This window comes from Propithecus coquereli, unplaced genomic scaffold, assembly GCF_000956105.1.
Source record: "Propithecus coquereli isolate 6110/MARCELLA unplaced genomic scaffold, Pcoq_1.0 Scaffold557, whole genome shotgun sequence".
Classification (NCBI taxonomy): domain Eukaryota; kingdom Metazoa; phylum Chordata; class Mammalia; order Primates; family Indriidae; genus Propithecus; species Propithecus coquereli.
This window is the reverse complement of record NW_012151474.1, coordinates 891,560-961,817: the sequence shown is the minus strand read 5'-3', so window position 1 is coordinate 961,817 and position 70,258 is coordinate 891,560. Positions and strand designations below refer to the sequence as shown.

Below are 70,258 nucleotides of genomic sequence, written 5' to 3'. Positions count from 1 at the left end.
CGTTTGCAGATTCCCGTAGATGCAGCGCAACCACTCGCTCCTCCGGGGGGCTGGCGTGGCAACTTCCTTCCAGAGAGGAAGTCTGGGAAGGGGAAGGAGGGACTTCACTGTGGAAAAGCCTGACGAATGTGCCCCAGCCAGGTGTCCCGCATCAGCATCCACAGCGCGCAGCCCTGAAACGACGCGATGGGGTCCTCCTCCCCCCCAAAACCAACTCCCCAGGCTGATCGGGAGGAAGCCATGGGCAAGTCCAACAGAGCGGCGCCCTGCAAAATATCCAACCCAGGGCTCCTCAGAACGTCATCAAAGACGAGGAGAGTTTGAGAAAGTGTCGCGGGTCTGAGGAGACGCAGCAACGACTGCCATGTGGACCCACGACATTTGAAAGATACCAGGGAAACGCTACAGAGAGTGTTATGCTAATAGGTTCCGGCATTTAGAGGAAAGGAAAAATCCCTCGAGAGACACAAATTCAACAACACCAACTCAAGGAATTCTACGTTCATTAAAGTTCTATATTTACTAAAGTAATTGAACGCATGATTAAAAACCTAGGCCCAGATGGCCTCACTGGCAAGTTCTATCAAATATTTAAGGAAGAAACAAAGCCAATCCTACAGAAATACTTAGACAATCAAAGGCAACTTTCCAGCTCGTTTTTTGAGGCCAGTATTTTCCCAATAACAAAACGGGCAAGAACACACCAAAAGGAAAACTACAAAGTAATCTGGCCTTGAAGACAGATGCAAAAACTCCTAACTAAATAAATATTAGCAAATCACCCCGATAGTATATAAAAGGGTAACACACTATGATCACTTCAGGTCTAATTGTAACAGAAACGCAAGGTTGGTTCAGCATTCAAAGTCAGTGTAGTTCACTGTAACAGCAGGATCAAGAAGGAAAACCATACAATCATCCCAGGTAGATGCATAAAAATGTGAAAATTCGATGCCTGCTCGTGACAAAAACTCTCACGAAACAAGGAATAGAAGGGAACTTCTTCAACCTAATGAAAACCACCTATGAAAAACTGACAGCTAACATCATACTTAATGGTGAGAGTCTAGATGCAGCAAAGTAAGAAAAGGTATCAAACTTTGATAGGAAGAAGTAGAACTCTCTTATAAAGACAGCACAATTATGCACATTAAAAAAACTCCTATAAGAAAGCTACTAAAACAAGTGAATTTAAGAAATGATGCAGAATGAAGGTCAGTGTAGAAAGATCTGTACTCCTATACACTACCAATGACAACTGGAAACTGAAATTTAAAACACAATACCATTTATGATAGCATCTATAGGCATGGAGTACACGGAGATAAATTTAACAGAATACGCACAGGAGTGATGAAAACTGTGTAACAGGGCTAAGAGAAATTAAAGCCTGTATGAATGGAGAGACATACCATGTTCATGAATCAGAACACTCAATACTGTCAAAACAGCAATTCCTTCCAAGTTGACTTACAGATTCTACACAATCCCAATCAATGAGTTATTCAGTTGTCCTAAAACTAGAGAAGTATTCCAAATTATTAGAATGTATATGACCTATTAGAACATCTAAATATATGTTTATGATTAGCTTTGGTTAGTAGATTGTATCTCTGAAGCAGATTATATTAATATTCCCCAAGTTGCATGTGTTTCAACTGTTTTCTTTGGTTAGTACTCAGCCCTGACGTGTACAGGGTATCACAATTAGGTCACAAACAGTGTGCAGCTGTGCAAGACAGCGTCGATAAGTCAGGAAGAGAGATCACACATATACAAAATTAAATGGAAGCTACCAAAGTTCAAAGTGAGATAAGGAAAGTTAAAGTCCGTCTTGACTAAGACAAAACCATTTCTTCACAATTCAAATAGCACTACCTTGAGTTTGGCACACTTCGAAGCCTATGAGACGTTACAGTTCTGCCTGAGATGTCAACGACCCCAAACTGGAAGCACCGTGACCCCTGCTGCACCCCGGCCGAGACCCCTCGGGCTACATGCCAGGGCAGAGCTGCTCAGAACGAGCCCATCTCGACCAGGAGCCACAAGGGCTGCGCACGGAACACTGGAATAGCCTCTCGGCAAACATCCATCAGCATTTAAAACAAAAGACCCCCTAGGAAATAAAAATAGAGGGAACGTAAACCATTTCTTGATCAAATCTGTCAGTTCTCTGTGTGTTAACAGTTTTGAGAGAAAGAAGGAAAACATCTTCCACTCTATAAGTCTTACATGACACATCTTTCTGAAAGAGGAGTTTTAGAAGAAACCACTTTTATTTTTCACTTTGAGAATTAATATTACAAAGAAGCCTCTGATTTATTACGATTGTTATAAAATTGTAGAAACATGCTAAAGCTTTCAAAAACAGGAAACACCAGCATTTTTCCTGTTAGTACGTTCAGTCAAGGAAAGCACGGCAGAAACACCCGTGTTGAGTTGCCCTCTGTGCTCTCGGGCAGTCTGGCTCCACGGCACGCTGCCAGCCAAGCAGATGCGCCCGCCAGGTCCCGGCACTCATGCCACCGCCACCCTGGTCTGCACCCACGTCAGCCACCTCTGACTCGCACTGCTGCCCTGTGTCTAGCTTCGAGGAAGTGTAATGAAAGGATTTTCACGTTTACCTGTATAATGTACCTGCACATGCCTGGCCCCTTGGGCCACGCAGCAGAACACCTGCCCGTACTGAACTGCTCACGACCCAGCACTCGGAGGACGGGCCGCTCGACAGAGGCTGCACAGCGTGACATGGGTGCTTCGGCAGCTGCCGAACAGCTTCAAAGTCAAAACCTCTGTCACTACACCTAAAATTACGGTCGAGCAGCATCCAAAGGTATCGCACACCTGCAGGAAGAAAAAAAGCATCTACCTAAAAGAACTAAAAGTCCATTTTTCTTGTCCCCAAGTAGACGGCTGCTGTTGGAGGAAACCCATCCAAGTAATCTCACAAATATTTTAATCACAATGATTTAACTTCGGCTTCAAAGAAAAAGGGATTTCTTTTTTCTTTTCTTTTCTCTTGAATTTATTTAAAGAATCCCATTCAGGTGTAGAATCTGAAAATCTAGACCAAAATACCAAGGGAGGCTGGCGGTCCTCCACCGCATTCGTGTTCCAGGGAGTGAGGAGAACAGACGAGCAGCCCTCGGCATCGACAGCACGGACCCTCCCCGGTTTTAATGAGAAACAGCCGACAGGCGGGTAGATTTCCACGACAGCGAGGCCGTGGCTGTGTCCGTGCGGCCGGGCCGGCTCTCAGCAGGTGCACCCCCACGGGAAGGGCGAGGGGCCCCTCAGGGGACGCTTCCCCCGCTCTCCGGAGGCCTCGTCAAGGTGCCGGCGTTTGTTCCGCGGGATTGCACGCGGAGCGCAACGAGTCGCGCACACCCAGAGAAGGGCGGGCCTGGGGCATCTTCAGTTGTTTTTAAGAGCATGGGATTTGGACATAAGACTATCTGTAACTTGCATACTTCTGAACTTTATCTTGAAGATCTGAGGCCCAGAATAAATAATTCGTAGAAATACTAACTTACTACTCAGAACACTAACCTATTTTTAACTCTTTGGGGAGACTTTTCCTTTTCCATGTTCCACTGCTCACATTTTAGACACTTATTCACTCATACGTGTTTACAAATCAGTAAATTTCTAAGTTAGATATACATATTTTCCTTGATGTACTGGGATTAAGTTCTTACGCACTCTCTCTCCCTACAATTTCTTGTAACAGCTTTCAACTGTTGGCAATTTTTATTTCTCATTTTCAGAACTTATATGGAAAGAAATGCCAGATTTAGTACCTTCTTTAAGTCATTCAATACATCATATTTAAAACTTTGCTATGGGAATATATTAATATTTAAAACTCTGAGAAAATGGAGGAATGGTTCTTCCGATAATCTTACATTAATTTTTATAAATAATGGTTTTATTAGCAATACTAATAAACTCCATGCCGATATACAATAAACGTATATTCTATAACAGACTGATTTTTACCTTTCCAATATAATTCTTTAAAACCAGAAAAATTAATTTGGGTTAACAAGATTACACATCTGGGTCAATATTAGAAAACTTTCCTTTTATTCTACTACTTGTTAACACAGAGAAAACCATGGCGGGTCTCCAGGTGGTAAGATCTCCCCCGGCAGAGGGAAGCGTGGTGGAACTTCTGACCCCGAGAGCGGCTCGCGACGTCGCCAGCTGGCCCTGTGATCCCTGCACACAACGAAGGGCGGCGGCTCCCTGCAGCCTGGAGATGCCGACACCCAAGCGAGCAGCTCTGTCGGCATCACACAGGAACTGGCACAGCGGTCAGGGGGGACACACTCAGGCTCAGTGGTGCCACCCTCTGGCCCCAGCCTGCCTGCTTCCGTGATGATCGGCGGTGTGAGAAGCCCGGCACGAAGGCAGCCCTGGCGCAGACCCAGGCCCTCCTCTGCTCATCCCCTCTTCAAAGACGAGGAGGCTGGAAACTCAGACTGAAATGGCCGCATAGCCCGCCACGGTCACCCCACAGTGCCAGTCGGGGAACTGCGATGCCCCGAGGCCTGAGTGCCTCTCGTGCAGATGAAATTCCAAGCTGGGCCTTCTCCAGGCCCAAGCCACACTGACGCCCACTCTCCAGTTTCCAGAGCCCCCCTCACCCACAGCGAGTCCTTTCTCCTGGCCACAAAACTGTCACAAACTACCAGTGGTGGAACCTAAACAGAGAGACCACGTCAACGCTTTCTCTAACTCACAGAGATGGCCTGTCCACCACCAGCACAGAGGTGACAAGTGACAGGTGACCATCCTTAGGCACACAGGGCTTCTTTGGGCAGGAAGCGTCATCCGTCCTTTCATTTTATTCCTGAGAGCAGGGGTTCTCAGTGGAGGTGTCGGGGTGCCGCGAGCCCCCGGGGGACATAGGTGGCTGTCGTGGCTAAGAGACACCGGCAGAGTCTGGTCGTTACAGGCCGCGGAGGCTGACGCCTTCTTTGCAGGAGTCGGCCTTGCCCCGCACAGATCCTCCCGCACGAACTTCCCAGGTCCCAGACGTCCTGAGTGGAAAACACGCCTCCGGCTCTCCGAACCCGGGATCTCACTGCATGCAACGTTCACACACTAAACACTTGTGCATACTCCTCATATGACTCGAATTTTCCAGGAATTCAACCATTATGCAAGTCCAGAAAAATCATACTTTGCTTTATTTGAAACTTCCTTAGGGATTGCTCATCCTTTTGTAACAGTCTGTGACAACGGGCGTCTGAGTCCCAGGGGGATGCCCAGGTCGGTCTGCAGGGACCGCCCTCCAAGGTCTGGGGGTGGCACCTGGCTTGTCACTGGGAATGACTAGTTCATTACACGCCACTGTCATATTTCTCTACTACAGTACACTTGGGGCAGTCTACTAATTTTAAACTATATTTGCTAAACATTGCATTTTAGGATAAAGGGGCATTACAAAAAAAAAATTACCCCGGAAAAAAAAGGCATTGGGTGTGACAGGCTTGCACACCACTGCCGCAGAGCCTGGCAGAGCACCCGCATGGAGAAACGACCCACACACACTTGCGGGAGAAAGCACGCTAGTGACCGTATAGACGCAGCGTAAAGGCCCGTCCCAGGGGACGCCATGAGCAACCCACCTCCCCTCTATGGACTGCGAGTGCCGGTTCCAGCACCACCAGCTAGGGACTGGGGAGGGGACTGGGAGTGACCAGACACACCGGGCACTTCTGAGAGTTAAAGGAGGCGCCAGTGATCGCACCGGCACAGCTGGCACCACCTGGAGCTGTCCCAGACAAACCAGGGCAGGTGGCCACAGTGATGCTGGGGCGTGTTCGTGAGCACCCCAAAACTAACCGGCGAAGGAACGAACCCTCCTCTCCCTTCCCACAGTCCCAGGTAAAGTCCACAAAGCACCTAACACCGCTCCAGCCACCAGCACAGACAGGCAGGTGGCACCGGCAGCCTCCTCAGACGGTGGCGGCCAGGCCACAGCGGTCCTCCCAGGCTTGCTGGGGCCCCCACTCCTCTGCACCCCCAGCCTCCTGCTGCCCACCGTCCTCGCTCCCCACAGACACACGGGGCAGGGGCTGCGGTTGCGCCAGGGAACCCCAGGGAACAGCCCGCAGTAAAAGCGCCTCAGGCTCTCGGCAAACACAAAGACACGCTTGTCTGCTGCCACGAGTAGGACTTCTCCTGGGCCAGTTGTGCGAACGGCAAAAAGCCCAACAGGACTGATGGCAGCTGCCCCTAGAGCCTGGGCTTCAGCTGACCCTCGAGCTAGGGGCGCTGGCACGGTGCCCCGACGAGCGACACACGAGCAGGTCCGAGTTCCCATCCACCGACTATCCGCCAGGTTTCTGTTCAGACAGTGCACACACCACCGCGTATCTCTCTAGGTTGGACTCTAAGCCAGCGGTCCCCAGCCTTTCTGGCACCAGGGACCGGTTTCATAGAAGACAATTTTTCCACGGACGGGGCTGGGGGACTCAGGCGGTGACGCGTGCAACGGGGAGTGGCTGTAAATGCAGAGGAAGCTTCCCTCGCTGCCCACCGCTCACCTGCTGTGCCCCCCACCCTGCCCCGTTTCTAAGATTCACGGAAGACAATTTTTCCACAAAACGGCACCACGTCCTTGGCCTGAGGGTTGGGGACCACGGCTCTAAATTTTTTTAAAAGAATAAACGCAATGAAAACTGCAGACCTGAATGGAAAGTGTGATATGCCCGAGTGAAACTCATACACGCCACACGGGAAGAGAACGTATCTAAAGGTTAGCCGGACGGAGCAGGAGAAGAAAAGCAGCAAAAGCGCATCTTCGAAGACCGGGTGGGTTAGTGCCACAGAAAAGACGCCTCGGCCTGGCTCACGTCACAGAGAGAATGCGAGGATGGCTTCAAGTTATGCCGCAGGACGTCACGTGTTTAGTTTCGGTCTAAGTAAAACCAGCGCCACGCAACTGCCGAGGCAGAGCCCTCGCGTCCACGGCAAGCGGAGGGACCGCGCCGGCCAGCGGGCGAGACGGGGCTCTGCCGGGCACCCTGCCCCGGCCCGTTCTTACCATCGCACTTTGTTGCACGTCTGGGTCGCGCCGAGGGGGGAGCCGGCCACCATGGGGACCTGGATGGGGCTGTGCTGCTTGTTGGTGACCAGGTCCAGCTTCTCCTCCAGCGACTTGCAAGTCGCCTCCAGAGCCTGCAGCTTGGCTTCGATGCTGTCCAGCCGCAGGCAGATGGTCTGGTTAATGGAGTACAGGAATGACTGGAAGTGAAGGAAGGAGCACTTTAGAAAGGGCGCCTCCAACTTTAAGGGGATAATTCCAAGAAACCCCGGATAGCTACTTCCCAATCTTAATTGTATCTGTTCCAATAAAACAATCCCTACACTGCAACTAGCTCTTTAGTTATAAGCCAGAAACATTTGAGTAAACAAGTTCGCATTTCAAATACAAGTCACATTTTGTATTGTACAATGTGACCACTTAACCACGGTTTTACTTGTATGCACAGTTGTGATTTTTAGTTAAGCCCACGTAATAAAAAACTTACGTCGTCTTTCATATGTTATTATATTGATCGGTAAATTTACATAAAACTAGTCAAATCTTTCTAACGATGAGGATTACACCTAACAGCAAAGCAGACGAAAACCCGCACCGGCCATGCATGTTCGTGTCAGACCCAGCTTCCCTGCAGAGAAGAGCCGATCCCGTACGTGTGCCCTGACTCTGACACCTGGCGCCGTGCGCTCCTGAACAGCCAGCCTGCCCCCTAGCGGCCGCGCAGTGGCACGGCTGATGACCGGCGGCGTCTAGTCCCGGCTCCTGAGCCCAGGCAGTGGCTGTGAGTAGTGAGAGGCACGCAGGGCTCCTAACCCAAGCACCTGACCAAACACGCAAACCACACAGGCAAGTGCTTCTCTTCCCCAGCTGCCGTCCCTGCCAGGAGCACCCGTGGAAACAGCTCAGTCACGTAGGAGTCCTAGTGTGCAGCAGAGATACCCTCCCCAGGCCCCCCCAGCTGAGACGGTCTCAGTGCTGCTGAGGGGCAGATCGGGACAGCACCACCAGCCCTGCTGGGCGGCACGCCGAGCCCAGCACCTGACTGGAGAGGCAACATCTGAAAACCACGAAGAACGTCTTTTCCTTCTCCTTTTCTGCCCTGGACATAAGAGCACAGCGCCCAAGGTGGACACATCAGAAGGAAGGACACGGGCCCAGGCGTGGCACCCGGGAGCGACCCAGAGCTGGCCGTGGCGCTCAAGGCACAGGCGGGAGCGCGTCGGCCCACATCCGACCCCAGCTGACGCCCGCGCTGCTTACGGCCCATCTCCCCACCCTGACGGGCATCTGCAGGGCACGAAACCACAGCGATACCTCGCATCCTATCTCGTCGCTGGCATCTAAATGTGGGTGAAGAAGAAAATGAATGCTCTTCTGTGTGCATTTGCAGCAGGCTGAGCCCATCTCATGAAGCACCTAAACGCACGTGTGAGCCTTCCTGGCGTTCTGGGCAGCAGGGCCACGCGGGGGTAGGAAAACCCGCGCCCACCCGAACACTCACTCTGCCTCGGCAGCCCCTTCTCTCAGCGAGGCTCTTCACAGCAGCGCGAACACGCGGAGGAGACGGCTGAGGACACGAACTCAAATCCACCCTCCTCTGCTAACTGCCCTCAACTACGAAGCGGTAAGAGAGGAAGAGCCGACACGTGCTAGGTGGACCCACACGCACAGGCTGGTGCTCGGCCACCTCGGGGCCACGAGAGGCCGCGTCCACGGTGCGGCTGATGCACGCACTTGGGGAAGCCTGAATTTTTTTTATAACTTGAAAATATCCAACGTTTGGCTCTTGAATTCTTTAAACACAGTAAAACAACATCACTTTAACTCTGAATTAGAAATGATTCTGCCTGGCAGGGTTTGGGTGAAAATCTCTATTACATACTAATTAAACAACTCACCAAAGAAATTAATAATGAAGAAGAAAGAGTGGGGAATAGTATTTTTATTTTTACTTTTTTATTGGCCTCTTAAAATTCAACTTGGTTTTTTTTTTTTTTTGAGCGACAGTCTCTTGCTCTGTCGCCCAGTGCAGTGGCATCATCGCAGCTCACTGTGACCTTCAATTTCTGGGCTCAGCCTCCCGAGCAGCTGGGACTACAGGCCTGTGCTACCACACCCGGCTTTTTTTTTTTTTTTTTTTTTTTGGTAGAGACAGGGTCTCACTACATTGCTCAGTGAGCATAGTGAGCTGCTCACTATGTTGGCCTCCAAACTCCTGGCCTCAAGTGATCCTCCCACCTCAGCCTCCCAAAGTCCTGCGGTTACAGGCATGAGCCACCTCACCTAGTATTTTTATATAAGTCTTCTCTACAAGTGATATTACCCATAAACCACCCACGGCTACTTGTTAAGGAGGTCCTGGCCATTTGGTGAGTAACCATTGTTACACCGCACACATGAGCGTACGTGTGCGGCAGGGCTCGAACCAAAGCCCGACGTCCACCGACAGTGGAGTGGGAACCAGGGCGGGGCCACTTTCATTCTCACCTTCTACATTTCTGTGTTGTTTATAATGACTGTGTCTTTTGTGATAAAATTATAACTGCATTTTATTTTAAGATACAATCACGTGCTGTTACTAAGGCAGCCACCTTCTAGTGGCTATCTATCCTTCGGTCTGCAATAGAAATTTTAGTGAGAATATAGTTTAAATCGCCTGTGTATAACACGGCTTCTCGTTGTTAACAAAATGAATTGAGGATTTCTAAACAGACAGCCCGTATAAACAGAGGAAATATATGTAAAGTGACTTTGACTTTCATCTGTGTTGCTCTCACAAACTTTTCACGTGTGCTGATTTACCTCCGCGACTCTGCAAACATTGGAACCAAACAAGAAAATTCAAGGACCCAAAAATGACTGACTTGAGTGGTTTCCAAGCCCATCTAGTAAATTTCAGAACTCAGGCGACCTTAATGATGGGCACAGAAGTAATTCATCACTTGGGGAAAATATAGCCACAGTAATTGTTCACTTTCCTGCCGTCCAAAATAGGCCTCTAGGTCTATAGGAAGACGCCTCACATGTGGCAGCAAACTCAATCGAAACCATGTTTATTCTTCACAATCTTCAAGGGGAAACAATGGCTTATGCTCTTATATGGTCAGTTCCCTGGTGATTCACAAAATGTTATTATGTAACCACATCCTCACCGCTGGAACTTATAAATATGGCTTATTTGGAAAAAGGGTCTTTGCAGATTGTCAATAAGTCAGTGAGATCATCCCAGATTAGGGTGGGCCCTAAATCCAACAGCAAGTCCTTTTAAGAGAAGAGGGGCCAGGCGTGGTGGCTCACATCTGTAATCCCAGTGCTCTGGGAGGCTGAGGCAGGAGGATCGCTGGAGGCCAGTTCAAGACCAGCTGGAGCAAGAGTGAGACCCGTCTCTATAGAAAATAGAAAAAAGGTCAGCCGGGCATGGTGGCACGCACTTATAGTCCCAGCTACTCGGGAGGCTAAGGTGGAAGGATTGCTTGAGCCCAGGAGTTCAAGGCTGCAGTGAGCTGTGATGAGGCCACTGCCCTCCAGCCTGGGCAACAGAGCGAGATCCTATCTCAGGAAAAAAAAAAAAAAAAGAGCAAGAGAGAAGGGGAAAGAAAGACACAGACTGAAGGAGGAGGAGGCCGTATGAAGGTGAGACAGAGACAGGGCGCCGCAGTCACGAGCCAGGGGGCACCTGGAGCCACCAGAGCTGGAAGGGGCAGAAGGAGCCTCCCCTGGAACCGTTGCAGGGAGCGCGGCCCTGCCGCCACCTCCGTGTCGGACTTCCGGCCTCCAGCATCGTGAGAGGGTAAATGTCTGTTTTCAGCCACCGGTTCACGGTGACTGGTCACAGCAGCCTGGAGAGGAAGACAACTCCATCCCGCGAGACCCTCGGCCCCCCCTACCTTTATGGACGGGTCCTGGCAGTTGATTTCCAGCCGCTGGCGTTTCAGAGCCGGCTCGTCCTCATCTGTCACCACGTGATTCTCCAGAACAACTGAAATCAGCGACAGACAGAAACTTGAACTTTCACGTGGAAAGCTTTATAGAATTCTTTAACATTAAGACGGTAAACGGCACTGACACCTTAAGGTGAAATGAGAAATGGTACTATCTATTTCACATTTTGCCTTTTTACAATTTAAACTTAAAATTCAGGTAGAAAATAGGATGTTTCCTTAATCCCAGGAAAAACCGAGATACCAGATAAATTATTTCCCTAATGTGCCGCTGCGTCCGCCCGAACACGAAACCACAGCCGTCTCGCTCAAGGCCACCCTGTTGGTTTTAGTGCGATCAACCCCACCAATGATAATGCTTTCTCCCCAACTTCAAAATAAAGTCTTGTCTGTTGGCTTCCTCATTTCAAAATCAAAACTACCTTCTGAACATCCCGCTTTCATGGGTGTTGATAATCCCAATAGTCTCCAACCCAACACACTAACTTGCACAGAAGCCTCTCCCCCGCTCCCCCCGACAGCTGAAGTCCGGTGCCCCCACCCAGCAGCAACCTCAGGGGCCCCCAGGGCTTCCCTGAGGACAAGCTCCTAGGCCCAGATCCGAGCCCTGCCACCAACGGCCCCAACCTCCTCTCTTTTGTCTAAAATTGCTACAAAACCAGTATTGAAGGTAACCACAAAAATCACAGACAGAACTGTCCGCAATCGCCTCATGTCTGCAAACCGCATTTCTATTTGCCTGTGACACTTCCAGTCCTCTTCCCCAGGCCTAGCTCATCTTTAAAAATTTACATATTTGCAATTACAGATAGAATTTTACAGTGGACGATTTTTGCTGAACATGATGTCATGAGTATTTTCTCATTTCGCTATAGTATTTTTTCCTTCTCATCTCCTGGCCTGAAATAACCAGTGTGAACTGTCTGGTGTGTTTCCTACCTGCTTCCACGGGCGCACACGTGAGCACACGTCTGTGTGGGAGGGGCAGGAGCATCACCAACAGCTCTGTCTGCACCCTTCCTCCCCTTAGCAGGAAGTATAAACGGCCCTCCAAGTGAATAGCTCTGTCTACACCCTTCCTTCCCTTAGCAGTAAGTGTGGACGGCCCTCCAAGTGAATAGCTCTGTCTACACCCTTCCTCCCCTTAGCAGGAAGTGTGGACAGCCCTCCAAATGAATATCTCTGTCTATACCCTTCCTCCCCTTAGCAGGAAGTGTAAACGGCCCTCCAAGTAAATAGCTCTGTCTACACCCTTCCTTCCCTTAGCAGTAAGTGTAGATGCCCTCCAAGTCAATAGTAACAGCTTTGTTGCTGCTGCCATGTTTTCTAGAGATGGGGCTTCCCTATGTTGCCCAGGATGGTCTAGACCTCCTGGACTCGAGGGATCCTCCCACCTTGGCTTCCCGAGTAGCTGGGACCATCTGGGTTAACAGCTTTAGCTCGCTTTTTAACAGTAATACCAGTATGTGAATCTATGCTACAGAAATGAGCACTGCATATAAGAATACATATCATATATGTGTACATATATAACATACATATACACGAGCACGTTTACTACATCACTTTTGGTAGAAAAAATCAGAAATGCAAATATTCACACGCCTTGGCAAACCACCCACTGCACTTGCAAGCATGGCCCCATGCCATAGCCACGTGGGATGAAATCACTATGGCTAGGCGATTTTGCCTTGCTACAGGCGGTGGGACTGCAAGTGACTCTTATTTTCTTCTTTGTGCTTTGCTGCCTTTTGTACATGTTGCTTTTTATAATTTTGTACACATTACTTATAGAGTTAGACAAAAGAACTCCCGTGGCAGTCAACTGGAATGCCAGGCCAGGTCACAGTTACAAACCACGCACGTTCAAACAAGCACAACCACGTGGAAATATTAATAAGAAAAATCTGGAAATACATACATGCCAAGAATTTAAAAGCAGCTACACCACGAGGACTATGGAAAACTTTTATTTCTTCTACTTTCTTGACTATACCGTTAAATTTCATAAAATTCCTAAACCAACTCTGAACGCAACGTGTGTGATGCACCCTGGTATCTGCCAGGCGCTGGTGCCCTTTGGGCAGAGACCGCAGGCTGTGTGTCTGGGCGGGCCTCAGACTCTGCACACAGCAGGTTTTTAGTCAACAGTCAAGAAACTGTAATTCCCAGGCATTTCAGGAACAGAGATGGAATGAAATAAAGACTAGAAATGATTCCTTTTTTGGACTATAGTCTACAAACAGAGAATTTATTTGGGATAGGCTGTTAGAATTTTAATAGTTCTAAAATGCTTAGAATTTATGTAATTGGAACATTTTTCTTTTATATCAATGCAGTGTGTGTGTTTTCTAAAGAAATTGTCACTCGCCTTCTAAAATATGAACAGATATTTTGAAATTGTTACACGCAGTGATAGTGACCCTTATACACAAATCAGAAGCAAAATAAGGTTGAAAACTGACTAAAGAATAGCATTCCTGAAATACTCCCTGCATATTTCTTTGTGATTGTTCATTTAATTCTAAAATTATTTATCTTACTCGCCCCTTCTACACCATAACTAATCTCCAAATGCAGTTTTCTCAATTAACATACCAAATAAATCATACAAGTAAGACATCATACTTTCTTAAGGGAGTTCTGAAAATTCCGTTTTCTGAGGGGAAAAATGTCAGCATTTCAATTCTAACATTCCTCAAAGAACAACCAGGCCACCAAACGCTCAGTGACTTCACTGCCTGCACCTGTCACTTCAAACTTAACAGAACTATAAGACACATACAACTTTAAAGCCAAAAAAGGGAAATCTTTTTAGAATAATAAGTGTGACTATTAACCAGGTGTTTTCATAGATAAACTTCCTGAAATTTAGGTTTTCGGTTCTAAAGGGTGTCCTTAAAACAAATACTTAGTTGAGGTTTCAAAGTAGATTTGTGCCTTTAACATCGTTAAAGAAGATTACTAGCTTTAATAAAAGTGGGAAAAAAAAAAAAAACTTGTTCTCAACTATTGTCAGTGGAAGAATAAATTAATAAAACATTTCTGGAAAATGGTAGTGTCTTACCAAAATCTTAAGCATGTACAGCATTCTACTTCCGGGAACTTACCCTACAATAACACTTGCCAAGATACATGTGCGAGGCTCTTTCCTACAGGGTTGTATATAAAAGAAAAGCAATACAAGCTGTGCAAAGGGTCGTCTAAAAAGGGAAGGCTTCAACCAGCTGGGGTACGCCGAGAAACGGAATACCGGGCGATTGTTGAAAAAATAAAAGTAGATGCACACACCGGCACGGTAAGACTTCCATGACGCGTCACAGTGTTAAGTTACACAGGGGACGCGGCAGGGGAGAAAGCCGCAGGCCACCAGGAGCGCGGGGTCCCACGCGGCAGTGCGTGTGTGTGCGCGTCAGGGCGCGAAAGCAGGGACAGCCCTCGGGAGAGATGGTGCTGGAGGCTCCACATCTGGGACTCCTGGGACGGGGAGGGCCTGATGGCGTCACATCCCTTGGATTCGAGTTTTCACACAGAACACGCATCCCCTTTTCTTCCGCGTCATTTAACGGAAAGAAAACGCTTGGAGCGGCTTTGGGGTTTTAGGGAATGAGGAGAAGGCGGTTCCACCTACTGTCCCACAGCTCCGTACCTGGGTGGTCGGGGCTCAGGTCTTCCACCGCGATCTGGACCACGTCCGCCAGGTCGTGCTCCGACATCATCCAGAGCGGGAGGAGGGGCGGTCCACACGCACTGTCCGACTCACAGCGGGGCTGGGCTCCCGTCACCTACCGCACGGAAGCCAGGGAAAAGGAAAGGAAGATTAACAATCGTGACACGTGAAATGACATAAACCACTCACCACGTACGTACATGCAGGATGACATAAATGTCTGTGGGTTTGCTGATATGGGGTCTTCTCGTCCCAAACCACCGACAGGTGCGTGTGCTTTGAGGACTAAGAAACAGCTCACGAGCATCACTCGCTATGTCCCTCCTCGACCACTGACCGAGCCCCCACCCGACGGCCTCTCACTTCCGGCCCACCTGCACTGCCGCTCTCTTAAACTGGGCTTGGAAACGTCCTCCCCAAACCAAAGGTCCCCGGGGGGCCCTGACCACCTGCAGCAAAGTCCTGTGGTTTCCTGCTCCCCGCAGGGGTCTTAGATCCCTGCTACGTTCCCCACGGCCTAGAAAGCCAGCACCCCAGACGCGTCACACTGCTGCCTCCGCAGCGACTCACCGTCCTCCCAAGTTTCTCCCAAGTGGACCCGCCACGGGGGCCACGTCTCATACTCCCTTTCTGCTGTTCTGCAGCCCAGGTGGCCTGGCAGTGTCCCTGCTTTGCTTCCTTTCCACGCTCAGGCTCAGCCCTGGACCGCAGCGCCACCCCAGCACCAAGGCCACGGCAGGGCTGTCCCTGAGCCTAGCGCAGTGTCTAGGACACAGTCAGTGACTTTCTCCCAGCTCCCGTGACACTTTGATTAGGCATCAAGAGACCTTGCTTCCCAAAATAAAAATAAGGCCGCATCAGGCAAACTGTGGTCTATCGACGCACAGATCTAAATGCAGTACTTGAAAACAGGATGTCTTGGAAAACTTGCGAATCCATGTCACCGTAATGTTTTTATCATATTGTACTTTATATTTTAATTATTTATAAATAAAGCTTATAAAGTAAATTATGCATTTGTCTTTCCCAAACCACACAACGCACTCCTAGAGGGGCAGAAACCACGCGCCTGGCGCCACACGGCAAGCTCCTCCCGGGCGCGAGCACCTCCCTGCCGTCCTTTCCTTAAACCCGACTCCACGGCAGGGGAAAGTGGGATTTTCAGGTCATACAGTTTCAGCTCTGAGTCTACTGACAACTCCTGTTAATGGATAAGTTCCAACAAGCATAAAATTAAATTAGCAGGCTCCACACATGTTCTTAAACCCTATAAATAATGTGGTTCCTCCTCTCCTTTCTCTATATTTAAATTTCTACAGTATAAATGGCAGCAGCTCCAGAATTTCTTGGGGACAATAATTTGGGGAGGAGGGAGCCAAGCACTGTCTTAAATCTTCCTTTATAAAGACAATATTTTTACATAAATATATGATCTAATGTATGATCGATAAAATGGCAAAGATGGCTTTATTCCCACTTTCTAACTTTACATAAGATTAGATTAGATTGAGGAAAAAAATGTCAATTGTCCTTAACAAAGAAGCGAGCTGGGTACCCGGCAGAGGAAACAAAGGGCCTCAGAGGTACGAAGACTGAAGCTTCTGGAAGTCCAACTCTGGAAAGACGGCAGTGACAGACTTTTAATCTCCCCAAATCCTTCCAAGAAAACACACAGAGCTACTAGGATCACAAAACTAAAGTCAGGTCGACATCTACAACAGAACTAGGTGGAAAGATACTCTCTTAACCAACCCCAGACACCAGCAAATGACACAAACCACTGAAAGCTCCGAGGCCATCGTGGCCTGAGTGTGTGCGAGGGAGGAAGCAGAGGGAAGCCCTGAGCCCAGGGGAACAGCAGCTGAGTGGAGGGGCACACACGGGCTGGCCGTGGGCAAAGGACAGGCCAGCAGTGGGCGCAGCACAGGCCGGCCGTGGGCAAAGGACAGGCCAGCGGTGGGCGCAGCACAGGCCGGCCATGAGCGAACACAAGGGGAGCTGTACTAGTGTCCAAAGGCCTAGGATACGCTGGACGCCAAGAACTCTCAATGCTCAATGTTAACCATCCAAAGCTCCCTTCAAGGCCAAATACACTGAAAAAAATTATTAGGAATAGAAAACAAAACATACCGGGCATGGAAATTAGAAAGGAAGGAAAATAAAAGCTAATTGAAGGTTGGAGAGAACAGAGCCAGGAGAGCACAGAAAATAAGATGCTACATTTTCAACACTTGGTTAAAAACAAAACAAAACAAAACAAAAAAAACCACAAGATAGAACCCCAAAACACTGAAATTAGAAAAACTATTCTAAATCAAGCCTCTCTTCTGAATTCATATAAAAATAAGCAATAGAGAATATTGAGGCCAAATCTCATGCAAAGATAATATATTTTAAAAGAAAATAAGAAGCCAGGCACTGTGGTTCATGCCTATAATCCCAGCAACTCAGGAATTCAAGGCAGAAGGATCACTCAAGCCCAGGAGTTTAAGACCAGCCTTAGCAACATAGCGAAGACCCCACCTCTGAAAAAAAAAAATGAAAAAAATTATCCGGGCGTGGTGGTGCATGCCTATAGCCTCGGCTACTTGGGAGGCTGAGGCAGGAGGATCACCTGAGCCCAGGAGTTTGAGGCTGCAGTGAGCTGTGATGATGCCACTGCACTCTAGCCCAGCTACAGAGTGAGAATCTCGTCTCTATAAAACAAAGATGGAACAAGATGACATCACTTCAAACAACGAAAGCATGCTAGAAAAACAAGTCCCCCCAAAAGATGAAAACTACAGCCTAATATTTCAAAACAAGTTCAAATACATTAAAGATACAAGATATCATTTATCATAAACCAGCATTAGAAAAACTCAGAAATGAGAAGACAGAACTCAGTCAAAACGAAGGGATAAAAAGAGGCCAAGGACAAGCAGCAGAGAAGGCCCAGCACAGGTATCACAGGAGACCTGGAAGAAGAAAACTAGAAGCAACAAGACGAAACACTAAAAACTATAATTCAAGAAAACTCTCCACAACGGGGGCGGGGAGAGGCTTGAAACTACTTATTAAAAGGTATACCACAAACCTAGGAGAAAAAGAAAAAACAAAAACAGAATAAGCAACACCAAGACACATTACAACAGAACTATTATTTAAAGAAAAAATTCCTTTCGAAGTCCAGGCAAAAGACGAGGCGACCAACATTGGAAAGAAAATTAGATTATCAAACTACAGCAGAAAAACGGGATCAGCATATTTAAGACACTCAAGGAAAGAAACGTGAGCCGAAGACATGGGATCCTGTGAGTGCTGACAGGAAGAACAGGGTGTGTGACACGCTGCTTTTAAGAAATATGCAAGATACGCACAGAATACTCCTGGGCTAGGACTGCCAATGCACAGGAATGAGGAGGAAATTACTGCTCACTTTTCACCCTTTATAATGTCTGCATTTTATCATGTGGATTTATTACCTTTTCAAAAATAAAAAAGAAATACACGTTTGTAAAATGATCGGACAAATACTTAGGTATGAACTGTGGGCAAGGTCTCAACCTTCAACCTCAGGCTGCTCCAGGGGGAGCCCGGCAGAAGCCACGTCATCAGCCGACGCGGAAGGACCCGCCAGGCCCAGCAAGTGGACAGGACTGTGTGGTGGCCCTAAACCCGTGTCCTGCGAGGAGGCTCTCACGGTACGGCTTAACTGCTCGTCAGTCTGAAGATCAGAGCTACATACGCCATAAACTCAGTCTTGTTTTTTCTAAATTAAGAACCAGAAGCAGGCCGGGCGCGGTGGCTCACGCCTGTAATCCTAGCTCTCTGGGAGGCCGAGGCGGGCGGATTGTTTGAGCTCAGGAGTTCGAGACCAGCCTGAGCAAGAGCGAGACCCCATCTCTACTAAAAATAGAAAGAAATTAGCGGGACAACTAAAAATACATAGAAAAAAAAATTAGCCGGGCATGGTGGCGCATGCCTGTAGTCCCAGCTACTTGGGAGGCTGAGGCAGAAGGATCGCTTGAGCCCAGGAGTTGGAGGTTGCTGTGAGCTAGGCTAACGCCACGGCACTCTAGCCCAGGCAACACAGTGAGACTCTGTCTCAAAAAAAAAAAAAAAAAAAGAACCAGAAGCAAAGATAATATTAAAAGGATGAGCCAAACTTCCTAAGGAAAGCAGGAGTGCTCAGTTAGATAACACCACCCGACCTCGGCCTTGGTGGATTTAACACACTTTAGGGTCACAGACTGCTTCCAGAACCTTAAAAAAACAAAAAAACACTATAGACCCTTGTCCAGGAAAAAGCACAGAGAGTTCCAAGGGCTTCACTAATGCCAGAGACCATGGGCCGCCTGCCCCAGTCTGCCCTCCCTGCCAGCCTCCAGCCTCTCCTGTGGCATGCTGGGGGACAGCACAGAAGGTGTGCAGGCAGCTCCCGGGAAACCTCCTGGGAGAGGAGTGGTGGGGCAGCGGGAACACAGAGGCCGCAGGGGCGGGCGTGCAGCGCAGCCCTGCAGGAAGGACCCCGGCCCAGGAGCTGCCACCCCGCCCGGGCCGCCTCAGACCTTCTCATAAGAAAGGAAAATAACCAACCACCTGGTTTAAAAACGACATATTTTGGAGTCCGTCACACGCAGCCGGACCGAACGTAAGGACAGGCCCAGCGTCCACAGGTTCCCGGTTAAACACCTGCCTCTCAGAAGGGGCTAGTGGAAACTGCTTTTAAATGCTCAATTCCAGCTTTTTCCTGGTTTCTAAAAGCTCTGACAGTGGCTTAGGAAAATACTCCAAACTCACCACGAAATCCTGAATCCTAACCTCTTCCAAATCAGGACACCACACGTTATCCAAGTTGTTTACTCAAAAATCACTCTGTTGCCAGGATAGAGTCATTTAAAATTCTGCTAACAGTAAAGGTTTCAATAGAAAAAACTAGGGCACGAAGCCCAGGAAAACTGGAACAGAGCGATGTGTGCGGTTGCTATTTTGGCAAATTAAATTTGCCATTTCTCAGAAGTCCTGGGGAGCGTCCAGTCTCAATATAATATCATAAAACAGCTGGAAGGAGACTAACGTTCAACAAAGTCTCTCACCGAAACTACAATGCCACTCACAACCCCACCAGGTCCAGGGAGAGAGGCCTCTTTCGGGGCACACACGAGAGGAAAGAGCCTGCCAGGCGAAGCACGACCCGAACGCTCACGGCAGGGCAGGGGGAGTAATCACGTGCGTCCAAACGCCGCGGCATCAATATGCATGAGTGCGGTTTAATTACGCCAGCCAAACGGAAAGATCTCCAGAACGCGATATCGGCAGAAGGGAATAAACGGAAAGTTGCAGAGCGGCATGTGTAATGTGATCCCGACTCTGTTTCCTAAAAATGGCACATATGTGCAGTCACACGCCCACGTGTGAACACACACGGGGTGGCTGGGAGTGACGCGCGCCAGAAGTGAGGCTGCCCACTGGGGAAGGGCGCGCGGGCGGCCTGAGCTCAACCTCGACTCTCCCTCCACCCTCGAGCTGCTGAGTTTCCTGTCAGCACCTGTTATGTGTGTGCTACCTGTGAAGCTCTTTCTAAAACCAGGTAAGGAGCCCGCAGAAGAGGTCGGTGACACCGACTCTTGATCAATGTGGTGGCACCTTCTCTGACCCCACCTTGAAGGCATCTTTCAGCCCACGAGGCTGGGGGCTCCCCACAGCCGAGCAGGGCTGCAGAGGCAGAGCCCGCTCTCCACCCACGGCCCCCCGGCTGGCCCTGCCCTGCCCACCCCCACTCTCCTGCCCCACGCTCCACCTTCTCCACTCCCTGCCCCGGGCTCAGCTCCACCCTGGGCGGCACCTGCCGCTGTCTCCCTCCTCCCCTCCGGCTCCAGGTCAGAACTCCTCGGAGAGCCGCCGGCACCACTGCCCCGTGCTCACGTCCCCCCCAGGAACCCACCCGGGGGCTTCCACTCAGCCACTCAGCCAGAACTGCCCCAGCCCGGACGCTGCCCGGCTCCCGCATGCGGCCTCCCCTCCCGGCCCAGCCTGGCCTGTGTCCCCGCTGTGGCTGCCCAGGCCAGGCCGGGGCCCCGGCTCAGCAGACACCAAGCACACCTCTCTGCTGCTGACGGCACCCTGCCCACCCGACCGCTCAGCGAGCTCCGGGTCCATGCAGCAGACCGCCCTGAGGGGCCTCCCTCAGGATTCCAGTCCGCATTTTAACATGTTCAAACCAAACCGGCGCCCACCCCAAACCAGCCCGTCCCCCTACAGACTTCCCATCTCAACTCAAGGCGAAGCCCACTTCCCAGCTGCTCAGGCCAATGCCCGCAGTCCCTGCTGGCTCTTCTCCTGTGTGTGACCCTCTCACTCCACCAGACCCATCCGTCCCCAGCCCAGCCTGGACCCAGGCCATCCCCGAGGGTGGCGCACCAGGCTTCCTCGCTGTGGCCTGCTTCTGCCTCTGCCCACGACCCGTCTCAGTGGCAGCCGGAGGGACATCAAAACATGGTCGGACCACGCCCTTCCAAAGGCTTCCTATCTGAGTCAAAGCTCCAGCAACGGCTCAGGGGCCCTCTGCAGCGGGCCGCACACCGCCGATGCCTGAGCGTCCCCTTGGGCTCTCCTGCCGGCTCACGGGCCATCCACTCGGGGCTCACCAGAGTCATGCCAGCTCGGGGCCACCCCTCACCACTCCCGATCTCCTCGGGGACACTGAACCGCACCCTCAGAACCCACCACCAGCGCCCCTTCCCAGCCCTTCCCCCTTCACCGCCTGCTACACGTCCTAAATATGAACATCTATCTGCCTTGCTCAGCATCCGTCCCCCTGGCAGAAGGGAGGCTCCCGTAGGGCAGGAATTTCCATCACTGTGCACACGGCCCGGCGCGGTCCCGCCTGCACTGCACGTGGCCAGCACGCCGTGACGAACCCAGGGAGAGGACGCACGCCACCGCCGACTGCCGATGCAGAATTGCAAACACCAGCGTTTCCTAAAACGTATGGATCAAGGCCTTCAAAGTGCATTGTGTCTACAGTTTGATTTCAGAAAGGACTGTGCTATGATTAACTTACAACTCTAACCATTTAGGTCGCGACACGTTCGGCTAACAGTGGAAACACACGGAGCTGCTCACTGACCGCCGGCAACAGGCAACAGCAGCTGCTCATTGGCGGAAACGTGTGACTGCAAATACATGTTAATTTTGCTATTTTTTAAACATTCTGGACACCCATAAAACAAAATCACAAAGCCATTAAAACAGGAATAAAAGTTATTGTAATTGACCATAAAACTTAGCATTAGCAGTAAAGATTAAAAAAGAAATGATATAGATTGTCAGCTCTCATTACATTAAAAAAGGTAGCCAGAAAAAAAACTAAACAAAGGCTCCCTGTGTTCACCGCTGAGACTTCCTTCGACACCGGGGTCTTCTCGGTCACCAGGTAAACCACAAGACACAGGTCAGCTCCTTAGTGATGTTGCAACAGCAGATTTTTTCCCGCCAATATTCTTAGGGGAGACATTCTTCATAGAGCTGTTTTCCATATCAACCCGTCACGAAAGCCCCGGTTCTGCATCTGGTCTGGACGCGGTTATTTCCACAGGAAGCAGGACAATGCAGTCCAGATGGGTGACCTCCGGGTAGGGGTCCGACTTAGCTCGACTGGAGTCACAGCACTGACCAGAACCAGACACACACACGGCCGCCAGGCTGAGAGACGCATTCCACGAGCCACAGATAAAAACCTGCGTGCTCCTTACATATCTGGAAGAGGCCTACTTCACTTTATAGATGACAAAATATGAACTGAACGCATTCCCTGCTGGCAAAAGGCCTCAGGGTTGGGACCGTCCCTTAACAAGCACAAGCAAGATGCCATCCTCAATACGAGGCAGGGTGTGTGCGACTACGCAGGAAAGACCACCGGAAACATAACTGAGGTGGAGGGAAGGGCCCACTGCCACCGAGCTCCCACCACCCCTCACCTCGTCCTGTGGCCATCTCGAGACTCCCGGCCCCTCTGAGTTAGAACGTCAAGCCCATAATGCCACAAAAATCATTGTGGCAGATCACAGCCAGATACGGTGGCTCCCGCCTGTAATCCCAGCACTCTGGGAGGCCGAGGAACGAGGATCGCTTGAGGCCAGGAGTTTGAGACCACCCTGGGCAATAACGACACCCCATCTCTGCAAAAAATGTGAAGTATCAGCCGGGTGTCGTGGTGGCGCCTGTAGTCCCCTCCTCGGGAGGCTGAGGCGAGAGCCCAGGAGTTGGAGGCCGCAGTGAGCTGTGGTCACGCCCCTGCACGCCAGCCTGGGCAACAGTGTGAGACCCCATCCCTAAAAAAATAAGTAAGTAAGAAGTGGCTAAGTTGTACCTAGCTGAAAAGCTAAATTTCTGGAAACAAGAAAACTGCTAAGAAATTAAAGACCATTCTACTTAGTCCTTTTGAAATACAAGTGCACTAATAAAACAAAGAAATGACGAGAAAGCCAGTATGAAGTACACAAAGAAATCAATTTTTATTAAGCCGAGATGTGTGACAGGGGCTCGGCTCACCTTCCTCCTGATCAGCCTGGGCTGGGACGAGCAAAGGAGGGAACGAGGGCAGGAAAGACCGGCCCACGGGGGACCGGCCGGGGCAGGCGGGCTGGGCAGAGAGAAGCGAGAAACACCCCATCCTGCGGCTTCACTTGTCCTTGGGAAAGATCAGGGAACACCATTTCTCTTTAAGACAACCTCCCTAAAAATGTTTAAATTTAAAATGAGGAAAAGAAGGTCAGACTAGCTGCAGAGACCAGGTCCTTCCCCCCTACGGTGGTTAAATTCGCCACTTTTATTCATGTTTTCCAAAACATACAGACCTCCTCAAACACATGCCGCCGCCGCAGGAGAGGGAAGCGGCCGGGCTGAGGATGACGCACCCCCGTCCCCGTTCACAGACCTGCCTGAAGCCCAAAGGGGCCTCAGGTGACAAACTCTGCCAGTCGATGCGACTGCCCGCTGTTGCGAGGCCTTCTGCACATCCTTCTGGACACACCGACACAGCTCTCGTTGCTATGAGTTCAGGTGAATAAACTTAAAGATCATAATAAGAAATCCAAATATTTGGGGCAGAAGGCAGAAAAAAATTCAAGTTTTTGAGTGGTCACGATCAAAACCTAAGCACATTATTAACGTCCACGGTTTCTAGGGAACGTCTTACGAGGCGTGCGGACTCTCAGGCGTGGTTCCCTGACGTCCTGGTCTCGGGAAATCCTTCACCACCTCAGAGTCATGAGGCCCCCACGGAGCTTGCGCTCACCTGGGCTACACCTATCGACATCTACCGTGTTTGAAATGAGAACAGAAAATGTTCGAATATTTATTAGTTCATTTTGAAATTATACAGATCAACACATTACGTATTAACATCCTATCTTAGTCCATTTCATGCTGCTATAACAGAACACCACAGGCAGGGAATCTACAAAGCAAAGCAATGTTTTTCTTACAGCCCGGGAGGCTGGGACGGCCAAGGTCCAGGAGCCCCGTCTGGGGAGGCCGTCTTGCTGCTGGGACGTGAGAGACGCCAAACTGGCTCTCGTGGTAACCGACCCGCTCCCGTGATAGCCCCTAATCCATTAATCTACGAGTGGATTAATCCATTCCGGAGGGCACAGCTCTCACGATCCAGTCACCTATTAAAGGTCCCTCTTCTTAAGACTGTTGCATTTGGGGATTCAGTTTCAACGTGAGTTTCAAAGGAGACAAACGTTCGAACCACAGCACATACAAAACATTTTTTATGGAAAATAATGATAGTTTCCAAAACAACAACAACAAATCCTTAGTGAGAAGAAGGGCATTGTTTTCTGTGTTTACAACTCTCTGACGTCAGGCTGAATGGAGACAGCTGGACACTCAGGTCTGCCTCTGCCTCCAGCCTGCTGCGAGTGCCTGGCTGGTGCCCACGGTGCAGACCAGCCTCCCGGGCGGGGCAGGTGGGCGGGGGAAGTGTTCTGATAGCCCTGTCAGACAACTGCGCATCCGCCCTGCTGACACCAAACTCAACAAGTGTTTTGCTTTTCCTGTAAATATGGACACTGTCCCCGGTGACACTGAACTACTGCTCATCTAGAATGTCCCTGTTCTCAGGACGCGAGGCCCAAGCACTGAGTGAGGGTGAAGTCAGCGGACTCTGCCACCGAAGCGCACGCACCCACAGAGCGGCAGGCCGAGGCTGGCCTTCCTGAGCCCAGACGAACACGCACCTGGATTCACGTGTTCTTCCAGCAACTTCCCTGGAGGCTTTAGAGGAGGCGGCAGCACAGACTCACTGATTAGTAAAATACACTCGCCCTGAGTCAGTGGGACGCGCCGTACCCTGCGCCACACGCTGCGGGGATGGGACGGGGGGCTCTGTCGTACCCCACGCTCAGTTTCTCCCACTGTGAAATCAACAGGCCCCCTTACCACGGCATGTGGCCACAACTAGGCCATGGCCACTGGGATCAGCCACCAATGCTTATTTCCCTGTTAACTCGCCCCCCCAGGATACTGCTCAGGGAGCTGCCCCCACCGCGGTCCTTCTTCAACCCTTCAGTATCCCCGTCACCAAATCCCAGTGCCCCTGTGTGCTGACTCCTGACACCCTTCTCCGCTACACACCTCGCCGTCCAGGAACTGGCCTCTCGCTGCATCCCTCGGTGCCAACTGCTCCAAAGGGCAGGCGGCAGCCCTCTGCGACACACCACACCGGCTGGCAGGCTGCCGGCTCCACGTGCCCCTCCCGAAACCACACTCGGCTGAGCCACGTGGATGAGCTCCAGGGTGTGGTCCTTCCAAGGACTTCCCTCCCCACATAGCGTCTGCTCCCATCGCACCTACACTCTCTGGCCAGGGCTGAGCCCCCCAGTCCAGCTCTGCCGCCTGCAGACGACCTTGCTTTATCCTGTTACTCCATAAACTCCGCTAGGCGGGTAACCAGGTACGACCCTCGTAAGCACTCAGTGATCATAACAACAACAATAACACAACAGCCGCTTAATGGACATCTCATTCAAGCCTTTCGGGAACCGAGGAGGTCATTTCCAGTCCACCGGTGAGGAATCTGAGGCTCAGAGGGAGGTGGGCAGACATGCCCGAGGCCAGCCAAGAGCCAGTGCTGCTGAAGCCCACACTCCAGCGCTTCCCCACACAGCCTACGGGACAGCGTGCGAGCCCCGCAGCACGAGTCCCTGGCCCTGTCCACTCTGGCCCCAGGCTTGTCTTCCATCAGAGTCTAGAAACAGGCTAGAAGACACGTCGCAGGTGCTGGCGACCCGCACCCGGCCCTGGAGCGGGCCTCCGTGGTGGCAAGTACAACCCACTCCAGCTGCTGTTGCAGGAGCCAGCGAGCCAAGTGTATGATCTTGGTACTAGATAGAGCGTCTTGGCAGTTCTATGCAAGATCATAATTCTCAACGTACAATCCGGGTTCAGACATGGAATATACCTGGATTAGAAGCTGCCCTTGGAACCCAAAAATTACTGGACGAGATCTGACGTCAGTGAAAAGTTCAAGCCATCAAAAGGCCCGTGCAGAGCACACAATGGGGGGAGCAACTGCTGTTGGAGCGCGGCGCTCCCACGGAGACCACAGCTGGGGAGAAACACGTCACGTCGTGCCACCCCCAACTGGAGCCCCCGTCAAAATGTGGACTCTGCCGGCAATGGAAGGGCAAGAAACTGCCACACGTTAAGATGATTACCAAGTACATGCTGCATTTACGGAAATTACTCGGACTAAAGAAACATGACTCATACGTTAATTCACCCTCCTTTCAGAATGCCTTTTTCACCTTAATCCAATAACAACCTGACTTTCAGGGTGAACAAAGTTTAATTTGGTAACCCAAAATATTTAGACTATTTTGATAAATAAATGGGTCCAGCCCTGAACAGGAGACACCTCTTGGAAAATAACCTTTACCCGACCCAGCGTTTGCAAGAATGAGGTTAGATCACCTCCCGTTCCCGTCCCGCCCGGCAGATGGCACCACGGCAGGCTGGGTCCATCTCTGGCCTGTTCTAACCACCAGCGCTGGTCGCACTCGCAGAAAGACAGGCATTCGGCCTCTGGACTCTACCGATTCCAGGTCTGGCCCACGCCTCTCCCCAATACAATGGCAAAAGGAAATGTTATTCAAAGGGATTTTTGTCAAAAATAAATTTGCAGATTTTGATTCTTCTGAACTTCTATGGTTTATAAGGAGCACGGTACTAATTTACAATTATGCAGTCACAGCAAATATTCATGGGGGAAAAATGTGCCCACCAAATTTCATAAAGGAGTCTCTTTTCTTTTGCAATAAAGAATGTTATTGGGATAATTAGTACAATTGTTTAAATAGAAATGCATCGATGGTAAATCCCTGGTTTTGAGAACTGTGCTGTGGTTATACGAGAGAATGCCTTTGTTTTTAAGAAACAGCCAGTTACCCATACAAGGATCAAAGGACATCGTGGCTTAAACTGTTCAGGGAAGAAACAAGAAATATACACAGAGGGAAAGAGGGAGAGAGAAACACACACACACACACACACACACACACACACACACACACACACACAGAGGGTGAAGCACTGTAGGAAGACAAAGAAAGTGTGATAAAATGTTAACATTTGAGAATACGGAAGAAGCTTATACCACAATTCTTTGTATTTTTCTTGCAACTTCTCTCTAAGCCCGAAGTTAATAAGCAAAAAACCCAATTCCTATTAAAAGCTCTTGGGGGTTTTTCTCCAAAGAAAGGCAATGATGCAATGGACAGAAGCCTTCTCCACGCTTACGGATGACTCTGCCAGCACTAACGATGCTTCTCAAGGGCTGCTGCTGACACTTCCAAGTAGATCCCTCCAAACACACTCAGCCCTTCGCCAGAGCAACGTGACGGTGCAGTGGTTTCCTCCAGACGGCCCCAAATCCCCCACGTCAGCGGCTGAGCGCCTGGATGCCGGGGGCACCTGGCAGCTACCCGTACGGTGGGGACAACAGAGGGCTGGAGAGCACAGTGAGCAGCGCTCCGCGTGGCACTTGACACCAGAACTGCCCTCACTGTCCTGGGAATGTTACGCAACCCCCACCCTTGACCTTTGCCCACCTCGCATCAGTGCTTTCAGTCCAGGGTGTGGAATCCGCAGGCTGCAGCCCTCGGGCCAAAGGTGGCAGCCGTCTATCCCCAAGACGCATCACTGGGAAACAGCCTCGCCCCTCCCGCCCCACTCTCCAAGGGCAGAGTCCGCCGCGGTGACAGAGACATCTTCTCCCCTGGCCCTTCACAGTTTCTCAACAGCGTCCGCACGGCCTGGCGTCTTTTTTTTTTTTTTAAGCCAGTGCAATTTAGCAGTGGAGGGTTGAATACCAACGTCAGTGACACTAATGTTAGTAAGTTCTCCTAACCCAGTGCCAGCGGACCAGCTGCTCGCGGCATCTTTAGAATCTTGAAACTGCCTCCAAGCGAGGGATAAAGAAACCAGGCTCCACGACTGGAGGGCTGTCATCCTGACGCCGGGACTCCTCCGTCTCCACGTGCGGCTAGCTGGGGAGCGTGGTGGGTCGGCAGAAACCCCAGTGAGGCAAGGAAGCGGGTTGCTGAGCTCGTGCACGGGGTACCGGGAGCGAGCCCCCGCAGATCCGCTTCCGTCCAATTCCACCCCTTCCCCCGTCCCCTCCCTGGCATAGCACGACTGCATTTCATATAAATGTGAATCATACGGATTTAAAATAACACACAATATAGAATATTAAGCCCTCACTTTTCAAAAAGTGTGAAATTATTTGAGTTCTGCAAATCTTAAAAATCCACGAAATGTTGGCTTTCGATGGTTGCCAACCGCGTTTGCCGCTGACAACTGCGAGGGCTGGGAGCTGGGTCTCAGGCCAACAGGACCCCGGCCTGTGTCAGGTTGTCTAGAAGCACACGCAGCGTGAACTACTTGGATGCAGCCTGTGGGGCGGTGGCCTGGAGGGTGGCGCTCTGGTCGTGAGGCCCGTCCCCGGCTCCCACTGTTGAAAGAGCCGAGCTCTGAGGAGGACGGCGGCGGGCAGCAGCGCCATCCCCACCCTGGCCGCCTCCCGCCTGCGGGATCCGCAGGGCTGCGCTTTGTGGTCACGGCAGGGACCGGGCCTCGTTACCTCCCTGCATCTCTGGTAAAGTTAAGATAGAAGCCTTGGGTTTTTGCCACACTCGAGGGAAATTCAGTTCATACCACCAGCAAGGAAATGCCAACAGCGCACATACCAAGTTTCACTTCCAGTTTTAGCCAAGCCCATTTCTAATTTCAGAAAGGGTAAACTTGGCTGCAAGTTTATTTGACTTTCCATCTTGAGGAAGAAGGAAGAAAAAAAAAAATCACCAGAGGCCACAGCAGTTCCGTGATACACAGAACGTAATCTTTATTACTAAGGGTTGAACGTACAGGGCACCGTCGCAGGCCACCCGAGCCCTCCGCGTGGTCCCTCTAAACACTCCGGGTTTCCTGACGGGCCCAGGCCCCTCCTGCGGCTCTCGACCCCCGGGGGAGAGGCCTTCACAGCTCTCTCCACGCCATCTGCTTGTCCAGGGATTCAACTAGAACCTGTTCTCATCCCTTCACCTTCTCTGGCCTCGCCTGTGGATTTTATTCTTGCACAGCTTGTGCTCTGTGTGCAATCAAACTGTGGGTCCCCCGCCTGGGACACCCGCCACTCTGCCACCACCATCCCCCTCCCTGGTGTAAGACTTCCCACGTGGGAGCAAATCCTGGGTCCCCTCCCTCCACCTTGGAGGCAGATGGTCCTACACAGAGCTAATCGAATTGGACGCTTCTTGACTTCGTGTAGTCGTGAGAGATGCAGAGAAGTTAATTCAAAATAGGAATCAATTTCATGAGACTTCACAATATTTTAGGCACACTGTCTGCTTGTGGCTTAATAAGTTGACGTTTCCATTGTATTTTAAGTCAAGACACCACGGGCCTCCAGCAACGGGGGCCCCGGGCCCTGCGCCAAGCCCCACTACGAGACCCACTTCCGAGCACAGTCATGAAGGTGCACACAGGACCTCCCTTCGTCCTTCACAGCTGGGGGGTCAGGCCCAAGGGGTCGGGAAGGTGCTTCTCCCCTCCCTCAGAACAGACATCCTCTCTTCCCGGGGGCAGGCAGGGCCGAGAGGGACAAAAGTGAGGTCTCCAGCTGCACAAGATGAACTGGGAAACCAGGCTTAAGTGTGTTTCAAACTTCGAAGAGAAGGCTCGCGGCTGGCAAGGCTGAGTGCTGTCACTCGCTCCATCCTTCCGCGTGGAATAAGGGCCCTGGGCGCTCCGGCAGACAAAACACTGGCAGCTTTCTTTTTTTTTGAGACAGAGTCTCACTCTACTGCCCTGAGTAGAGTGCCGTGGCATCAGCCTAGCTCACAGCAACCTCCAACTCCTGGGCTCAAGCGATCCTCCTGCCTCAGCCTCCCGAGTAGCTGGGACTACAGGCATGCGCCACCATGCCCGGCTAATTTTTTCTATATATTTTTAGTTGTCCAGCTAATTTCTTTCTATTTTTAGTAGAGACGAGGTCTCGCTCTTGCTCAGGCTGGTCTTGAACTCTTGAGCTCAAACAATCCGCCCGCCTCGGCCTCCCAGAGTGCTAGGATCACAGGTGTGAGCCACCGCGCCAGGCTGACACTGGCAGCTTTTTAAGAGCAACCTGCAACCCTGTGACCCACCCAGCACCTGCTCTCAAATCCCCTAAGGCTCCTCCCACACCTGGGAAACAGAACGTCTGTGAAGTGAAAACAAAGATCTTTATTTACGTCAGGCATGGGGGGACTTTCCAAAGCTTTTATCTGGGACATTCTGTGACCCTCAGTATTTATCTCCCCCCAAGTCTTTTTTCAAAATGAGGAAATTTTTTTTCTAGATTGAAGTAGCTAAAGTGGTCTTTCAGCTATGTGGACATTTCGACGCCAGCCTTGCATTCTCACACGGCTCATTTAATGGACTGCAGTTTTCGGGATTTGTATCACATAGATGAGGACTACGAGAAAAGCCGAAGGCTAATGAGCCACGCCCAGTGGTGACGTGAGACCACTAACGCAAACTCTTCTACATCTACGAGGGGAGCCTGAAGCCGGCTTCTCTCGCACTGCTCCCGACCCGCACACGCCCACACGCGGGGGACGGCCTGGGCGCCCCTGCGCGAGCTCGCCCGCCTCCTTGCTGCGGGCAAACTGAGTCTCTGTCTTTCCAGAGATGCACACCCTTGGGGGGCACTGGTCAGGATCTTGGTGAACGTCTCTCAATTTGGGTCTAACATTGTCTCGTGATTCCACTGCATTTCTGCTACGCCACAGAGAAGGGATGTGTCCTTCTCATGGGCGGCTGGGATTAATGTCTTATCACTGGTGATGTCACCTTGATTCCTTGCTTCAGGTAGTGCCTGCTTTGTTTTTCCACTGTGAAGTTACTGTTGTTCCCTTTGTGGTTTACAAACATTTGGGGAAGGATACTTGGGGGCCGTATTATTATCACAGACAGGTGGAGACTAAAGGGACGTGGCAGCGAGACGAAGTGCGGGAACCTGGAACAGCAAGAGGACGTTAGTGGAAAAGGGAAGTTCGAGCAAGGTCTGTAATTTAGTTAACGGTGCTGTGCTGATGTTGACTTTCTGGTTTTTACATGGATGTCTGGTTATGTAAGATGTCGGCACTCGGGGAAGAAAGTGAAGAGAACAAGGAAGCTTGCTGAAATATTTTTTACAACTTTTTTTTTAAAGTCCATTAACCTGAAAATTAAAATCTGACCAAGCTGCAGATTCTGATTCCGCAGGGTCTGGGCGGGGCCTGTGCGTCTGCATTTCTCGCAAACTCCCAAGTGATGCTGATGGCGGCTGCTGGCCCCGGACCACTCCGCCAGCCCGGCTCTGCCGGACGGAAACGATTTCACTGAGCACAACTTCCACGTGTGACAATCGGATAACCTGCATCAGATTATGCTCCCCGTGCCGTGCTCGCCGCCTCACTGCGTGGTGAACTGCTACCCTGGCACGCCACCCAGAGAGAAGCCAGCTGAAGAGTCTGAAACCAAGGTCTTTGCCACCACACGTGTCTGGCTGGCCCTGCCCAGCTGAGCCCGGTGTCCCTCCAAGGTCGCAGAGCCAGAACCCCCTGCTGGCACCGCGACTCACAGGCCACCATGGGAACGGTGACTTGGCACCTGTCATCAAGGCCACAAGGAAGTAGGAGAGTGGAGTGCAGGGGAGAACAGGCTCTGGAATTCCCGCTGCAGGTGAGTGACTGGCACACAGGTGACCTCCACTTGCCCCATTAAAATGATTTTTAATAGAGTACAGTAAACGCCCAAGAAAGAGAACAGAGGCAGGTAGGAGACTTCTTCACATGCTTCTGACAGATGGAGAAGATGCGATTGGGGCAACGCGGGGCTACCTGGAGCGCTCGGGAGCCGGCGATACACCGCGGACCGACCTGCAGCAGGGGCCAGGCCTGGGGACTCGGTCCCTGTACATACACAGGAGAGCTGACTCTGCCACAGCCCTACAGAGAGAAAGCGGAGCAGCGCCAGGCAAAGGGGTCTTCCTTAGAGAAGCTCAACAGCCCACAGAAAATCCCTGTGACTTGGCACTGCAGGGCCCACAGCGACAAGCTCCCCATCACCCGAGAGGAGTCTGCACTTTTCAAAACCGTCCCCGCGGACCCAGGGCTGTGCCAGCTTCCGCCCGCCTTAGACAGCAGCCACCATCAATATGCGAGGAGGACGTGCCAGACCAAGAAGCCAACACTGAGCGAGAACAGGGACGCTGGAGGAAACGAATCGGAACAAAAGAGAACTGAAAAGAATCCTTATTAGTTTCCTCACAGTCAGGGAGATAAGACGTTCATCAAACAATAAACTACTATGAATCAGAAACAAGGCAAACATGCTCTTGGAAATCAGAAATTTGACTGCGGAAATAAACAATTTAAAATGGGATCAGAAGGCACACTGAAGCCCTCTCCCAGAAGGGAGATGAAAATGACACAGGAAAGACGATGACGGTGAGACTCCAGGGTCAGTCGGCTGCCCAGCACCAACCAAGGCAACTCCTGGAGGAGGGGGCGGCAAATGCCCGAGTGTGAGAACCCATTGCTTCGGCACACTGTAAAACGTCCTAACACCAAAGAGAAGATCCAAAGAACTTCCAGGGAGGGAAAAGGTTACCCAAAAGGAGTAAGAATCCTTGGCAGGGGTTCTCATTTAAATGAAGAAAGGCACGTTTAAAACGTGGGATCCTCAACGCCCCCCGGTGTGTGATAAAGGAAGCTGCCAGGACACCTGTGCAGGCTACGGAGGAACCCACCCACCCAGCGCAGGGAAAGGAAAGAGGTGGGGGGGTGGGGGGGTAGGCTGGAGGGATTTGCCAATTTGCCACTATCCCTGAGAATTTAAAACGATGTTCGGAGTCAAGGGTAGCAGAAAATGCAAAGAAAGGGTCAACAAGCTGCACGGGAAGGGCAAGGTGCCACCAGGCTGTGCAAGGAACATTTGCACAGTCCGGACATAAACAACCTGAGTGACTGAACACAGTGGGCACAGAGAAGAGGTGGGATACGCTAGCAGAGACAGAGCCGAGAGTGTGTACAAGGACAAAACGCCTGCTTACTTGGAGCGATCGAAAACTACCTGAAGGAACCACCAGAGAGGTAAGTCTTTCAGAGGAGCGGACGGAGGCGGGGCAGGGGGACTGTTGCTTTCCATTGTAAGTCTTTCACTGACATTTCTGTCATGTTGATTAAAAATACGTATTTTTTTTTTTTAAGAGCAGACTTCAGACGGACTGAATTCAAACCCTGGCTGTGTCCTGGGAAAGTCACTTAGTCTGTGGGCCTCAGTGGCTTCTCTATCAAGTGCGGACAGGCCCTGCCTCCCTGGGTCACTGTGACGGGGAACCCTGGAGTCCAGCACGGACCTGCTCTGCAGATGTGAGCTGACTTCTAAAAATTAAAGCCAATGATGACAGAATCCAACATCACAAGAATATATTCTTATTTCAATTGCAAGACAAGGATGGAACTAACTATATAGAATTTTACCGGCAGTTGGGATGTTTTTCCTCACTGGGTATCTGTACGAGGGCTGTCCCGAAAGCTGGAAGTTAAGTGATCAGATTACCTATTTCTGATTTACTGTTTCTGGAGCTTACTCAGACTACTCGACTATAACTTCCAGTTACAATTCTTCCCTAAGAAGACGGCCTCTGCTCAACTACTGATCGTAGTGCTAGCAGCACCAACGCCATCAGGCCTCAGGTGCATTCCAGGGCGGGACAGGGAACTGCAGGTAGGAGAGGAATTACCTGTTCCACCTCAACACGCCGTACCCCGGGCCCTCCCTGGTCAGGGTGCAGCAGGCTCGCTATCCTGGAAAGCCCGCACCTGCTCCACCCGTGCACAGTTCTTCAGCGAATTCTGACTTCTCCAGTGCCAAGACAGCCCTCCCACCTCACTGAAAAGAAACTCAGTCTTCTATTAAGGCAACGTCTGCCGTCCGCGCCCGCCGTTGGGATGGAAATCATCTACTTCCTGCGTCCCAGGGATAAACAACGGCCACGGTGCTAAGGACTAAATCACACAACAGCAAAAACGTTCTGGGGTGTGGGGCTGAAGGGCTCGTACTCGAGGCCCCCCGGGGACCCGCTCAGCCGAGCGCCGCCAGCAGCAATCGCGGGGCCGGCGCCGAGCTCCGGGCCACCGGGCCGCGGCCCACGCCGGTGACTCGGGCGGCACAGAACGATGCCCGTCGAGGCGGAGTCCGCCTCGCAGGTGCAAGCCCCGGAGTCAGCCCGCCGCACGAACGGGGGTCCTCGGCGTCCCCGGCGGCAGCGCGGCCCGACAGCCCGGCGAGCGCACGCGGCCCAGCCCCCCGCAGCCCCAGCCCGGACGGAGCGGCCGGGCCAACGGACGCCGCGCAGGACGCCCGGGGCGAAGGCCCTGCGGAGCGGCCCGCGCGCGGCCCCCCGGGGCCTGGGCCCGAGCCTGGTGGCGGGGCGCGGCGGGCGGGAGCCGGGGCCGCTGAGGGGGCCGCGGCCGGGCGGGCGGAGGCAGCAGGGAGGAGGCAGATCTCGCTCTCGCTCTCGCTCTCGCCCCGCGGGAAGGGGGAGGTGGAGACGCGACCGGCTGCGGGAGCTGCAATTACCGTGTGGGCTGCGGAATTCTCGTGGTGTTTGTCGGGGAGATGCGATAATGGCGTCCGTCCTCGCGAGAGAAGCCGCCGATCTGCGCAGGCGCCGCGGGCCCCTCCCCTCGGGGCGCTGCCCCCACCCTCCGCGCAGGCCCACTGGGCGGGGAGTGAAGGACGCGGGGGCGGGGCCTGAGGGCGCCAAGGCCTGCTGCGCGCGCTTCCGCCCGCTCTGACTCCCGGCGAGCATGCGCAGGGGGCCTGCTCCCGCGCCGGGGCTCTTACTCCCCGAGGCTCTTACTTCCCCACTGTACGCCTGGGCTCCTCGCTGGCCCGGGAGCAATCGCTCCGGTGGGCCGTTTGAGGAATTCGCACCGTCTTTGAGACGGAATGACTAGGAAATATCTCCCTTCACGACTACACGTCCCAGGGTGCCCTGCGCAGGGGGCGCGCGGTGCACTCTGGGACCCGTAGTCCCCTCGTGCGGGCCGTGCCTGCCGGGACTTGTAGTCTCTCCGGACTCGGGCCGCCGGTGTCGTCCCCGCGCCGCGGGCTGCTGGGACTTGTAGTCAGGATGGGCCAGGTGAGCTGTGCGCGCGCCGCGGGCCGTACCTGCTGCCGCTGCGGCGCCGGCTCCGAGGTTCCGGAACCTGGGAGGGCTTCCGGAAAGAGAGCGACGGTGCTGTGGGGCCCGTGCGGGACGCCGAGTGTGCCCGCGCGCCGCGCCGTGTGTGCCTAGAACTGTGGGTGGGCGACAGGTGTGTCTCGGTGGGGCACGCGGGGCACTGTGTGTGGCGTGGACGGCCGATAACGCGAGTTAACTCGTGATAACGCGAGTGCGCGCTGGGTCGTGCGGGCGCTGCGGGCGGAGGGCCGGGTGCGGGAACGGCCCCGGTGGGAAGTCGCGGCGGTGCCGGAGTGACTGGGGTTCGGGCCCGGCGAGGCCACCGGCTGGGACGAGGCGCCGCGGCCGGGCCAGAGCGTCGTCCTGTCCGCTCCCGCTGGGGAAGGGCCCGGACTCAACCGCTGAGCCCCCGAGAGCCGCGCGACGGGGACAGCTCCGGGGCGACGCCTGCTGCCCCCACCTCAGGAAGCGGGTGTGAGTGCCGCCCTGGCCAAGAACTCTCCACGCGGGGCCTGGGTATCCGCCCGGCGAAGGGAGAAATTGAGGACGGTGTTTTTCACGTTGTTTCAAGACCCCCAAGTGCGGGTGCCTCGGTTCCCGGTCGCAGCAGGCGTGAACGAATGAATGAGTGAAGCAGCGAGCAAAGGTGAATACGTAGAAAACAACACCTTCCTGCAGACTACGGTGAGGGCTTATCCAAGGTCCCCACCACTTCGGATTAAGTCAAAAATCAGAACTTAAACCCATCAAAATTATAATTGGGACTGTGCTGGAATTGATGACTTTTTTGTTTTCAATGTTTTAGATTTTTTTTTATTTTGGAGCTCAGGAAGCTAAAATAGAGGAAGGTGTTCAGTAGTGCCATCTGCTAATTCACCATGGTTTAAAAACATGAAATAGGCATCAGCAAAGATGGATATCCACTAAGGGGGTTCACTCGCTTACCATATAAGGACCCTTCCCTTCACCGGTCAATTAACGCAAGAATCCAGTCCAACCTTCTGGAGTTGATGAGGGAAAGTCACGTTCGCCGGGCACTGGAAGAGGAGAGGGAGGCGCACGCTGGCCCTCGTGGCACCAGAAATAGGGGAACCACCTCAGTGTGTGCACGGGCCGCTCGTAAAGACCACGAAGACCCTTCTGCCAGCCCTTGCTGTGCCCACTGCAGGAAGACCCTTCAGAAGCTTCCTCTTTCTGAAGATGTCACTAGGATGGAGAAATGGATTGTTCACGATGCTCCCAGTTGCCCGGGAAAAGCCTAGGAGACTGAGGGGAAGGCTAGAACATGGAGCCAGCCTGTCGCCCAGCCCCGGCTTGGAAGCCAAGCCTCCCTTTGGCGAGTCGCCGCCTCCTCTGGAGCTGGCATTGAGAGCTCACGGGGCTCTTGGGAGGCGTCAGCGAAGGAAACTTTGTTCAGGGTTTAGCAGAGGGTCCGGCTCAGAACATGATCATGTTACCATTTCACTCACTCAGGAACATGTTGGACTTCTTAAATGACACTCCATTGTTTTGGGAAAGCAAATGCTGACTTCCTGATTCATTTGTGGTCTCTGTGTCTGGAACTTACCATCACGGTCGCTCTGCACCACCCCGGACAGTGGCTCTCGGCTGTGGCTGTGAGCAGGACGCCTGGGAGAGTTTCTCAGTGACCAGCGCCTGGCTCTACCCCTGGAAGTGCTGGCCTTGGTGTCCTCAGAGCATTCTTACCGTCAGCCCGGATGGAGAGCCGACCAAGGATGGTTGGCCATCTACGTTCATCTTAATTTTCTGTTCAATTTTAAGTGCGATTCCTTGAAGCAGTTGGTCATTTAAGAGGACAGAGAGCACAGTTATCCACATAACGTGGATTTTCTAACTAAAGCAGAGCCCTGCCACAGGGACCCCAGACCCACAGCCACTGCATCCGTGTGGTCTGCCTGAAAGGGGCAGGCTGAAGAGGGCAGGATGGCCAAGGACAGCCAAGGACATGCCCCCAGAGCCTGTGGAGTGTCAGCTGACCGGGCGGTGGGGGATCGTCAGGACTCAGCGGTGCCTGGGACGTGGGGCGTGGTGTACAGTCACAGGAGTGCTGTTCTCAGGCCTTGTATCAACTCACTAAACCTTCACAACAGCTCTGCCAAGTGTCACTGACCCCACTTTACAGATGAGGAAACTGAGGCAAAAGTCAATGAGTGAATGAATGAATGAATCAGGCTACCCAGGGTGGGTATGTTTCCAAAGTGACTCTGTGGGAAGAAAAGCACATAATCCAGACTTGGTTTTTGTTGCTGGAAACCAAGGCGCCCAAACGTACGGGCCCATCAGAGCAAGGACAGAAGCTGCCGATCACCCGTGCGTGGGACTTCAGGCGGTTCTTGGGTGGATTCGAGCTTCAGAACCCGCGTTCTGTAGGGTTTTCCACACCTGGGATTCTAGGATTCTATGATCAGGTACGATATCCCTGTCCTCTAAAAGATTGTAAGTTTAAGCCAAAAAAAATTTACAAACTTGTCCATCCCAACCCGGAGGGTCCGTTTCAGGGTAAAAGGTGTCTGGGAACAAACTGCTGTCCGGTCCAAAGCAGGTTTCTTCGTGGGCTGGCATCCGCAGGTATCACAGGTTGTCTGGCTGGGGCGACCATCTTACTGTCCAGACGTGGGCACTCTTGTGGGTGAAAGGGCATTATTCATATTTGTGCCAAGACAACAGCTGTAAGCTGGGAGTGCCCCAGGCCAGGGGGCTTCTGGCTTCAGGGAGCATGAATTCCGATCAAATCTCGCCTCTTCGTAGAGAGTAAGGACCCGCTGCTTCGCCGGGAGCCCTGGGCACACGATCATCTGCTGCCACGCCCACCCACCCCCCAGCACTTTGGCAGCTCCCCACTCTGCGCCTTTGAGCCTGCCGTTCCCTTCTCGTACGCACAACAGGGCTCTGTGCCTGGTCGCGGGCGTCCCACAGCCCCAAGCCACAGCGTCCACACCACGAGAACGGGACTTTGCTCTCGCCCGCTTGCCTCCCTCGTTCTCCCCCGTGTCCCCAGCAGGCTCTCCGTAAAGTTTTCCTAACCCCAGGCAGATTCACCCCACTATTTACCAGATCGAAGCACAGTGACCTAAGTGGCCTGTCCCCAGTGAAGGCCACTTGTCCTCACGAACCCACCTGACGCCCAAACCAAACATCAACCAACAAGCTGGGACAGGCATGGGTTGAACTTTAACCATGAGGCTCGAGGGTTTGGGTGAGTTTCCTCAAGAGGTGGGTCCACTCCACAGTCTTCTGGATCAAAGTGAGGACAGAGTAGGAACAGCCACCTCCTTTTGACCGGGGCCCCCAGAGCAGACCCGAGATGTTGGGGAGGAGCCATCGGAAAGCCTCGGGTTTCTCCTTGCTGGCAAAGCAGATGTGGGGGCCTCCGCGACATCGCCCGACGAGGCCAGAGCGACAGTGTTCTCAGCGTCCCTGCGCACAGAGAAGCAGGAATTGCGCTTGTAAGTAGATCTCGGGTCTCCCCAGGTGTGATCTGACATGTGTCTAACTGACTGTGTAGTGTCTGATGAGAGACAGTTGCCAGCCAGGGAGCTTGGGTTCAAATTTCCACTCTCTCTTTTGCATTTGGGGACCTTGGGTGTCCTTGGGCGAATCATGTAACCTCAGCTTCACAGGTTCGTCAGGAGGGTGAGATGCTCAGGACAGCGGGGTGGTAGCCTCGTCGCTCCTGGCCTTGGGCTGGGCCGTTGCTCTTTCTGGGCCTCAGACTCCTCTGTAAGATAAGGCCCTGCGGTGACGGCTGCTGCATCCTCCCCTAACGCAGTCGTTCCCACTGTCCCTGTCCTACAGCTCAGGGAGCAGGGCTGCAAATCAGACCCCGGATGTGGGTCCCGGTGCCGCCCTCAGAGGTGCAGCTTGGGCAGGTGGCCTCCCCTCCCTGAGCCTCCGTTTCCTCATCCGTACCTGGGGGTGACACCGTCTCCAGGGCCGCGCAGGGATGGCGTGATGTGTGCAGCAAGCTGGCACACGCCAGTTCTCCCCACTAACCCGCTGGTCCGCACCAGCCTGTGCCTCGAGCCCGCACGGCCATCTGCGGCGCACTCTGGGCTCTGCCCAGGTCGCTGCCCCGTGGAGGGGGCCTGTGGAGTGAGGGCAGAGCGAGGGGCGTGCTGGAGCCCTGGGCGGAGCTGCCTGAGGCTCGGGGTGTCTTAGGAATTAGCAGGGACGTGGAAAACCAAAGTGGCTGGGGACCCACGTTTTAAACCCCCTACCCAGAGGGGTCTGGGGCAGAAACCTTGTCACCTCTCCACGCTATCCTGTCCCTAACCCGTCATTCCAGTGACCCTGTGCTGCAAGTGGAGTCCTGGACCAGCAGCACAGGGCTCCTGCCAGGAAAGCAGCCCCTTGGGCCCCACCCCAGACCTGCCTGCAGGTCCGGAGCAGTGCCGGGCACACTGAGGCAGGGAATCCACCCCCCGCCCCAACCCTCACACCCAGAGGTGACTGCGGGGATAGTTCGGGGCACAGCCTTCTGACACCTCCCTCCATGCACACGGAACACGCGTCCACACACACACGAGACTTTCCAACATACGAGAAGAATTGTGCTGTATGCGCAGATCTGTGTGTTGGTTTCCTGCCTGCAGACATCTTCACGACTGTCTCTCAGCCGCTGTCCCCTTTTTTATTCTTAATACGGCCACTGAGAGCACCGGCCACCTAGACTGGGGTCCCCACCCCACCACCCTGTAGCTGTGTGCCCCTTGGCAAGTTTCCTAACCTCTCTGAGCCTCAATTTCGTCCTCTGTGAAAGGTGGTTAATGCACTGCTACTTATGGCACAACGCGGTCGGGAGGACGAAACGAGGAGACACGTGGAAGGCCTAGCGCAGCCCTCTCCAGGTGTCAGCTGCGGCTCTTCTTCCGGAGGCCGCCGTGTGGATATCCTGTATTTATTTAAGCATTACCCTGTCGGTGGGCATTAGGCGATATACAATTTTTTTTTTTAAAGAAAGTGATATTTATTCAGGAATGGGCATTGCAACAGGAGTACGCATGCCAAGCAAACCGTGTGTGTGTTCAGGGAGGTAAAGGAAGACAAAGATTTTTAAAGGAAAAAGGATTAAATAATCGGGGGTCTTTTTATTTCAGAATATTATGGGCGTGCAAACACTTTGGTTACATATATTGCCTTTGCACCGCCCAAGTCAGAGCTACAAGCGTGCCCATCCCCCAGAAAGTGCACCCTGTACCCATTAGGTGTGGATTTACTCATCCCCTCCTCCCTCTCCCACAATTTTTTACTATTGCAAAATGCATTCTCACACTGTGCGCGCAACTTTGCATGCTTGCGTCAGAACGAGTACGTTCTGTATCAGGGGCCGGAATCAGTTTATACTGTGGTCCTCAAACTGCTCCCGGCAGAACCCCGGAGCTCTGTTGAGTCATTTCAGAGTTCCATGATGAACAGAAAATATTCTGCCAAACGGAGAAGATTTGAACTTCCTAAGTTCGCTCCTTTGTTTTGGTGTTTTGCGTACTGGTATCCTGCAAAATATTTCATTTGGGAAAAAAATTTGGTACAAAAAGTGATTGAAAATCACTGGTAGTTTGGCCTTGAGAGAAAAGTCAGTTACAAAATGTTTGGAATAATTTTAGGGATCATTTTAATTACACATTCTCTCATGTTTCAGTGGGTGCCAGGGTCGCCTGTCACTGATGTGCACGTTTGTCCCCAAGTCTGTGACCCGATATCACGCTGGTAACCCGAAATCGGCCATGGTGGGGTATTTACACCATGGTAATTAGCAAGCACTGGAATCAAAGGTGTCTATTCCCTGGGAGAGCCGCTAATTAGACATTTACCGGCACAGTCTGGAGCATTTCAATAGGTATTTCTTGCTCCCGTGTATGGGGGCTTCCTGCGTTTGGCTCGGCCAGGCTGAGCTCGGCTAGCTGGGCTCCCAGCTGCGGGGCGGGTCCAGGTCCCCTCAGCGTGTCTCCTGCCTCCCTGGACCGGCAGCTGCTGGGCATGTCCTTCTCCTGACGAAGGGCAGGCACTCAGAGCGCGAGTCCAACCCTGCAAACCACACGAAGCGGCTGCTCACTCACATCTGCTGTTCGTCACAGCAGTCACCGTGGCCAAGCCCAGGGGCCTCCCAGAGAGGTTGAAGGGAAAGGGGTGAAGTTGCTGAGCAGTGGTCCAGCCTGGGGGGTGAAGAATGAGAGTGTGTCGAGGGAAGGGGGTCTCCTTCCAGATCCTGCCCCTGCGAACCAGAAGCACACGGCTCGTGGCTCCAGGCCGTGTCCACTGCAGCCAGGGCTCCATCCGCAGGAGGAGCTCTGTAAATATTTGCTGAATGATTGAGGAGGAGGATAGTATTTTACTTCCGTTACTTCCCGTCAGAGACCGACCTTAATTGGCACACGACTGCCCTTGCTGTGCCGGCATCGCAAGGAGCCACATCCACTCGTGATGGCAGACGCCGTGTTCCACGCAGATGTGTCATTGTGGTGGCCCCACCTGTGCAGCTCAGCAAATGGGACCTGAAACATCCCCTCTCCCCACACCTGTGTCCTCGTGGGTCAGGGAGGTCTGAGTCTCCTGGCCTCTGCGGCCCTCGCTGCTCCCGTCCTGTCTAAATCCAGGTCTGTGCAGCGCGGCAAATGCCGTGGCCAGGGAGGGAGGGTGGGATGCCACAGAGTTTGCGAGGGCTCCCAGCGTGCCGAGTGTCGCTTCCTGGTGGATGATGCACTTGAGGTTCGTGCGGGCTCAGAGGGGCTCTTTAGAGAAAATAGGCAGTGGAGGCCCAGGGCTGCTGGTGTAATTATGAATTAAAGCGAAAGCTGGACCAAGGACACACGAGCAGAGGGCCTGTTGTGACCGCAGGTGTTCCGGGCCAGTTACGCCAGCTCCCAAGTCCGTCGTCACCCACCCAGAGGAGGGGACGCCCAGGCTGGACGCAGGCCGTATCTGCAGAATGCTTCGGGGCCAGCCATCCCCCCGAGCAAGTTTAGTCATTGTTTTGGGCACTTCCTGAGTTCTGTGTGGACGGGAGCGTCCTGGCCAGGCTGTGAGGCGGGGCTGCGAAGGTGTGTCGTGCCTCCTGTGCACGGGAAAGTATTCCAGGTGCTTCTCAGGTGCGAACCTGCTGTCATCACACACGCCATTCTGCTTCCTACAGACGAAGAGACGGGCCGGGGGAGGGTGGTGAATAAGCGCCCGATACCTCAGACAGTGAGTGGGCAGAGCCTGTTCCCCGGCCCGCAAACATGTCTTTCCCTCTGCGCTCTCAATGTTTAAAACCTAAACCAAAAAAGTTACCTGGCCACACTTAAATATTGGGAGACTTCTACAAAATTCTGTATTTTAACTTCTCTTAAAAAATCTAAAGATCGGGCAGCAGAGGGTTCCCTCTCCCGTCCCGCTGGGCAACAGCAGCCGCGGTAAGTGCCCTGAGCTCCCCAAGTTGCCACAGTCCCCGCCGCTCCCGCTGCCTCCCAGCCCGAGGTGGAGGGTCAGTGGCCCACAGCAGCCAGCTCCTTTGCATGGCCCGCCTTGGCCCATGTCACTCGAGTAGGGGAGCCAGACTGGTCCAATGATGAGATTTCTGGCCTCCGGATCCCACTGGGGAAGGGTGTAGGGGTGTCCTCCTCCCTGCTCTACAAAGAACAGAGAAAACCTGTCGAGACCTAGGCGACAGCCCAGAGCTGCGGGAAGCTGTAGTTGGAGACTCTGGGAGACAGGATCTTAGTTCAGACTCTGCAGGTGACGTGCTACAGATCTTTGGAAAATGACTCAGCTGTTTTCTCGTCTATAAGGTTGTTAACCCACACCAGGGATTATTCGTTCAACAGACATCCGTTGCGTCAGACACCGTTTAAGCACGGGGACACACAGGTGAGCGGAACGGCCGAGCCCCCTCTTCCTTTCTGCTGCAGGGAGACAGCCAGCCAAACACCGGCAGGTGCGGTCACCACGCACGTCAACGGGGCTGAAAAAAACCGAAGATAGAAAATTAAAACAAACAGCCAGCTGTCTACCATCACCGTTATTTCCTGTAAGAAAGGACTTTGTAACACTGAAAAGCAGAGAAGTTGTAATCTTAGAATACACATTCTGCCATCTTTTCATTTCAATTTTAAAATGTTTTCTACATTCTACTGACCTCTGATGGTTTCCTTATTAAATAACATCTCCTAAAAAAAATTACCAAGTTCGTTAGAGAACAGAACAACGATGTGTAAGCCACTAGCCTCTCAGGTGGGAGAAAAACTTCCAGCAGGGCTACAAATCTTTCTCCTCATTTTCCAGAATTCTGCTGGGCACGCCCTTTGACCCGGCAAGTGTGTGGTTGATTCGTAAGGAAGAATAATCCAGGCAAGAATACGGAGAAGTAATAGGAACTTCATCACAGCTTTGTTTAAAATTGGAACAAGTCGGGAATCATCTAAACATCACCACTAATGAATTGATTTTAACAATTGTGGCGTAACTGTGCGAGGGAAACGCAGCATTAAAAAGAAGTGTATTTTTTTTTCATTTACAGAATGAGCTCACGATGTTAAATGACAAAGGCAGCTTGCAAGAGTAGGATCCTTGTTCATTAAAAAATCCCAGATCTCTCCTGGCACGAGGGTGTTTGCACAGAGAGCTGCCTGGGCACACACCCCAGGGTGCTTCGGGCCAGCTGCTGCTGCTCCTGCAAACTTCTCTGCACTTTCTGAAATGTTTTAGATGAATGTATCTTACTTTAAAAATCACTCTCGGGCCGGGCACTCTGGGAGGCCAAGGCAGGAGGATCACTTGAGCTCAGGAGTTCAAGACCAGCCTGAGCAAGAGCAAGACCCCGTCTCTACTAAAAAGAGAAAAATTAGCCGAGCATGGTGGCTCCAGCCTGTAGTCCCAGCTACTCGGGAGGCTGAGGCAGGAGGACACTTGAGCCCAGGGATTTGAGGCTGCAGTGAGCTATGAGGACGCCACGGCACTTTAGCCTGGGCAACAGAGTGAGACTCTGACTCAAAAAAAAAAAAAAATGCACACTCAAAACATTTCAAAATGAACTTCAGGAAAGGGGGAAGAGGGCCTCCTCTACTTACTTCTCTTGCTGGTGGGGTTTTACTTCCTCCATGCAGGCGGCACGGCGGGTCAGACTTCCCAGTAGTATCCGCGGCATCACTCAGGATTCATGCGACTGTGAAGGGAAGTTCCAAACCCGCCCGTCAGCCGACCTCCTGCCCTCCCCGGGCCTCGGCTGGGCTTCCCGTGGCCACGCTCTGTGACGATGACCACACAGAAGTCAAAAGCCCGTCAGCAGGCCAAGGGGGTTACTGTTCCAGGTGGGAGGGGACATCTGTGTCTCAGTGGGTCCAGAGAGGCAGGGAACAGCGCACGCAGGGTGCAGGTTCAGCGGCTGAGAGGCTGGTGGCCCTCGCACCACATACCTGGGTCCCGTGGGGCCTCACGTGGCCGTGTTTCTGCCACATCCGTCTGTGTGTTACACGGATGGAGCCGAGGCCTCAGCCAGGGTCTCCCTCTCTCTGCCCACAGTGCACCCCCTCTGGACGGGCCCGGTCCCCATTCCCAGGGGCACCCAGCAGTCCCCCATCAACATCCGGGCCGGGGACAGCGTCTATGATCCCCGGCTGAAGCCGCTCCAGGTTGCCTACGACGCGGCGTCCTGCACGTATGTCTGGAACACCGGCTACCTCTTCCAGGTGGAATTTGACTCTGCCACTAAGGGGTCAGGTGAGCTCGTGGGGTCGAGGCCTTCCTGTTCTCCTGTCGCCCTGGAGAGAGGTCAGGGCAGGGCAGGCTGCTTTCCTTATGCTGTTTGGGTGCAGGGGACAGTGACTTGCTCCCGGGAGACCAGGAGTATGGCACAAAGGTTCAAAGGGGGACAGGAGAGTGGCGCTCACTGCAGGGATGAATGGCCTCACCTGCACCACACAGGTCTGTGGAGCAGAGGAGGCCCCTTCCCTCGCGGGCTTGCGTTCCAGGCGGTGGGAACGTGAAGCAGAGGGTGGTAGAGGACGGGACGGGGTGGCGGCTGCGACCCCCACGCTGGCCTTGCCTGGAAGGAGGCTGGGCCCATAGCCGGGCGGGGCGTCAGGAGCCTGGTTCTTATTGGGGCGAGGTGAGGCCACTGCAGGTTTGAGCAGGACAGACAACGGCGGGAGGGGAGCAGGGACTGGAGAGGAGGCTGTCCGGGGGTGCAGGCAGGAGGCGGTGCTGGGAGGATGGGGGTGCAGGAGGCGCTGAGACAGGTCCCGGGGGCCACGAGCCTGTACTGGGTCCCCGCGCTGCGTCAAGGGATCGTCTCACCAAATCCTCGCCAGTGACACTCAGGCATCTCAGGTGGCTGCTCTGTCAGGTTCGGGACAGTCCTTTCTGTTCCTACTTTATCCGCAGTTTTATCCCTGTCTGCGGCCAGGTCAGGAACTGTTGATACTGTTGTGAGCCTTGTGTGCAGAACCCCTGCTCTCCTGCTGGGCGTCTGGGATTGGGGCGCGTACTAGACACAAGGCGCCTACGTGACACAAGGCCCACACCCGTTCACGGTGGATCTTGGTCGGGCTTCACGGTGAAGCTCAGGGACGCTTCTCACGTCAGCCTCACTGAATGCCAGTGACAGGAACCCCCAGCCTGGCCAACGTGAGCGAAATGGAACTTCGTGGAAGGACAAAACCAGCTCAGAGTAGGGAAAGTTGGACGACCACACCTTGGGCAGCACAGGGACCGGGCCAGCCTCAGGGCCGGGGAGCAGGCATCTGTGCATTTATTTAGTCGCCAAATTTTTTCTTGCCCTTGTTGATCTAAGTCCAAATCCCCAAGAAACAAGTTTAATGTGGTTATACTATTTCAAAAATTTTTATGCAGCAACTTTAAAAGATTAACTAAAGAATAATAGAATAATAGTTCCTGAACACTTAATTGTTTGGGGTAACAGTTGTGTGAGTATATTAATAATTTGAGAAAAACATATCATGGATGTAGATGCATTACTATAGAATTCATACTCCTGTATAATTTTTATATGTAGTTTTGGGTCTTACTGATATCACTGTAACAGATTTGTTTTCCTTTAAGGCATAAGGTATGAAAAACTTTGAAGGTTATTTTGGCCTTTTGCACGTTTATGGTTAAGATACATTTTACAAAATAACTCAGATTCCCAAGGCGAAGTTCTGTTGGCTGATGCTGGGCCCGGTGGAGCATGGGCACCCGGGCTGGTCTCCGCGCCAGGACCGCAAGCCCTGGGAAGGGGTGGGACGGGGGAATCCACATACTGTTCCAGAAGGAGGAAGCTGTGCCCGACGACCATGCAATGGCAGCAGCGTGGCGCAGCACAGGACCCGCTGCAGAAAGTGTCGGCATCCTGGTCTGATGGGAGGAGAAATGGGGACTAGCAGGCGGGAAGACCCACTCAGGGCTGTGCAAACGCAGGAGGCAGAGTCAGCCTCCGTCCCAACTCCTGGCGACTGTGATGCCTGCTCACCCAGCCCTTTCTCCTTGCCAAGGCTCCGCTTGCACACGTGACACAGATTATTCCCATTATACAGATGAGAAAAATGAGGCCCCCAGAGCTTCTTGGCCTGAGCCCACAGTCCTCCCCACAGGAGCCTCTGCTCTCTAAGGAAGGGAGTTTGGGGAGTGTGTGTCCTCTATAGAGAGCATCTATACCCAGCATCCACAGGGCGTCAGGCACGAGGCCACGGGAGCTGAGCTGGTTCGCGGGCACGGTGCCTGCTGAAGGGGTGCTGAGCCGGCAACACGGCAGATGCCCCCTAAGCGATGGGAGCCCCTATGAGCAGGATCCTCTGCCCCGCCTGGCACCTGCAGAGTCAGACCTTCCCGGGAGTGCGGGGTCCTTGTCCCACGGCCACCAGGGGGCCCAGTGCAGCCAGAGCCTGCCCCTCATTAGGGTTAATGTGTTAACTGGTGGGCGCTGGGAAGGGGCAGTCCCAACAGGACTGGTGGCAGTGATTGGTCCAGGACTGGGCACGTGATTCGAGCCTGGCCAATGAGAGCCAGAGCGTTATTTCCAGGAACTCTATAAAAGCAACTTTTTGTGCCCTAGGGTCTCTCTGAGCCAGGTGGGAACCCGCTTTGAGAGAAGCACCCAGCAGGGGAGCCAAGCCAGGGGTGGGGAGAGAGCCCGGGCCAGGCAATGTTGGAGCCCCTGCACGCTGCCTGCCCAAAGCCAGCCAACCCCTGGACTAACAAACCTCTTTTTTTCTTTGCGGTAAATTAATTTGATTTAAGTTACTCTCACTTGCTTCCAAGAGTCCTAAGTACAAGCAGACAAGTAAAAAGTGACGAAGGTGAGAGGAGAAACGGAGGGAAGGCACCGGAGGGTCACCAGTATTCGTCCTTCCACTCTTCCCTCCCTCAAATGCAATTCTGCTGAGGCCGGGTGCAGCCTGGGGACGTGGAAAGTTGGCCGTGGTCTGTTTAACGTCGCCCTGCAGATTGTCGGTGCTTCATGACTCAGACTTGTCCTCAGGGCCTGGTTGAAATTCCAAAAGGGGCCCCAGGGAGGACGAGCCCTTCCAAGTCTGCACAGTGGAGCGCTGGTGAGGGTTAGCAGCTGGCTTTCTGGGCTTGGGTGCAGGAACCAGAGCCATGATCAGTGGTGTTTGCCACTTTCCATGGTGTAAACACTCCCACGTGGCCAAGTTTAAGCTTCCAAGGTGAAGTCACTGGTGGGGAAGCTGGAGAGAGATTTGCACAGAGGTTCCTGGAGCCAGTACGAGCCAGCTCCCACGCCTGGGTCCCTGCCCTCCTCTCTCTGGTCCCTGCAGCCTCTGATCTCATTTTGCTCTCCAAGCGAGGAATCCACTGTATTCGTTAAGGCTCCTTTTTGGTTGCACGTGGCGGAATCCCAAGTCAAATCAGCCTGAGCAAAGAGGAGGGAGATATGTTGGCTCAGATCTTAAAACGTCCAGGGTGTGGCTGGGCCCAGCGGAGGAGAACCACACTGCTGGGAATTCAAATGCTCCCTCTCAGGGCTCTGCTGCTTCCTGGGATGATTCCCTCTAATTTGGAGGTTCCCAAATGGTGGAAAGAGGACGGCCAGGTCTCTGGCTCAGCCTCCCAGTCCAGCGACACCGAGAGAAAGAGCCTCCTTCCCAGAATCCCAATGGCAGTCCCAGGGCTGACTGTCAGGGGCCAGCTTTGGTCCCTTGTCTGGCCAGCCTGAGGATGACAGTGGAGGAAGGTGACTTTTCAAGGGACACTGGGGGTGGAGGTCGGGGGGCGCTGCTCCCAGAAGCGTGCCCCGTCCTGGGCACACAGCCTTGCTGTTGCCCTGAGCAGACCTTGGCCCATCCCTGACTCAGTCGCTCTAACGTCCAAGCCTCTTGCACCCTGTGTGTAGCCAGGTCTTCAGCATCTGACCTGGCCCTGACCCCTTTTGGCTTCCCCACCTTCCCATCTGGTTCAAAGGGACTCACCCCACCCTGCCACAGACCGAAAGAATTATCTGGGTGTCTCTCTCCAGCCATATAAATTAGTTGGGTAATTCCTCCCGTGGCTCGTGTCCACACAGGCCAATCTGGTTTTACTTTATTTGTCATTTTCCCAAAGACCCAGTTTCCTTTCTCTCTCTCTCTCCTACTCAGCTTCACGGGACCCATCCCACTCCGTTACTACAGCTTTTTCCCAGGTCCCTGTGCCCCTCTTTTCAGATTTTCTGTCCTCTTTGTTCACCTCCACTGAGAGTCGGGAGCAGTTCCGGAAAACACAGGAGAAGGACAGGCAAGGCTGGGGAAAGTTTCCTGCAAGAAAACGGGAATGATGAGTCTCTCCCACAAATTAAAAGAAAAAACCCAAACCCAGCCCCGGCTAGAAGGAAAGGAAATGGCTCCTGAGCAAGGAGTGGGTGAGCGGGGAAGGTGCGTGGTGCAGAAGCCGTTCTGTGTGGACTATGATTGCTGAGGTCTGGGCCCCACCAACCGGCGAGTGCCAGAAATTCAAAGCGAAACAAAAGAGGGAGGCCAAGGAAATTTCCGTCAGCATGGACAGCTGCCCGCGGTTTTTCTAGGAAACAAGGGATGCCAGCACTTGGAGCTGGAGCAGCCAGTGGCAAGGGGCAGCAGAGGCGGGGCAGCGGCTCTTCCCAAATGTTGTGAGGGGCCTGGGGGCCAAGGGAAGAAGGGCCTGAGGGACGGGATTGGGGGGGAATTTCAGCCCATCCACACCAATGGCCACTGTCACATTCCATGTGCAAACCACCTTGCTCTATGAAACCCAGCACGCGCCCAAGTGGCAGCTCATCTGAGTCCTTGTGGGCACCCTAGGGTCCAGCATGGGGTGAGGGCCTCGGCTCTGAGGCCAGAGAGAGCAGGGTGTGAGTCCCAGCAGGATGGCACGAGCAAGTCAGCTAACCTCTCTGACCCTCAGTCTCCTCCTCTGCTTACTGAAGATCTGACACTGGCCCTACAGGGTGGGTGGGAAGAGTAGAATACGGCCCATGTAGAGTGCTTGGCCCTGTGCCGGGAGAGTTAAGCATTTGATATGCGACAGCCTCGCCAACTGTGCTTCCTTCAAAATAAAATAATCGCAGGGAGGCACTGGCTGTGGGCTCTTTGTAATGTTTTCCACCAGGGCAACAAGGAGCAAGCAGAGAACAGCTGCTGGCCAGGCTGCAGTCTGGCTTTCTCTGACCATGGAGGACTCGGTGTGTGTGCATGACCTGGTCAACCAGCCAAGGAAGGAGAAACAGGGCCCCATGTCTGTTGACACTGTTGTGGCTCGTAAGCAGCCTTCCCGAAAGGCTACTCACGAGCAGGGACAGTGATGGGCAGTTAAGGTGCCACATGCCGGCTAAGGCCCCTTCCAGCATTGAGGTGAAGATTAAGAAGTCATGTACATTTGTGAAGTGGAGCCCATAACAGCCTTCTGTCCTCTAAGTGACAATTGATAGTTACTCCAGCACCAAGAGACCCTGACGGGAGCTCTGTTCCTACAAGCCCAAGTGCTCACCATCATAGAATTGGCTCCCTGCACAGGGCCAGCATACAGCAGGAGCTCACTGAGCATTTGCTCCTGGAGGGAGTGAGTGACCTGCAGACCAGCGTGATTTTGAGGTTTGCAGGCTTCACTTCGATCCGTTGAGGATCTTCAGTTGCAAGTGAAAGAAACAGACTCCAGCAACAAGTCAAAAGGGAGGTGTCCAGAAGGATGCAGGGCCTCCACCGGAACAGGTGGACTGGAGACAGGGCAGAAACCACTGCATCAGGGACTCCTTCACCATCTCTCGGGTCCCTGCACCATCCCAGGCAAGATCCATGTCCCAGGGGACACTTTCACTGACCAGGCTAGGCTGGGGCTGTCCCCATGGGAGAGGAGGAGGCTCGGGACCTCTTAGCTTCTCTAGTGGGGCATGAATTGGTAGTTCAAGAAGAAACACAGTGGAAAGAAGGAATTCCTCAGAAGAGAATCCTCTAGCTGTCAAGAAGGGGACAGTGGCTATGCAGTCCAAGGATGATCCCTTGACTAAGATGACAGAATGAGGCCACCACACTTTTATCCTGGGGCAGTTACTTTTCATTGCAAATTCATAAATCAGCAGTCCAGAATCTCCCTTATTTAGCTACTGTTTCTTCCCTCAGGCCCCAGGTGTGGCTATTTGGGGGGACGGGTGTTATTTTGAACGTTAGGTGGAAATCAGCATCCTTCTTTCTCTCTCTCCAGATGCTTTATCTACTTTTCTGGTTCTCAAGACTGAAAAACAAAAATGTACCAAAGAGCTTCCAGAGTTTACCTGTTACAGGTTTGGCCACCAGGGAGCCACCACTCCTGTTCTTGTTCAGTTCCAATTCCAAATTCCCAGGGCAGTGACCCTGATTGGCTCAGCCCTGTGCTAATCAGGAGCAGGGCTCAGGAAGGGACTCTGATTGGTCCAGCATGCCCATCCTCGTCCAGTCAACTGTGGCCAGGGGTGGGATCACTGTGGACAAAATGGCAGCTGGTGTTGTAATAATTTGGATCAAATTTGTTACAATTTGGATCAAAAAGGAAGGATCTAATCATCCAACCACACATGCTCCCCACAGTGCAGGGTTACCCCTTGTGCTGTGTAGTCTTTTGTAGGGATAAAGTCTCTGCTCCCAAAGAGCTTGTGTTCTAGTGGGATAGGGAAATAAATAAACACCAACTAATAAATATGTACTTCTCTACCCAAGTCCACAGGAAAACAAATAAATAAACACATAAGAAAAAAAGAAGATAATTTTGGATAGTGACAAGTGCTACGAAGAAAATGAAAGCAGGAGATGGGCCAGAGGTGACTGAAGATGAGGGAGGTTGTCAGTACGGCGCATGGTTTTCTTTCGGCGAGGATTTAGTGAGCACAGCTGAGCGGTACGCACAGGTCACAAAACCTTCAAGACGCAGTGCTTGGTGGCACGGAACTCTCCGGTTAGAAAACACGGGGAAATGGAAAGAGAAACCAAGTCAAGGGCAGCAAACAAAGGTGTGTGCCGCTGCCCACGCCCCACCTCTCGTGGTAGACATCACTTAGGAGCCTGGCACCCTCCCAGACAACCGGCGTGCGGGGACCCATGTCCCCTGGGGCGGTGCAGCTGGCTCGTTCTGCTGTCAGCCCTCGCAGATTGTCCTTGCGGTGCTATGACTGAGTGCGTCATGACAGAAGCGGCCACCCTCATCTGAGCTCTGCTACCTGCGGGGGCTGTGCCAGGAGAGCACTTTAAGCATCACGGTATTTGATCCTTGCCATGTTCCCAGGAAGCCAGCCTCGTTCTCTTTTGCAAATGTCAAGTCTGATCCGCAGAGAGAGAAAACAACCCGTGCAAAGCCACACCGCCGAAACCAGGATGTGAAACCAGGATGCGAGCCCAGGTTTGCCTGGCTCTCAACCCAGAGCCTCTGTGTGACGAGCGTGAAGTTTCACACCCAGGAACCATCTCGGTCCCCTCACTTCCGAGTCCTGGGGGTCAGGGCTCGCGGTGGCCCGCAGCAGGGGCCTTTGCCGGCCACACGCTGTGGCTCCTGCCGTCCTAGAGAAAGTCACAACGACCTTCCTGGTGGAGGGAACACACAGAAACCCTTCAAAGCTCGGGAACTTTGTAACGTTAGTGCAATCCCAGAGTGGCACCAAGAACAGGCTGATCCTTCGTGACGTCGTCGTGTTGTTTGCAGTTCAACTAATTAGGACATTTTAAACTTCTCTTGTACTGATTTTAAGCCTTAAGCAACTCGCGCCTGCCAAAAGCCTGCTTATCTTGGTAAAAGCCTCGAACTGCAAATAGGTGGCTATTGCCAGCGGCTGTTGTATTAATAACAGCAGAGACAATAGCCTCTGGGGCCAGCGCATGGCAGCGCAGAGCCAGCCTCCGGCGTCATCTGTCATAGTGTTTGGAGGGCCGGGCACTCGCTGACGGGATTGCCCGATCATGTCTGGATGGGCGGGTTCAGGTCACCTGCTCACGGGGAGCGCTGGGGCGGCGGGTGGCGCTGCCGCTCTGCGGACAAGCCCTGCTAACAGCTGGGTCTGGGGGCAGGCAAGCTAACGGCCCCCTTTTTCACGAATGGGGCTTGCTTTTTCTTTAATTAAAGAGAATTACTGTGACATTGTGTTGTCACTATGAAAAGTCATTTAGAAATTATTTTATCTGGGTCTGCAGCCTTAAACTGGGTTCCTAACTTCCCTGGCAAGACAAGTAGCAGAACTGGGCCTGAGCCCTGCTCCCCCGAGAGCTCAGGGCTTGACCGTCGCACCTGGGTCGCCAGGTACCCGGGGCAGGCGACTTCACCTTTCCGCCTCTCGGTGTCCTCATCTCAAAGTCGGGCTCACGGTGCCTGCTCTGCAGGGTCGCGTGAGGAACCGATCCCGCGGGGCCCACACAACGTCCAGCAGGTAGCAGGTGCTCAGTGAACGCCAGCCTGCCAGCCAGGCGCTCTCCGCCAGGCGTGGTTGCGTGAGCTGGTGGGTGGGATGCGCAGTGCCCGGCGTGTGAGTCGCTAGACGATGAGAGCCCCTGCTCCTCATCGGCTGGTTTATCCCACGCAGACGCGCAATGGCTACTTTTTGTTTGGGTTTTTTCCTTAGAGTGCTTCCTACCTGCCAGATGTTGTGCTAAGAACTTTGCATTTTCACTTAATCCTGACGACAACCCTGTGGAGTAGGTTCTAGGATCATCCCCACTTTACAGATGGGGAAACTGAGGCTGGAAGTGGCAAAATAACTGGACCACGGTCACACAGTTGGGAGAAGGTGGCACCAGCCTTTGGACTCGGGTCAGACTCCAGACCGCGCTCCTGGCCGCCCTGCCGCGCTGTCTGCAGAAAGAGCGCAAAGCGCCGCTTTCCAGTGTGTGAATGAAGGCACTTGGCATTTCGCTGGCCAGCCGTCTTCTGCCAGTCAGGACTGATCTTGGAATTTGCAGTGAGATTGTAAATTTACAATGAGATTTGCCTGTTCCAACTTGAAAGGGGCTCAAGACGCGTAGATGAGACACCCGACTGATACCGAAGAGGCTCCGTGCAGTCAATGCCTGCTGGCATTTTTGAACTAAAAGTCTGCTTTTTAGTGTGTGGGCCTGCCCAGGCTTCCAGCCCCTGAGGCCGCGCCGCGGATCCTGGCGCATCTGCACAGGCCGGCCACTGGGGGCCGCTCCAGCCCAGCCCAAGCGAGACCTCAGCCGCCTGCGCTGCCCGTCCAGAAAACCCGCTAGACCCAGCCTCCCTTCGCTTTTCCTCTTCAAAAGGCTGGTGTTTTGCTTCTCCCTTTATTGTTGCTTGCACGTTACAAAGCGAGTGAGACACAGTAGCCTTTGTGGGGTGTTCCGTGAGCTTGCATGGTGCCTGGTCCCAGACAGCTGCTGTCACAAGTGGGTCCCTCATTCAGATACGAATGACCGGATGCCTGGACCAGCCCCAACGGAGCTGCGTGTCCTGAAGGCCCCGCTGCAGCAGGCAAGTGCCCAGGACCTGAAAGGACTGACGTCGTGGGTCCCCTCGTCCGTTACCAGGCTGCCGTGTTTCACTAACGCACACAAGTGAGAAGTCGGCGGGTCAGAGGCTGCGTCGGTGAAGAGTTCTGGGGACAGGTGGGTGTCGGGGCAGAGGAGGGAGCCGCGCTCGGTGGACCCCGGTGCTGCTTGGGGTGGGGGCGAGGAAAGCCATCCAGCCTCCAGACATAGCCCTTCACCTGCCAGAGGAAGGAGCAGCGCTCAGCGCCGCAAAGTCCCTCGGATCCCAGCAGGCCCGGTTTGCGGCTCCCTGGTGGGTGGCAACCGTTTCCTGTGAAGTTTCTGTTGGCTGGGGTCTGGCGGACTCCAGCTCGAGATGGATTTGTGCCTCTTGTAGTTGGACCGTTCTTCCTAGAGACCCTGTTTATGTCCCTGCGTAGACTCATAGGATGCTGAAGCTCAGACCACAAGAAACATTCAGCTTGTAATTCTTCTTTTTAAAAAATAGATGGAGCTGCTGAATCCCTGACAGGTTACATGATGTATAATTTCCACCATCATCATCTGACAACGCCGTACAAAATGCTTTTCCTGCGCTTACTTCAGTTTATCCTGCTAACTCTCCTCATGGTACAGGTGGAGAGGCTCAGGCTCAGAGAGGCTAAGCTACTTGCTCAAGGTCACACAGCAAGTTAGAGGCAGAGCTAAGCTGCAAATCCAGGTCCTTAAATATACTGTAGACTTTCCTAGACATCCCAGACTGTCCCAGGCTGCCGCGGGGAGGGCTGAATTCTGCCAGAGCACGTGGGCCTGCTCACTGACTAAGTGATTCGCTGAACAAATCAACGCACTGACTAATCCCCCCTGTTCACTGATTCGTTCATCCAGCAAGAATTTGTGGGCGCCAAGGTCCCTTTCTCGCACTAAGCGCTGTTGACACGATGCTGAACCAGACAGAATGGTCCCTGGCCTGGGAATGCGACCGGCTGGTGCTTCCCTCGGAGCCTTTCAGATTGTGTCCCCCCGATGCGCCCCGTCCGGTCTGTCTGTGGCGTAAGTGAACCGTGCATCGTTCCTGCCTCGTGGGCACTTCATCCTAGAAGAGAGAACACGGACACGCGTGCATGAACGTGTTGGGAGCGAGCACGTCTCGAGCCCGAGAGGCAGACTCACCCTCCAGCTCGCCCCTGGGCCACTAACTGGTGCCTTCTGGCGGCACCGGGCAGGTCAGTGCCACGGCCCCCGTTCCACCGCGGTACAAGGCACCGGGAGACTCGGGCACAAGCTAACCGCGCCGGCGGTCTGCGGCCCCCTCGTTTCCTTAGGTTACGTTTGTCCTTTGAGACAAAGTAGGAACGGCGCGGGTCTTGGTGTCAGACCCGGATTCGAATCCCGGTTCCCACTGCTGCGCCTCAGCAGCCCATGTAGCCTCTGCTAACAACTCAGACACGACACACAGCCGCAAAGGCTGATGGGCCTGCAGGTCCCTCAAAGGAAAACATCGCCCGTCTTGTATTTTTAGCCCTAGAAAATCGCCGCGATAGCCTTGCACTTTGACCCCAGCTGGGAGGCTCTCCGTGCTGCCTCAGCTTCCCCGTCTGCAGACTGGCTCCTCCGTGCTCAGGGCCAGGAGCAGACTTCATTGTTTACAGTGTTTTTATGTGCCGAGTGGGGGAAGGGACATTTCTGGGTATTTTTAAAAATTGATAATTATAAATTATAAATTATAATTCACCCATGTCCACGTACGGAGAATAGAAGGTTACCTGTATTCTAAAGGTTACCTATATTCTAAAATCGTATAATTTTAAAGCCGGTCGAGACCCTGACGATGTTCCAGACCAACAGCCTCCTCTTCGAGCGAAGAAAGGCGGCGAGGAGCTCGGCGCTCGGTGGCGCGTGTCTGGTCGCTGGGCGAACCGTGGGCCGGGTCTGAGCTCTCGCTGGTGTCAAACAGTTCAGTGCCTGCAGCCACAAGTGCTGTCTGTGGGGGAAACCGCCAGTAGCCAGCGGTGTCGAACTCTCAACCCATTCGTCACTCCTGGATATTGTCCCCGCTCCTGCACAAAGCGGGGTCGCGTAAGGGAGGCCCAGGGAGCGCCAGATGGGAGGGTGGCACGAGGCCACCCCCCGAATTCCCTGCACAGCTCTGCGGGTGCCTCCCACACCCGCCCCAGCCGGCCCGCGGCACGCTGTGTTGGTTCCCGTGAAAGACAGTTACTGTCCTGCAGTTATCAGATTGCAGCAACTGTCTGTGGAAGTCTGTTAGCGAGCGACAGAGCAGCTAGGGACAGGAGACGCCGCGTGCGGCAGAATCCGCGGGGAGCGCCTTAAAGTGCGGCGTCCAGGCCCTCACCAGGCCCTGCTGAGCCCGAATCTCTGAGGACGGCAGCCAGGAGTCTGCACTTCGGAGCCGATTCCGTAGCGGTGGGCGTGCGCGTGCTGGCTGCGGCGGGCTCGGGGGTCCTGGGGCCGCGCTGGGCCCGTGTGGGGCAGGAGGTAGAGTGGTTGACGCCGAGGTGAGTATTTAGGGGTGACTTAGAGAGGAGAGCTCCGGTAAAACCTGGGCACATAGTGCGACCAGGTTAAGCAGAGGCTGCCTAGAGATCAGGACAGGTGGACAAGGTAGCTCGTTGCAGGTCAGAATTTGTTTACAAAGCTTGCTCATTGTGTATTGTTTTACAAAATTATATGGTGGTAGGATTTAAGCTGCTTAATTTTTTTTCAATTCAAAATACACTTTTTTTTTTTTTTTTTTTTTGCATTTCCAACCTCTTTTTAATTAAAGCAAAGTCTGGGACTCTCGTAGAGCTGGTATACACCTGAGAAACGTGCCTTTGCGGTATTTCTGCAGGCGGGGAGCCGAGCCCCTTACCGCCACCCAGTGGCAGCGCGCGGAACCTGCGTTCACTGGAGGGCTCGCCGTGAACCTGCCATGGGCACCGGCTGGGCTGGGTGCTGGGGACGGAGCTGAACTTGAGTTTGTTGTTTCAGCAATACATCAATCTCTGGGTTTTTTTGAGACAGAGTCTCACTCTGTCGTCCTTGGTAGAGTGCAGTGGCATCGTCGTAGCTCACTGCAGCCTCAAACTCCTGAGCTCAGGAGATCCTCCTGTGTCAGCCTCCCGAGTAGCTGGGACTACAGGTGCGCGCCACAACGCCCAGCTAATTTTTCCATTTTTAGTAGAGACAGGGTCTTGCTCTTGCTCAGGCTGGTCTCGAATCCTGAGCTCGAGTGATCCTCCTGCCTCAGCCTCCCAGAGTGCTGGGATTACAGGCGTGAGCCACCAGACCTGGCCACATCAATCTCTTGCGAGTGCAGTCATGCAACCTAAATGCAGACAGTGCCGCAAGCAACACCACAGCTCAACGAATGGGCAAAAGAACACACAGTCTTACTGCTTTCTTTTCCAGGAATTAGTGGTGGGCCCTTGGAAAACCACTACAGACTGAAGCAGTTCCACTTCCACTGGGGAGCAGTGGACGAGTGGGGCTCGGAGCACACGGTGGACGACCACGTGTACCCGGCAGAGGTTCGTAGACGTCATCACATTCGGGTGCTTTCTGTGACCCAGGCTCTATTGTGAGGAGACCAGCCATCCCAGCTGCTCAGATGTGAGTGATTTCCTGGGACCTGGAGCTTTTAGTGCTCAAACCAGAACAGTTGGCCAACCTACCCACTTAATCCCACCACTAAGAGGAAGGTACTATAAACACGCTCATTTAACAGAAGAAAAGATGGAGGTTCTGAGTGTAACTTGCTAAAGCAGACAGCTGGGGTTCGAGAACAGAGCCTGAGCTCTTAACAGCCTCTAACTCAGCTGTTTGCTTGCAGCGATATAGACTAGCAGCTGCAGGAGGTCCTCTTCTGAGAATCTGAAATCTTTACAATAGAGATCATCTTCTTTTTTTTTTTTTTTTTTTGAGACAGTCACTCTCTTGCCTGAGCTAGAGTGCTGTGGCGTCAGCCTAGCTCACAGCAACCTCAAACTCCTGGGCTCAAGCGATCCTCCTGCCTCAGCCTCCCAAGTAGTTGGGACTACAGGCATGCACCACCATGCCCAGCTAATTTTTTCTATATATTTTTAGTTGTCCCGCTAATTTCTTTCCATTTTTAGTAGAGACGGGGTCTTGCTCTTGCTCAGGCTGGTCTCGAACTTCAGAGCTCGAAAGATCCTCTCACACCGGCCTCCCGGAGTGCTAGGATTACTGGCGTGAGCCACCGCGCCCGGCCCGCTTTTAATAAATAGATATTTTAACAGAGAAAGGTTGTTGCAGTTTGTTCCCAGGGAAACAAGATCAGCGAGCTTGGGCCCCAGGGCTCTCCCTGACTCCGGCCCCTCCTGGCGGTGCCTCTGGCCCAGGCTGCAGCCATTCCCTGGGGGCCGGGGGATGAGAGGGAAAACTAGCTCCACAGGTGGGGTCTGTAAAGGAACAGGGCTTTGGCGGGGGTCGCGGGTGCGGCACTCCAGGTGAGCCACAGGCGTTGGCTTGTGGGCCCAGATGCACGTGGCCGGGGTCACTGAACCAAGCAGGTGGTGAGGTGCCACACCGCGCTCACTGCCCAGTGCCCTCTGCGGGACCCGGCCCCGCAACCCCAGCAGGGCGGGGGCCTGTTGACAAGTAGCCCAAGGGCTTGTTGCACCCCGTCCTTGTGGGCTTGGGGCTTGGTCAGTCTTTGGAAGAGCCTCCACCACGACCCACGTGCTTACAAGGAAATACCTGGACGTCCAGGCCCCTCCCTTCTAGGTGAGACCCTGCTCTCACCAGGGTCCAGGCACCGGGACCATGGTCCCTCCTGCCTCCTGCTCACCAAGGACGCAGGAGGCCCCTCCTCAGCCAGCTCTGATCTGAGTCTGGACTGAAGACCAGGCTCCCAGACCCATTCTCCAGCAACAGGAAAACCGAAGGAGGAGTGTAAAATAAAGACACCACGAGGTTCAAGGTCAGGCACCAGATTTAGGAAAATACGCAATATTTGGGACATACTTACACTAAAAACAATATTCATTGCTTATCTGAAATTCACATTTAACCGAGAGTCCTGTATTTTATCTGATAATCCTTGCTCAACGGTAACTAAGAAGTAGCAAGTGATCAAACCACTCGTTTCTATTTTATGAAGTTAAAACAATCCTCCCTTTTTGTCCCACCAGGAAGGCAGGGTCCTTGTTGCCGTGGTTTTGTCAAGCGTCTGGGAGCTCCAGAGTCGCTGGCAGCGCCGGGCTTATGCGCACCCGGCTGCAACAACTAAATTCGTTGAAATTATTAAACAGACACCTAGGTCGGCCACGCAGAAGGGGAAGTGGCAGTTTGATTTCTTGCTGCGTCATGGCCAACTGAAATTCTCTTTCTACTGTGTTCCAGCTGCATTTAGTTCACTGGAATTCTGTGAAATACCGAAACTACCAGGAAGCTGTCACGGGAGAGAACGGCTTGGCTGTGATAGGCGTGTTTTTAAAGGTAATCACCTGCCAGGGCGCAGCTCTCCTAACGAAGAAAGCAGTGAGTGATCGCTAGGAGGCGCTTCCCAAGCACCGTCTGTTTACGGCGAAGCGCGCCGCCCCCCCCCCAACCCGTCTCTGCCTCTCCAGCTAACGTGCTGTGTGTGTCGGTGCCGTGCAGCTGGGGGCCCCGCACCAGGCGCTGCAGCAGGTGGTGGACGTCCTGCCGGAAATAAAGCACAAGGTGAGCCCCGCGCGTTGAAATCGGCGTAATTCGACGGCACAGTTGTGTAGACTGATGACTCATTTGCAAGGGAAAATAAACAGCTCCGGGACAGGGCGTCACGGCGGGAGGCGATGCCAGGTCTGGAAAGGGGATTCGACAGGGCCGGTTCTAGCCGGGCCCCTGCTGGCTCACGCGGACCCCGAATGGGTTTGCTCCTCAGGAGAATAAGGGTGTTGGGTTCCATTGGGGTTTCCCAAAATTCAGCCATTCAGGCAGCATTTGAAGGTTTTTGACATATCTGCTTGTCACTGGGACTACTGTTTACTTAAAATTGATTAGCCTTGGTCCAAGCAATGGCATCCACCAGTGGTAAAGTTTGTTTCAACACAGATTGAGATCAAAACCTATTAACACTTCAGCATGGCGACCACATGCCACCCGGCACACTCCGGACGAGCACCTAAGGCCGTCCCCGTCCAAGGAGAACGTGGAGTCGGGGAAGAGGCAGCCCCCGCGGCACAGGCTGAGGCCCCCACTGCAGGTCTCCGCCTGGCCCTGGCTGCGCCACGCCAAGCACAGCTCAGAAAGATGACAAGGACAATCATGTCGCTTTTCTCCAAGATCAGCCAAGAAAGGACTTTGATGCAGAGGTGGAAATACCAAAGACATGTAGTTTATTTATTCAGTACCGAACAAAAGAATTCCAAGGGGAAAGGAGTCGCTGTGACCCTCAGAGGTGGAGACGGATGAGGCTGCGCCTATCTTAACAATGGTGTGAGCGGGGCCAGCCCTTCCTCGGCCGGTCCATGGGAGCCGTTTGATCTGTGCCCTGCGTCCCCCTCCATGCTGGCCCTGCCAGCCTCGTGGGACTGAGACCAGATCCCCCCTGTGCTCTGTCCGCCAGCTCAGGAACTCCACAAGGCGCCTCGTCCTCGTCCCTCTCTGGTCCACGGCCAGAGTAAACCTGGGCCATGGGATGTTTTCCCAACCAGCTTCCACCCCCACATGGGGTCCCACCTCTTGGTGGGGGAGACAGGAGATGGCTGTGGGGGCTGTTTGCGCAGGGCCTGTTTCTCTTCCCTGGGAGGCTCTGGGCCGCCTCTCCCCTGTGCGCAAGCCGCACGGGAGAAACGGTGTCGGGGGTGAGAGGAAGCACTTCCTGGGACACAGCTCTCGTCCTGAGGCCATGCTCTGCGCCTCGGCCTCCCCGAGGAGGAACAAGAGAGTTACAGTCTTAAGAGGTGACAGTCAGAGAGGGACAGTCGGAACCACAGCTGTGTGCTGCCGGAGCCACGTTCCACCCACCAGAGCTGACCATGCGTGCGGGACGGGCCCTGACTTGCTCTGGGGCCCCGAGGGCGAGCGGCTTTCTGCAGCCAAGCGGCTGCTCTGAACGTCGTGCATCTCGGGGACGGGACGCAGAGCTCCTGGGACGATGCTGGCCGCACCCAGACATCCTCTTCCTGGGCAAAGGCTGGAGAGCTTGACTGGGAAGAGGGAGGCTCTGAGCAGAGGTGGGGACCCCCTGCCCCTGTGGTTCCCGCAGCTCTGGGGAGCCAGGGGCACCAGCCTCGGAACGCGCCCGACTCCGCGGATGGCGCCGCTTTGGGCAAGTGGTGTCCGGCTGCCTCACTTCCCCCAGCAGTGAGGTGGAGACACGTCCATGGAGCTTCGCACTGGCACGTGGTGCTGCTCCTCCTCCTCCTCCTCCTCCTCCTCCTCCTTCTCCTCCTTCTTCTCCCCCTCCTCCCCCCTCCTCCTCCTCCTCACCTTCCCTCCGATGTCACCTTCTCAGCGAGCCTTCGGGACCACACTTTTTATTTTTTTATTCATCATTTGCTTTCAGGGAGCACCTCCCAGAGCAGACCACCCTTTATAAACACCCACCACGCCCCGTCTCTTACCCCGCTCCCCACCCTGTTTCTCCAGCCACCCCCACGGTGGGAGCTGCTGGGCACGTGGGTGCTTATTTGTGCGCTCTCCGCGCCCGCCAGGCGGCGCCGTCCACTCGGTTCCCCCTGCTTCCCTCCGAGGCGGGGGCGCGTTTACTGCACTGCGCCGCGGGCGGCTGTGAAGAACAGTGAATGGTGGCCGTGTGAACGCCGGCGTCGCGCTGGACTCAAGAGAGGCAGCTCTCGCTCTGCCGTTGGATAGAACACAGAAAGGAACAAACGTGAATTCTGAACTAAGGCCACCAAGCAGGGACGTGCTCACGGGGCCAGTCCCGGGAGGAGCAGGGAGAGCGAGGGCCATGGTGGTCGAGGACAATTGTCGCGCGTCAATCCCACCCGCTCCCCATGGGAAGGGGAATGTTGGCGTGAGAGCCAGGGTGTCCCCCGAGCGCCCAGGAACTGCCCCGTTTCTACGTCAGGACGCTGCTTGGGAGCATCCGCTGCCATCGAAGCGCAGGTTTTCTGGTGCAGCCACTGTGGGAACTGCACGGTAGCTCCTTAAAACAGTAAAAATAAAACAGCCATGTGATTCAGCGGATCCGCTGCTTGGTATATGCCAAAAAAATTGAAAAAAAGGGTCTCGAGGAGACGTTGTATGTGCGTGTTCATAGCGTCATTCACCTCAGCCAAGAGGCAGCCGCCACGCAGGTCCCTCCACCAACAAGGGAGGAACAGGACGTGGCCCATCCACGCAGGGGCACATGACTCAGCCTTAAACGGACGGAAACTCTGACTCGCGCCGTGACGTGAGGGGACCTTGAGGACACTGCGCTCGGTGAAATGAGCCAGTCACAGGAAGACAACTACTGTCCGATTCCACCCGTGAGTCACCCACGTGAGTCAGATTCGCGGAGACAGCGGACGGGGGTGCCGGGGCCGGGCAGAGGACGGCAGAGCGTGTTTAACCGGGACGGGGTCTCCGTCTGGGATGACGGAGAAGTTCTGGAGAGGGACGGTGGTGATGGTTGCACAACTGTGTAAACGTGCTGAACGCCACCGAACTGGACACTTCAGTATGGTTAAGATGTTAAATTTTGTAATATATATATTTTAATACAATAGGAAATGTAATATTTTTACACTTAAAATATATAAAAATAAATGACTTTAAAAGGAAAAATACAAACATTTGGTGGGAATTCCTGCTTTGTATATAAGGGTCACATTTCCTAGTTATGGTTTCCACGTGTGACAACGGCGGCCTCACAGCCTTTATCTGGGGAAGGCACTCCCCCCCCACCCCAGCAAGCGCGTGAGGCCCGCGTGCGCTGGGATAAGCCGGACGCCGCCTCTGCCCCTTCCTGCAGCTCCTGCTCGCGCCTGAGAACTGACGGCCCCGTGGTTCTCGTTCTCCCAGGACGCGCGGGTGGCCCTGGGCCCCTTCGACCCCTCCCGTCTGCTGCCCGCCTGCCCGGACTACTGGACCTACGCGGGCTCCCTCACCACCCCGCCGCTGGCCGAGTCGGTCACCTGGATCATCCAGAGGCAGCCCATCGAGGTGGCTCCGAGCCAGGTAACCTGCGTGATGGGACTCGCGGGCGACGTCCCTCTCATCTGGTGGTTTCGCTAAGTCATTGTGACCGAGCGTCACGGTGCGTTTGGACGCTCCTGCACGGGGAGAATTTCCAACTGAAACAGGAGCTTGTTGAGACTGGACAGGGGCCCCACTTACCACAGCCCTTCTCACACTGAGAACGGGGGACCCGACACGGGGAGAGAGTGTGTGGTAGCTATCTGCTCTCCCGTGGTCCCGCACCCAGGCGTGGCAGGGCCCTGAGCACACACGGCTGAGCTAGGGCACGGGCTCCCCTGTCTCTGTCCAGGTAAAGTTGCTGCAGAAAACAGAAGTGACGTGACCATGGGCACCTGAGTCCTAGCCCATAATAGGAACGCATTAGGTATTTGTGAGTGAATTCATTCACCAAGAAAGGATGTCACAGGTGCAGGCTGGACATCGGTGACAGAAGCAGGACCACTGAGGGAGAGGAGATTTTAGAGTTTGTTCTGCTTCTTTGGGTGATGGAACGGTCAGAAATTTAGACGGCAGAGCATTTTCTCACATGCCGTGTTGAGAGGTTGCAGGACTAGGTAGGTCCGGAGGAAAGCGCAGGCGGACGGTAGCAGTCAGCTGTTGCTGCGATGGTGCCGCGTAACAAAACACCCAGGCAGTGGCTCGCGGCACCATTTATTGTTCCTGCTCACGGGTCCGTGCATTGGCTGGAGGCTCCTGGGCTCTGGAGGGTGGAGCTTTAGGGAAGGCTGTGGTTGGGGCTGGGTTGGGTCCAGCGTCTCCCAGGCGTCCTGGACCAGTGGCTACCAGGGCAGGGTCTCATGGTCAGTGACAGAGAGGCCAGTGGCACAGTCCCCGAAGCCCCTGCTGGCCTCACGTGTGCTCTCCTGTCGGCAGAGCAAGGCTCCACGGTGGGGCCCTGGAGCGACTGAGCGGCGCCCTGGCCTGTCTCCTACTCGCACGCAGGAATCTGAGAGCCGTTGTCCCAGGGTCATGGGTCCGCAGTGGTTTTTATTTTCTTCCTTTTTATTATCTAAATTTTCTAATTTTTTTCTAAAATGAATATATAATATTTGTATACTTTTTAAAAAGTCATACTATCTTCTCTCTGGAAATCTTAAGAATCTGTAGCGATTCTGCCTGTCTAAGGTAGTCCGGAGCGTAGGGAGGACAGACACGCAACGGCCACCGCCACTCCCCACGCCCGCCGGGCAGGCATCTCGCGGCGGCGGTCCCGGTGGGGTCTGTCATCCTGGTTCAGACACGCTCTTTCCGAGGGCTCCAGGTGACCTCCTAGAGGGTCTTCCAGGCTCGTGAGTCTGTGAAAACGTTTCCTTACTCAAAAGTCACCGCATGAGGCTCTCCGCTTTGAGAGGCGGCACTTTGAGATGTGGGGCGCAGGTCACCTGCCCTAGCAGGCAGAGCAGAGCTGTCACAAACACACAGAAGGCCTTGGCTGAGAGGTGGCCCTTAGTGACCAAGACCCTCTGGCACTCAACAGCATGACCCGTCCCTCCATGTCGGTGTTGCACCAGGAGAGGGCGGGGGGCACAGGAACGGTGGCATCGGTCTCTGCGCATCGCTGTCCAGCGGGAACATGGAAACAGCCGGTAGCTTTCAGACAGGGTGGCCGGTGCCACAGAGAAACACAGGGCAGAAGCCCCTTGTCCTGCCCAGGGGAGCTAGGGAGGGGGGTGCACACCCTGGGAGGTGGGGAGGAATTCGCCAGGGAGGAGAAGGTGGTCTTGCTGAGAGAGTCTTCAACACACATGCAGACCGCGACGGATAAGCTCACCGCACACTGCGCAGCCTGGGGGCTCCCCCAGCCCGGCAGCTCCCGCTCGGCCAGCGCGTGCCCCTGAGGTGCGGACACTCAGTTCTGCCGCTAAACTCGGAGTCATCCTCACAGAGTTCATAGGTGTGTTCTGAGAACAAGTGGGGCGACACAAAAAGTATGTCTTTTGGTGCTTCGAGTGAAAACTGGACTCGAATGTCACTCTAGCCTGTGTGTCACATGAGTGGCAAATAGCTTCAAACACAGCGGCTTAGGAAAACGACGCTCATTTCTTGTCTCCCAAAAGTCTTGCGGGTTGGGGATTTGGGTGGTTCTGCCTTAGGATCCTTCACGGACTCGCAGTCAGACGTCGGCTGGGGCCGCAGTCACCTGAAAGCCTGAGCGGGGGCGGGGGGTCCGTTTTCCGAGGTGGCCTCCGAGCGGCTGGCAAGTTGGCGCTGGCCGCCCACCGGGGCTGCGGGTCCTCTCCACGGGCCGCTTGAGCACATGCGCGGCACAGCGACCGGCCTACCCGCGCGAGTGGCCCTGAACACCAAGGTGGCAGCCGCGATGCTTTGGTGACCTTGCCTGGGCCGACACGCACCGTCACTTCTCCACAATTACCGTCACACGGAGCCGTCCTGATTCAACGCGGGTGGGGACCGCACAGGCGCAGGGGTGCCGGGGCTGCTTGCTGCCCTGCGCCAGCTCACGGTGGCCGTGTCTCCTCCAGCTGTCAGCACTGCGCACGCTCCTGTGCTCCGCCGCCGGCGAGGAGGAGACAGTGATGGTGAACAACTACCGTCCGCTTCAGCCCCTGCTCAACCGGCAGGTCCGCGCGTCCTTCCAGGCCACCGAAGAGGGTCCACGGGGATAGGCAGGACTGGCTTTGGGAAGAGGAAATGCTGTTTCCCAAGTTTCGCCACGTGATCCTACGTGACTTTTGAAATTAAAAAGAAAGAGATTGTTGTTTTAGTCCGTGTGCTGTTCAGTGGCCAGTGAAAGAAGTCACTTCAGAGAAACATAAGTACTGCAGGAACATCACGCTGGGACGCAGGGGTAGGTCACGGGCCCAGGCGGGGCAGGGCGGCCTCGGGGCGAGCCGGCACTCAGCAGGGCCTTCGCTCGGCCCCCAGCTCCACTCTCCCTCTCTCCGCGGCGTCCTCCGTCTCGCCACGCCCCCGGCCACCCCCAGTTCCCAGGCAACACGAGGCAGAAACTAACACCCTCCTTCCCAACGTCCAGTTCCTGGAGCATCGGTGTCCTGGGGCTGTCGTAACAAAGTGTCACGAACTTGGTGGCTTAAAATGACAGAAATTGATTCTCACGGTTGAGGAAGCCAGAAGCTGGATCCAGGTGTTGCAGGGGGTCCCTGTGAGGGCTCCAGGGAGGACCCTTTTCCTGCCTTTCCAGCCTCTGCCTCCCCCTGCGAGGACCCTAGTGATGACATCGGACTCCCCCAGATAGCCCAGGGGACTCTCCCCCCGTCAAGACCCTCAGCTTAATCACACCTGCAAAGCCCCTTTTGCCACGTGAGGTCACATAGCCGCAGGTTCTAGGATTAGGGTGTGGACATGCTTGGGGGCCACCATACTGCTGACCACAGTCCCTAACCGTGACACCCCTGGCACTGGGGGTGTGGGGAGGGGTGGGGTGCTGTGTCAGGTCACACTCCCAGGTCCCAGGGGTTGGGACGCAGACATCGTGGGCCATTCCTCAGCCTCACACCATACGTGCAAAACCAGACTTGTACCTTCAGCCGAACAGGCCTGAGGTTGGTCACCCCAGGCTGCGTGGGGAGGGGCAGCCTGGGGATGGCACAGGGCAGCCACCTGGGGCAGTGTGGATGTCGGAAATGCTCTAGACTAGGGTTGTCCGGTGGCACTTCTTGAGACGATGGAATGTTCCAGAGCTGCACTATCTGCACAGCAACCCCAGGCACACATGGCCCTTGAGCCCTCAAACTGTGGTCAGCACGATGGAGGAAGTGAATTTTAATTGCACTTAATTTTAATTAGTTAAGGCTTACATGGCCACACGTGGCCCTACGGCACAGCTCTCTTGTCCTGGGCGACAGTCACGTGCGTTTGCACATGTGGGAAAGCCATCAGGGTGAACACTCGAGATTCACGCATTTGCACATTTTACTGTGTATATATTAATACCACACCTGAATTTAAAGAAAACCCTTTGCTGCCCTCCTGAGAGCCAGGGTTTCTGAGCCTCTGCAGACCGGCCCGGAGCCGCCTGGCACTTCTGCAACTCGGGGCGGCAGGCGGGAGGGTGGCAGCGTCAGGCTGAGAGATGACAGGCAGAAGGACGAATTGCAGCCATCAGTGTGGTCACTTACACACGGCGCAGACACGCACAGCCCTGCCTGCGCCTCAGCCCCGAGGGCCTCGTGGCACACACTCCCCGGGTGCCAGCGTCACCAGGACACGTCTGCTGTTTGCTGAGGCTCCCGCAGGTAATTCGTTCTACAAAAAAACGTTTAGAAGATTTAAAGGCGTGTTGGCTCCTGCGAGGAGACCACGTCTGGGGCGATGCTGGGTGACAGGGTGGGCCGGAAGGAACCAACACAGACGCTGAACAGGCAAAGAGCTCAGAAACGAATGCGTCTCTGCTCCGGTTCTGAGCTGACGCCCCTCACAGTCGGCCACTTAGGGGGAGTCTGCCAAACGGCAGGGAGCGCCGGCGCCAGCGACGGTCCACACCGCCGCGTCCTGCTGCCGTCCCGGGCACAGGGCTGAGTGTCCTCAGCCCCACAGTGGGACACGACCACACGGAGGCCCAGCCTCGCCCCCAAAGCTCACGGCGCCATCGGCCCAGGGAAGGGTATTTCACTGGATTGTGTAGCCAGGGATGAGCCACCCAATCCCACAGAGTCGTGGCCACAAGTTCTGTGAAATCATCCCCAGCTTTTAATGGGGAAACTGAGGCTCGCCTGAGAAGCCGAGAACCTTGTCAGTGACCCTCGCAGGCCCGGGGACAGGCAGCATTTTGCCCTCGCTGTGCTGGTTTGTTCGAGAAGGGAAAATGCAGCATCAGGACAAAGTCCTGAGCTTCAGAATCCAGCTCATTCCACGACGGCCACAGCTGCGCTGTGACGGGAAATCCGGCCACTGAGAGACACCTGCGCAGGCCTCGCGCAGCCCTGTGGGCACCGCGCTCTGCGCCGCGGTGGAGGGAATGACCGCCACCGGAGGGTGGGGCTCCGAGTGCAGAGCTTAGCACCAGGGCAGAGCAGCCACGCAGCCATTCTCCACGTGCCACCCATTTCCACGGGGACGTGGGGACAGAGACAGGCCCAGGAGCCAGAGGCGCCTCTCAGGACCTCGGAGGGGAGAAGGACGGCCGTGCCCTGGGCTCTTGTTCCGCCGACCACACGGCGATGCCATGTCCAACAGGAGCACCAAGCGGAGCTGGGAGTGACCGGCTGTCTTCATGTTGGTGCGGGGACTGTCCTCGGTGCACAAACGTCTTTGTCTCCCGAAAAAATGTCGTCAGTTATTTTTAAAAACTTGTGAACCCTGAGACACTGCAGTCCTCCTGGGAAGTGGACCAAGCCTGGACACCTTGCTACGAAGCCACAGACACACCGAGAGGAAAAGGTGTTGACTTCGGGCCTCAAAGCGACGGTACGAAAACAAACGGAAGGACCCCCTGTGCCCGCCAGGGCGGTGAGAGCTCAAGGCCGGGGCTGCGGGGCGGGCCTCATTGTGTCCAGGCTCACGATTGTACTGAGGATTCCTGGCCCAGCTTTGAAGGTTCGAGGCTTCCTCTCTTTGCTTTCATGTTATTTTCTTGTTTTGTGAAGACGCAGATGTGTGAGAAGCGTTCCTGTCCCTGGCAGGCCGCCACTCCTCCCCCCGCCCTCCCCGGCCCAGAGAACAAGCCCGTTCCCAGTGGGCCACAAGCCGACTTGGTCCCCTTGACGCTGCCCCTGGGACAAAGTCCCTGTCACCCCCTTGCCACCCCAGGGCTCACATGGCCCCTGCGCCCACTCCCTCCACGTGCTGACACCTGCTCCCGCCGGGCGTCACCTGTCTGCTGCTATGCTCCTGCGGTGGCTGGGGACCTCCTTCTCTGGGACCTGTGCCTCCTGCCGAAAGGTGGGCTGTCTGCTGGCGGCTGTGTCCCCAGCGTGGCGCCCGTCACCTCCCTCTCCACCCACCCAGTGCCAAAGCAGACTTGGGGGGCCACCCTCAGGTCTTCCTCACCCCTCTTTCCCTGAACCCAAGGCGATGGTGGGCTCTGGCACCCCCAAACTATCGCATGCTCCAAATCCGTTCGCCTTGTCTGGCTCCTCTCTGCGGCTGAAGGACGTCGCCGGCCTTCCGACTCGGCCACCCCCTTCCCGGCCTCTCCCCCGTGCCCGCCAAATCCGCGCTTCACAGTGGGTCTTTTCTGAGAAACGTTCGCCTGGCCAAGCCGCTCCCTGCCCACAGGAGCTTCTTGTCACACTTGGGATTAAGCACGAGCTTCCCCCGTGAGGTCTGGAGCCCCCCTTCCACGTGGGCTTGCGTGTGTGGGGTCCCCACTCGGCTTGCCGGCTCCGCGGCTACTTGTGCGAGTCGATCCTCCCATCCTCAATGTCCTGGCCAGCCACCTGCCTGACCACGGGCCTCCCGTGTCCCCGGCCCCCGTCTCTGGGCATGTGTCGCTGAGCGTGGGGCTCCTGCGTGTTCGTTTGTTTCCCCTCTGGGTGTCCGGACCAGGGATGTGTCCCTGCCTGCTCTGCGTGCCCCGGCACAGCTGTGCTCCCGATTGCGGGGCTCAGGCAGGACTTGCCGTGCCCAGGTCAGCCGTGTGACCTCTCGTTCTGTGCCCTGGGTGCCATCCGGCTCTTGGGCCCACCCTTCCCCCCCACATCCCGCCGTGCGCTTCCTCCTCTCTCCCAAGGCCCAGCCCCAGAGCCTGCTCCCACGACACCGTCCCCCGTCCCCGAGCCAGGCAGCAGTGTCCCCTCTGCTCTGGGCACTGCACTGCGCTGGTGTTTGCTCTTCCGACGTCTC

General features: G+C 54.1%; 2 protein-coding genes across 4 annotated transcripts in view; one reads left to right on the top strand and one right to left on the bottom strand.

The window, feature by feature from the left end:
* Positions 1-34,904, bottom strand: part of BANP (BTG3 associated nuclear protein) — an 84,545-nt gene extending 49,641 nt beyond the window's left edge. The window contains exons 1-4 of one of the 2 annotated variants that reach the window (XM_012657676.1): positions 34,829-34,904; positions 14,648-14,783; positions 10,945-11,036; positions 7,058-7,257 (exon numbers count right to left, since the gene is read on the bottom strand). In XM_012657676.1, coding sequence (XP_012513130.1) covers positions 7,058-7,257; positions 10,945-11,036; positions 14,648-14,717 — 362 coding nt within the window. In that variant the 5' untranslated portion in view covers positions 14,718-14,783; positions 34,829-34,904. The remainder of the gene's footprint in view (positions 1-7,057; positions 7,258-10,944; positions 11,037-14,647; positions 14,784-34,828) is intronic. The other variant, XM_012657675.1, reaches the window with a different exon arrangement.
* Positions 34,905-38,640: 3,736 nt separating this feature from the next.
* CA5A (carbonic anhydrase VA, mitochondrial) lies at positions 38,641-66,327 on the top strand. 2 transcript variants are annotated; one of them, XM_012657674.1, is made up of 7 exons: positions 38,641-38,902; positions 44,952-45,149; positions 57,752-57,870; positions 59,705-59,800; positions 59,963-60,025; positions 63,317-63,472; positions 65,977-66,327. In XM_012657674.1, exons 1-7 carry the CDS (start codon positions 38,761-38,763, stop codon positions 66,118-66,120), a joined length of 918 nt encoding a protein of 305 aa, XP_012513128.1. In that variant the 5' UTR covers positions 38,641-38,760; the 3' UTR covers positions 66,121-66,327. The 2 variants fall into 2 exon arrangements, with proteins under 2 accessions (XP_012513128.1, XP_012513127.1); XM_012657673.1 differs by having other exon boundaries at positions 59,932-60,025.
* The last annotated feature ends 3,931 nt before the right edge of the window (positions 66,328-70,258 follow it).

Excerpts from the sequence above, each read along its gene's own strand:
- CA5A (XM_012657673.1), top strand. The coding sequence starts at position 38,761 with ATGTTGGGGAGGAGCCATCGGAAAGCCTCGGGTTTCTCCTTGCTGGCA. Across the intron at positions 45,150-57,751 it reads CTCTGCCACTAAGGGGTCAG|GAATTAGTGGTGGGCCCTTG; the intron begins GTGAGCTCGTGG and ends TTTCTTTTCCAG. Across the intron at positions 60,026-63,316 it reads TGCCGGAAATAAAGCACAAG|GACGCGCGGGTGGCCCTGGG; the intron begins GTGAGCCCCGCG and ends TCGTTCTCCCAG.